Here is a 62,710-nt window from a genome sequence, read left to right as displayed (position 1 = left end):
CCAGACGCCAGGAAGCGAGTCTTTTCGATGGGCGAGGAGGTGAGTCAATGCCAATCTACGTGTTTTGCCCAGCTCAAAAACTCATTTCGCATTGTCAAGATGGGCAGTCGAGGTGACCTCAACTCTGCAAACGAGTTATTCAAGCTCGATTCAGCGACTCCACCATCCACCACCTCACCTTTCCCATCGGCCCTTTTCCTCCAAACCGAGTCGACCTGCACCCCCCTGCGTTAGCGTTCGACGCCAATAGGTTGGAAAAGACAAGACAGCCGAATCTCAAGCCGCTCCAAGTCCCATTCGAAACATCCACACCCATCTCGCCGAACTTTGTTTCGAAATCGAGCAGCCGATGTTCCAGCGTCTACATCGCCTTCAAGCCCGCTGGAGAATGGGTTTCTTGTGTCGGTGTCGGACAACAGGCGAGTAATTCGCAACTGATTGAAGCGCTACTAAAGAACTTGCTCAGTGTAGAGTCGAGCGATACCTTCCACAAGCTCGCATTTTGGCGGCAACAAAAACACATTCAAGTCCTTTCAGAAGACAAGCTTCTGCCGCTCAAACGTCCCTGAAATCACATGGTCCATCTCCGTTGTTTCGTCCCACGTACAACAAACCCGCTTTTCCATGTCAAATCCGCTATCCATCTATTGCTCGACGTCCTAGGGAGGACTGGCAGTGTTCAATTGCCATTCAGTGATTTGTTGCAGAAGAGCCACAATCTCGATTCCTCCCCGCTCCGCCATTCTCTGTTTCGCGCTACTTCGATGGTCGCTTGTTCTCGCCCCGGTGACCTGGGCCGAACATCTCCCTCGCGGTTTCCGTGGCCTGTTAGGCTTCCAATCTCAAAGCCTCGAATGGCGTTCGCTTATTACTCGTCAAATCTAAACGAGTAATATTCCCAAATCGAATGGCTTGCCCAGTCTTGTATTCCCTCACCGACTCCAATCTTATCTCATCCCACTGTTGTCGCGCCATCTCGGAGACAGTCCGTAATCCTCCGCCCGACAACTACTACGCGTGTCGGCCTCATTCCCTCCCACTCTTATCCGTCTTTCGCCAACAGTGATTTCACTGTCCATCCTACTCCTGCCAAAGGCGTCGTGGTCGAATCACGAACAGCGGACATGGCTCGGTTTACTCGTTGTGAGACTGACAACGAGATGGGAGCTGGTTAGACTTTGGCCGACCGCGAAGGACGACAGACGGCAGTGGTGTTGCTGGCTCTCGTAGATGGCTTTGCGCCCTATTCGACTCTTTCGAGTCTGTCGAATCAATGTCTTCATTGGTGGTGGCTGTGCTATACGAAAGACAAAAAAAAGTGAAATTTCGGTTTCTTTGGACCACCCATTAGGCACTTTATCTTCTACATACTTAATCCCTCCGCTATTCATTCCCCTTATTGCTCCCGATTGAAAAAGTACTTACAGCGCAGCCCATTTCTGAGTGGAGCTGCGAGCGGGTGCCGACCTCCTTCCTCTTCTTCCCTCATTCATCGTCCGCCGTTGACCCGCGACTCGGACGATGACGCCACTTGCCATGTCAGTGACTCTAGAAAGCCTTCCCTTGGAAGTACTATATTGCATATTGAGTGCTCTGAGGCGACTGATTTTTTGGAAGACTTCAGCCAGGCTCCCTCTCTCTACATAAAGGGTTTGAGGTTGTGCAAGGGTGTCGCCCTTCGTATCACTCTCGTCGGCTGCGGTGAGGTAAGCAGACTGCGGTCCCATGAGTCGACCACTGTGGTCGGCCCGAAACCCGGATATTTCGTGGACCAATACCCCTCAAACTTGTATGTCATCGTTTGCAGCGTCGAAATTTGCGTGAAAAGACGATAGGCGGCGTGCGCGGGCGGGCCGGGATACTCGGACATGCTCTCCATCACAATGCAGATATTGAGGTGGGCGAGGCAGCGAAGCTGCTTGAACCAGTTGAGTATGCGGTTGTTGTCCTACACGAAGCAGTTAGCAGACTGTAGAGCAGAATCGACAAGAGTCAGTGCTTGCCCCAGGGAAGTCCACGAGATAGAGTCGTAAATCGTAGCTCGGCTGATCAATCACTTCCAAAGAACGCAGATTTGGCGCTCGCTCTAGGATTGACTGAAGCACAGTGGGTCCAAAATGGTCGGCTGTTCTGGCACGAGAAATGCACAGAGTAGTGAGGTCGCAGGACCTTGGTAGACATTGAAAGATGGCATAAGCTTCCTCATTTGACAAAGTGTAGTCGCCAAGGGGCCCCATACGCCAATTGGGCCCGGTATTGACATGCGGGTGAGGCCTGTGAGGCCCTTCGTGCAAGTTATGCAGCGCTCGAAGCCCAAACGTAGTAAGATTGGGTGGCAGTTGGCGGAACACTTCATCTTCAGGATCAAGATTTGAGAATGAGAGGGATTCTAGTTTCGGAAGGCACGAAAAGATGTCGTGACTAGCGCCTAGATCCAGGCGAAACGGGGGCAGGCGATGGTGAGGGAGGTCAGCAGTGTAATGTAGGTTTAGCTCGACTACGCGTCGCATGTTGCTAATTAGTCGCGCGAGCGGAATAGAAGGAAATGGCGGATGGTCGGCAATGGTGAAGTGCTTGAGGCACATCCATCGAATGTCACCGAATTGCGGGACAAGAAGGTCGCCTGAGATGGAAAGGCTTATGAGCTTGTGTGAGAGAGAGCCCAGAAAGGCTAGAAGATTGCGAGTTTCTTCTTGTTTGTCAATGTCTGGCCGACGTGTAATCCGCAACGGTCCTCCCACGCAAAGAACAAGACTTGATAGGGAGTTGAATGGGAGATTCGCCGGTATTGGACTATCGAGTCGAAGATAGTGCAGTTCAAGATGGTGGAGGGAGTCGAGGGCAGCGACTCTTTCAAGGAATGCACAGGAAAGCGCGGCATTGAAGATGACCACCAGTTGGGTAAGAGAGGGCATCTGAGGTAACGCAGCCTCTAACTCGGAAGCGCACAACAGTGGTACTTCTAAGGGGATAATGCTAACTGGCCCGTAGAAATGGTCCCATAAGGAGACTTTCCTGTTGATGTATCACTGTCATGGACAGACAGAGAGTCGCAAAGACTCACATGAAGTACGGCCAAAGTGTCCTGGGCCACACACCGGTCCCATTCTTCAGCAGGTTGGACACATCGGAAAAGAGCCATCGGAGAGTTTTGGCACGCAGTGTTTTCGACGTGCTGGACAAGGATATTCCACTAGCCCGTGAATAATCGATTGTATTGGACCGAAGGTAATCAAGAATGCAACAAAGCAACTCAGTTGCGAGAAGCTCAATCGCTGACATGGATGTGGGTCAGAAGTAACGCCGTGACCGTGACACTTCTGCTTTACTCATTCCAGCTCTCATTCCATCCCAATTTCATGCTGGAACCACCGCAAATGCCTCCTACCAAGCGTCTTCCGGCGCGAAATTGTAGCATGCGATGACTTGGTCAGACTTGGTTTCGGCTTTGACCACGCTTCAGCGACGACTGATATTACTCCTCAGATAAAAGCACACTGACCAGCGGCAAGCGCCCCGCCGTGTGGCCAGCGGACCATAGTCTTATCTACGACACAAGCTTCTCCGCTGCACGAGCTGATAGCCGCGCTTTACACCTCCAGCTCCAGCACAAGCTATACCGACTCCAACGAGGACTGAAGTTTTCTGAGACCGGAGACAGGTCTGCGGCTGTCGTGGCCATCTCTCCAGACCACATCACACTCAAACGACGGAGAACATGCTTCTCTAATGGGCAAGGAGGTGAGTCGATGTCAACTAGCGTAGTTTCTACTCGAGGACTGATTCCGAATTGGCAAGATGGGCAGTCCAGTCATTCCTGTGCCGGCTGGTCCACAGGAGCTCAGGCCGTCGCCTTTTACACCATATCCGACATGATATCGAGCTGGCTCCAATTGCGCGACCGTCTTGTTCCCCAAAAGTACCTTGACATGACTCCTAATTCGGGTTCTCCCAAACTACGACGACATCACCCTCTGCGTTTAGCATTCAATGCGCATGAGCTGCAAGAGACGAGAAAATCGAATCTCAAGTCGCTCTCATCCAAAACGGTGGCGGGAGAGCCGGTCAACCAATGCCAATTGTCGCCAAACTTCGTCTCGGAATCGAGGAGCGGACATTCAAGCGTCTACATCGCGTTCTAACATGCGAGAGAAAATGGTATCCTATGTTAGACAGCAGGCGAGTAAACACCGCAACGAGTCGAAAAGCTGCTGAAGGACTTACTTAGTGTGGAGTCGTGCCTGCGTGTCACAAGTTATTAGGATTTTAGACGACACTCAAATCCTCAAACCACTAGTTTCCCTCCCTCAACAAGCCTCTTCAGGAAGTCGACATATATTGCGCGTTTCGGTTTCGTGCCGTCACAGCCAATCCACTGCCACATATCGAGAACCATCCATCCATCTTTTGCGCAACATCGTAGTGATTGGTGCGAATTAGCACGTCGGGGCAGAACAACCAAAATGTCGATTCCTTGGCCCTACTACGTTTCTCGTTCTCTCCTCCCTCGCATCACAAAAAAACGGCGCTACTCCCATAGTAGCTTAGTTTCGCGTCGGTCGAGAACACGGCATGGAGTACTTTACAAGTCCTCTACAACAACTTTATCCCGCGCTATTCCAGCACCGACACAAAACGGCTTCATTGTTCCGAGGATGTGGCTGTGCACCTCGAAAATCACGAAATTTTCGTTTCTCGATGCTGTGTTTTCGTTGGTCCTCTGAAACGTCTCATCTGGAGTACAGTCTACGTCTCCTTCACCGCGAGCGCCAGTCGATTTTATCCTGGCTCTGTCTAGTGGAAGCCGAGGCCGATAACTCGTTTCTTCGTCGAAGGCGGGACGGAATGAGTCGTTCTCTGTCTGGGTCGAGCATATGGCCCCTGCATCTTCTTTTGCTTTATCCTCGGAATCAAAAGTACATCGTGCACTACCTCAACACGGACGCGCGGGTTGTTTATCTACCATTCAACTCAAGTTGTGGCTGTGCACATGCTGAAATCAGAGAGACTGTATTTCTCGACGCTGTGTGGGGGCAGGTCCTTTGAAACGCGCTACGACACAACCAAACCAACGAATCGTCCATCATAGCCTCTCGATTCTACTGCAGCTCCGTTTGAGTGGGAGTCGACGGTCACGGTCCTTTTACTCCAATGTAACTCCATCGCAAAATCAATCGTTTTCCGTGGAGTTGAAGCTGAATCGCCATACGAATCTCATTCCGCTACACCAACACCAATGCCAGCGCACTGCTTGGTAGTCGTTTATGGAGCTGGTTCCTCTGTTGCAGAGGTGTGGGCGAAATTCGACCAAAAGATTTTATCACATTCTCCCCGCCAAATCTGTTATTCCTTGTCGTCGTGTCTGCGTTGGTGTTCTGGAAACTCAAATGGTTTCCATTCGACCACTTATCTGCTACAAGCACCACTTGATTTGGACGCATTTTTGGTTTCCAGACAATCGAGTCGCGGAGACCAGGCAGAATCGTACCCAGGCTATGTAAAATTGTCGTTGCAACGCATGATGACGTGATTCCATAGCATTCCAATACTGAACCACTCGTCCTCTGTGCGCAGATGGCTTGGTTGGTCGCCATTGAGTTGAATTAGGAATAAGTAATAAGTAGTACATGTCAAGCAGCTATAAGGACGACAGTAGCGCCTTAACCTCGTTGTTGAAGAGGTATTTGACACCGCCCCGACGCCACGCTGCACGTTGGAATGCCTCGATGAGGCGTGTGTTGCCCGGTTGGTCGTCGAGCAGCTGGAATACCTTTTCCACTTGGTCCCATGTGCTAGCGGTGGCCGGAATTTCGGCATAGTCGCTCAATACGCCTGCGAGCTCCTGGTCTTGGAGGATGTCAGTTATGTTTCTCGTCAAGGCAGAGAGAATACGAGAGCGTGTGGTCGTGGATACAAATGTTGCGGGGAACCAGTCGAGGTTGATGGCTTCCGGCAGCGCCCAAGGACTAGGAGCACCTACTGCAAGAGCCCGTGACGTGTTCTGCAAAGCAAGTCTGTACTGCACTTTGTTTGCCATCTCGTCATTGAAGAGCGACGTAACTCCATTTCCGCCGAACTTCCATATGGCGCTCTGAAAGCACTCTATGAGATCGGTCTCGCTTGAGTGGTCGTCGAGAAAGGCGAAAAGTATTTCGACCTTTTTCTCTGCCTGGTGGGCAGCGCGAATCTCTGCGTGGAGAGTAGGATGGTTCTCCAATGGTCTCGCCAGCTCCGGGTCTCGGAGGATATCGATAACTCGTTTTGTGACGGCGAGACGGACATCGGAAGGTGTGGCCGTGGGCAGGAAAGTCGCGGTGAACCATTCTGCACTGGTGGCGCTTGATACATCCGCAGACAACGACAGAGAGCTTTCCGATTCGGTGTGTTGTAGTCTGGTGGCCATTTCCTTCGTAAAGAAGGCCTGGACGCCCCCGTGCTTCCAGGCCATCTGGCGGAACGCGTCAAGAAGTTCAGTGTCCCAGACTTGCTGCTCATCAAAATAGGTGAACAAGGTGTGGACCTGCCGCAGTCCGGCGCCAGGACCACCAACCCGAAGCTTCTGCTGGAGTTGGGGTCTGTCAACGAAGAAACCTGCAAGAGCGCCGATGATTATTTTGATGCTGTGGACGAACGCCAGCTGGATGGAAGAGCGTGGATGGTCGCGAGAGAATGTCTCTGAGAACCACTTTTCAGGCTCGCTTGTGTCCAACTTGAAGATCGGTTGGACTGAGGACTCGGAACTTGAAGGGGAAGACACGCGACTCGGAGGCGCTTGTCGGATGGGAGACGCTGATGGTTCGGGGGAGTGTACAGTCACGGCCTTCTTGCGACCAAATGAAAAGGGAGGGAGTCGACTCGCAGGAACTTGAAGCTTTTTCCTGATTGAGCCTTGGTTTGTTTTGGTAGCTGAAGGCGGAGTCGAAGGGGGTTCCAGATTAATATCCCGTGGTTGGGGTGCTTGGCTGGTCGGCAAAGCGAGTGGCTCTGTGTTCGAAGCGTTACTAGTACTGGTATTGTCGTCAGGTCTGATAGACGGGTCTAGTGAGCATTGCTGATAACTCGACTATTCATGACACTAACATAGAAATTAAAGTGCTGAATGCTTGAACGCGATATGAGGTGGAAAACCATTGCATGAACGCGTCACTAGTCGCCAAGGAGTGTGCATTGGGTAGCATTGCCTCAGCCTTCGGACTACACCGTGATGAGCAGCCGAAAGTAAAGCGATCAGAGAAACTCACTATCTGAGCAGCGAGACCACGTCGAGTGTGCCCGAATACCACCCGCAGTCATTGGTTTCCTGAGAGGATTGAACGCCACGGCGAGCGATAAGGGCGTGTATACCCCGCAGGAAAGCGGTGCAGAGAATATTGAGCCCGTCAAAGTCCGCCAGCCATACGTCGGCGGGTACCGCTCCCAAGTCTGTTTGCTGGATATCGACATCCCGAAGCCGTTGGATGATACCATTGTTGACCTTTCGCAGAACAGTGTCAAAGAGCCGTCCAGATTGGCGCCAAAACGATGGTAGCTCGAGTACTCCTCCCAGGTAGCGAACACAGACACAGGCCAGCACAGCCGACGAGGAGTGGACCGTGCTGGTATGGGCGGAGGGGAGAGAGGTAAGCTCTTCCAGGGCTAAGAGCAAGAATTCGACGACCGTCCATCCACTGTAGCTGCTCCCGCTGTCTGGAACGACACTAGCTTTCGGGTCTTCCGCGTGTTTCGCCTCTACAAACACCGCCATAGTACTGTCAAGAAGGCAAGCAGCCGCCAGGTTGACGAAAAAGTCGAGCTGCTTCTTGTCCCTTTCGTTAGTGCAGCGATGGTCTTCTGGCTTCCAAACAGCGCAGAGAGCATCGAGAGTGACAGGTCGGAGGATATGCGCCGGGGTATTCTCGAGAAAGACATGTCGCAAGCCTGGGTAGCGGGTGGTACAGTCGACAATACCATCGAGAGCATTCATCTGCGTTTCGACAGACTCCGTTCTGGGGCACAGTGAGAACGAGCATTCACAAGAAGAAATGAGACCACACGCACGGAGAAGTGTACCCGAACAATTTTGTGCAGTTTTCTCTGAGTATGCTAACACTACCCTTGTTAGGCTGACGGACTCTCTGTTCCTTTTCCTGCGGACCTCCATGCTCGAAATATGAATGGATTCGTTGAGTGGCAGCAAGCGGTCCGAGCCCCGCGCGATGTGCCACCTTGTTGGCCGTGGTTTCCGCCACGGAGCCGGCCCAGTTGTAGAACTGGTTGATCGTTCTGCCGGGAAAGAGATAGCTTGGACGAGGAGTGGGGCTTTCAACGACGACAACTGCCTTCTGGTTTGGACGGAGGATAAGCACAGTGCTTGTGGCGCTCATAATCGGAGAGAAGAAGCAAGAAGCTGGCGCTACAGTAGCCGCTCGATAGGTACAGCATCGTGTGATTCCGTCGGGGCCATCCTAAAAAGGCAGGAGTTGGATTTCCCTTTGCGCCATGTATAGGGCAGGACAGTATAAGATTTCCTCAGGCTTATCGCATATCCAGAAAGAAATTGAGACTGGTTCTTGGTTTGGATTGGTGGTGAGGAGTATCAAGAGTAACGCCGTGACACTCGTTTTCCTTTCCTTCCCATCCCAATTCCCTCCTGGACTCACCGCGAATGCCTCCCGCCAAGCCTCAGCCACCGCGAAATCCTCACAGACCATGTATTGGTCAGGCCTGTTTTCCTGCAAGCTTCGACAGGAACTCATATATTGCTCGTCAGATTGGGATTGACTAGCAGCAAACGCGTCATCGTTTGGTCAACGGACAAGAGTCCCATCTACGCCCTGACTTTCCCTTCCGCTACAGCTGCAAGCCCCGTCTCAGGCCTTGCCTGCAGCTCCAGGACCTATAACAACCGCGACAAACCTTCCCAGGAACGAAGCAAGTCCGTCGTGGACAACCTCTCCGCGCATTTGTATCGACTTTCAAACAACCAGAGGAGAAGCAGGTTCGATGGGCAATAAGGTGCGTCAATGCCAATTTGCACGATTTCTACTCGAAGGCTGATTTCCAAACGTCTGTCTAGACTACCAGTCGAGTCGTTCCTGTGCCAGCTAGTGAACTGCACAAGAGCCTTCGCCTTCTACATCGGAGTCGACCGACGGACGCGTTGGTTTCAATTCAATAGTGGCTACCTCCGAAATCCCACCTTTTCTGCCGTGGCCATACACCCCCTTGCGTTTCGCATTCGACGCCAATAGGCTGGAAAAGCCGGATATCAGGCCGCTCTTATCCAAAACGGTGGCAGAGCGGGTCAACCAACCGGGGCCGAACTTGGACTCGCCATTGAGGAGCGGGTACTCAAGGGTCGATATCGCAAAACGCTGGAGAATGGTGGCTTGGGATGGACAACAGGTGAGAAAACACCCCCGCTGATCGAAAGGCTGCTGAATGACTTATTCAGAGCTACATACTTTCGACAAGCCGGCATTTTGGATTTCCTCCCAAACGACTACTTTCGCCGCTCAACGAACCTCTTCAGAAAAACGCCACATAGTCGACATCTGTCGCGACGTTTTCGGTTTCGCGCCGTACACAACACAGCCGCTTCTCCATGTCGAAATCTACCATCCATCTTTTGCGTCGTATCATATGGACTTGGAGCGTTCAATTGCGAGCCGTGCTGGTGCAGAAAAGCCGAAATCTCGCTACGTTTCTCGTCATCCTCCTTTGCACATCCAAAATCGCACCCCTTCGATCGGGGCGTGGTTTCGCCGCAGTTTCTTGCGCTGAGTCCCACGACTCTGGATGTCTCGCGACTCTCGACTGGCATTTACGGCTTTTGGTCATCGCTGCCGAATTGCTTCTTCACGAATCGAGCAACTTGCCCGGCTTTGCGTTTTCGGTGCCCAGGAGTCAGGACCATCCCCCCGTTGCGGGCCCTGTCGAAGACGGGCTATAATCTCCACCCGACAACGACACGTGTTTGTCCCATTCGTATCCGTCCGTTGCCGACAGCGAAACTGCTGGCCAACCTGCTTCGCCTGTCGCCTGCTGCAGTAGGCGTCGTCGTCATAACCATGAACCGCGGACATGGCTCGGTTTACTCGTTGTGAGACTGAACGAGATGGGCACTGGTTATGCTTCAGCCACCCGCAAAGGACGACAGACAACAATACCTTTGCTGGCTTTCGCAGATGGCCCGTTAACGACGCTTGAGTGCACACAACAAGCCGGAACAACGCACGTTTATACTCTCTACTCCCCATGCCAATGGCGACCATCCTCCCCCCGTATATATCAATCTCCTCACGGCTTTACTCCTACTGTAGTAGCCTTGCGCCTGGTTCTATCGACTGTTTCGAGTCTATCGGTAGCAGTGGCTGTGCCATACGAAAAAAAGCGGTTTCTTTGGACCACCCTTTAGTCACTTTATCCTCTACATACATAATCCCTCCGCTACCCCGATTGTCATTCAAGTCGCGCCAATTCTGATTGCGGCTTACAGAGCAGCCCATTTCTGAGTGGAGCTGCGAGCACGTGCCAACCTCCTTCCTCTTCTTCCCTCATTGATCTTCAATTCTGACCTCGACCTGCGACGATAACGCCACTTGCGATGCCAGTAACTCTGGAAAGCCTTCCCTTGGAAGTACTACACTGCATACTGAGTGCCCTGAGAGCGCAGTCCAAGCAAGCGACTGATTTTTTGGAAGACTTCAGCCAGGCATGCGCTATCCCTCTCTCCACGGTCTCGCGAGCACTGAGAGCCTCTGTGCTACCGTGGATGTTTGCCTCCACGTACAACTGTGCAGCGAAACAATCGTCAAGCCTTCCGCCACGCGTTCTGTGGCCGTTCTTCAAGTAAGTCCACTGTTTAGCCGTGTGGGCGGTGGTCTGAGCCCTGCAGGACTATACACATTCGGGACTTCTCCGTGGCTCGCAGAGAACATATCTCAGTCTCAAACACACTGTTCGTGGGGCTTCGTGAAATGACGAGTTTGACGACAATCGCAATACGACTACATTCTGCTGTGCCGGACCTTTTGTTTGCTGCGTTGGAGCATCTTCCGCTCCTGTCCTCCCTTGAAATCCACCAAATCAGACTGGATGGGGTCGTGAAGACACGGCCGCTCTTCCTAGAGGCCTTGACCCTCTCGATCGCTGGGTTTTTTGGCGTCTCGCGGCCCGAAGATGTGGATTACAAACGTGAATCACAGAATATCATGAGTCTCTTGCGAGCTGTCGCTCCCAGCCTACGGTTTCTTAGCCTGTCTGGGGACATTCTCCCTGCAGATTTCACGGAAATTGATTGGCCACGACTCATTTCCTGCACAATGACGGAGCACCCGCCCAACACATACATCCCGTTATCGAGGCTCGTTGGACAGATGCCGTCCCTCGACAAGCTCCAGCTTCTTTATACGCCGAACCGCGCCACGAAACGACTGCCTCCATTTGATCTCGTCAGACCGGGCGAAGACTGCAGCTGCCTCGCGCAGCTCTCCTCCTTGTCGGTGTCCAATATCCACATCGAAGACGCCGTCTTCCACAGCCTGCCCGGACGCCTCCAAGAGCTGCATCTTCTCGCGGTGTGGGACGTCCGCGAGGAAGGCACACATTTTTTCGTAGCAGACATAGACCACTCCAGTCTCGGCGGGATGGGGGAGTACCGCGTGTCCTATGAGCCATGGGTGCTGTTGCTCGCTCAATGTTCGTTCCTCAATCTCACCACTATGTCCATGACGATTGGACCCCCGTCACCCGCACCTCTGCTTATTCAGACGATCGCCTCTGCCGCCCCCAACCTCCGCGCGGTATACGAGACCAGCGACGCCGAGCAGCGAATCACCGTCGATCTGGTAAATGTGAGCTCTCCCAATTCACTCATACAGTAAGTAACCCACTCACTCGAATTTCAGACACACATCTTCCCTGCCCTGCGTCAGCTCCAGCAGCTGGCGCGTTTCTGCATCTTCATCGACTACCTGGTGATCGAGCTTAACCCGGGGGCCCCCGGCCACTCGGCCTACCGCCTGTTCGCGGAGGTCCCGGCGCTGCAGACGGTGGTGTACAAATTTGCGGGCTATCTCTCGCCGCCACAGTCCGTGTTGACCTATGTGTGGGGTAGGGAAATGCTCGCCAGGCCACCCCCTCCGCGGATCGTGCCCAGACGCCCGTCCTTCTCTGAGCCGCGTAAACGGCCCGTGAACGTTCATCGACAGTAAATGACGTGAAAGGATTGGGCGCCACCCGGAAAAGTACTTATTTGAAAAGGCGGTTTCTGGCATCGATGATAGGCACAAGTTACTAGTACAGTTTAGTTGCTCCTCCCAACGGCGGCCAGGTGGCACCACATTTTCCCCTCCAACAGCAAAAGAGAATCACACTGTCATATTAGAAGTCTAGGACATCCCGATATAAGTGCCCACAGCCAAATGTATGATCGTGTGTCCTCGTAAACGCGGCCAACGTAAGTATGTATGGAGAGCGGAGAAAGTGGAATGTGATCGTGTGGTGGGCGCGGTAGTGGAGGACCGTGACGTTAACGTATCCAACGAGTAAAAGTGTGTTTATTGCCGTGGATGTTCACAAATTGACAATAGGGGTGGGAAGCACTGAAGCAGGAAGAATGCGCTCGGCTTGGATGGGGGCGGCTATCGACATCGAGTCAGCGAAAGCACCAGGGATGATGAGAACAGACACACTGGGACCCAAAAGCAACGAGCAAGGTCTCGACAACCGTCAGTCCACCAGCATGGCCTTGACATTTCCTGCCCGATTCACTCCCACAAGACATGCGCGCTGCCGACGAGACCCGCGCTTGGGAAACCCACGAGAGAGTCGACTTCGTGTCGGTTTCATGACCATGGCGGCGCAGCGGCGAGGCGGGGTCCTAGCCTCCTAGGCCATCCATACTGTGTGCGTGGGCTGTCGTTGACTCGTTGAGAGTGGGGCTATCCACAGTTTGAGTACGACGCACAGGAAGACATGACGAGTTGTTCTCTTGACGCGGGCTGACCAAACGCACACTCTGCAAATAAAACCGTCGTCGTTGCGAGAAACGACCGGCTTCAGTTTCATCCCGACTTGCTGCCACAACAAGACTATGGAGCGATAGTGGGGGGAGGAGAGTTTGTGAGTGCCGAGATGCTGCAGCAAGCGCGCATGTCCAAGGTTAAGCTTGCGCTCAGCCGAGTCGATGTGACCGTGACGTTAGTGACCATGACGTTAGTCATCCCGCCTCCCTCAACTTGAACGTCTATGGCACAGCCCAAGCTCGACGGGTTCTGGCTGAAGATCCTGTACGCACACTCCAATATGACTACCGTCGCCGAAGAGGTGCGTCGTGGCTTATTCGACGGGTCCAAGCTTGATTGAGCCTGGAGATAAAATACGCTCGGCTTCGTGTTGCGGCGAACTATGGACTGGCGCCGCTCGAGGAACAGTCTGACTCTGAGTCCCTCGTGGCGGACTCGGACTCGGCGGATGCTCGTGAGTCGGCCGCTGTGACCAACAGTGTTTCCAGTCCAAGGCTCCGAGCAACGACAGACGCTCTCGGCTCATCTAGTTTGGAATTGCCAGTGGATGAAAGAATTCTGCCAGAGCCTCAATATCGCCGTCCGCCATATACTTTCCAATTGAACCCCATGGGTATCGGGCACCGGACAGGGCTCGGCGACGATATTGGTCGGTCCTTCGAGCACCTGGAAGCGTCCGCATACCTGTCACTGATCACCCCACCGGGCAGCGGCCAGTCCTTCCGCGGTCATGGTGCGATCAGGCACATTAGCTTTCAATGTCGGATACTCATCCTCTCTCCGCAGACATTCGGCCGCGAGGACGGTATCTCACCCGAGCAAAGACTGCGTTTCTTGGTTGACCTGGGTGCGTGTGATCTTCCTTCCAACGAACGCGCACCCACCTGAACTTTGTCAATTCCAGGATCTAATGCCTTGTAAGCTGGCTTGCCGCGACATGTCCACACTGCTTATCGGACACCAGCTGGGCCGCATCGGCCGAAATTACGGGCAGTGACGATCAGTATTTACCATTTCGGGGCCGCTTCGGCGCGTTTCACGACCTCTGGGGCTACAGAAACCCGAGGAACAGAGAGACTGTGATTTCGACCATGACTGACGAATTCTGCAGTGGATGTGCCGATGGCAAAGAAGGTCAAGCGGGTGAGTGCGACCTGCCCGCAGCCATGCAGCTCACAACTTGAACACACAACTCTCAGTTTACCGTCTCCACAGGGACCGCATCTACTTCAAACACGCGGATGATTGGTCGAAAGCGGAGACACTTCCGGTTGTTTTCGGCGTCGCGCACGACGTCAGCGAAGGCCGTTTGCAGACGATTCCTGCGGACGGTATCCTGCCGTTAGGCCGTCGGTGAGTCGACTGCATAGTCTGCTGCCTCAGAGGAGGAGATAACTGGGCGGGCAGCATGAGCTTTGACCCGAATGAAGGATATGCAAGTGAATCACGCTCACCGATCTTCCGCGGCTCAACCAATTGTGCAGTCATTCCTCGGCCAGATTGCCCCACACTTGGTCAGTGCAATCAGACACGAGTGGTTGTTGTTCATCGATGATTCGATTAATCCGCCATAGGAACATCCCGAGTTAACCATGTATTTTACGAAGACTGGTAACCCAACAGGGTACGTCGTCAAAGCGACGCCGGCGGCTGCCGACATTGACATCACCAGCGCGATTCTGCTTGGCAAATGCACAAAAGTAGCTCACGAGAAGGCGGGGCTCTTCGGACCATGGCACGACGACATTCCCCTCATCGGCGACCTCCACTGGGCGCTCGAAGCCAACCTCAAGAAGGTGGACGATGAAGTGCACCAGACAAATACGCGTCTTGCTCAGAATGGCATAGTTTTCGACTCTGGTACGTCCCAGCGGCATTCAATTAATACACTCTTGACGTTGCTCCGAGATTCCACGTTCACGTTTCTCGAAGACCTGCTTTTCCACAAGATATATAAGGAGCACCGGCTCGAATACGACCCCGCCGTGGAGGCGTGGACCATCAGCGCAGACACAATTTCCGGCGTTCCACTGCCGTCGGTCGAGATACAGCTGGGGCCCGCGACCCAGGGGGACTCGCGGTATTTCCCATTTCCGGTCTTGTACCTCCGGCCAGCGGGGGCGGCAGCGCCCCCTGCCGGCCCGGGCCGCGTCGTATGCGCCATCCAGCCCCTCTCACAGCTGTCCACAGACGAGGGTGCACCCGAGGTCCTCGGCATCGTACGCATGTTTCTATTTTATGTAATGACGAGTGCCATGTTGATCGATCGACAGACCGCGCTGACGCATCTTGCGGTCAAGTTGCGGTTCCCGGATGTTGCCGACCGGCGGTGCGATCGGCTGGCGTGGCGCACGAAGCCAGCCGACTGTGGGGCACTGGCACCTAGAGGAGCCTGGGAGTAGATAGTGTGTGTGTGCTTCTGCTAGTGCTCGTAACATGTACTCGGGCTATCAAATTAGGACAAAGATGAAAGCTGCAAGGAAGGCGAGTAACCGACAAGAACAAAAGGCACACGCTAGCAACGCAGGCATACTGGTAGAATAGTACATAGTAGTTATAAGAAGAATAGCCCCGGAAAGTCAAGAGGCTTGCGGCAAATTATCAAACGGCGCGCGCCACCACTTATAGGGACACTGGCAGCCCACAATGTCGTTGCATCACCAAAAGGACCCGCGGTTAATGAGCCCAACAGGCATTGATGGCAGAGAACACACAGCGTGTGTGTCGTGGAAGGTTGCCCATGACTGTAACTGTTTCCAGTCGGACGAGAAAATTGCACAGCCACTGCTGCATGAAGACGAGTAGGAAATGCCATCCCAGTCGAGTCTTTAGGATTGCGCGCAGCGGGCGGAAGCAGCCCTTTGAATCCGTGAACTGGAAGGGTGATAGCGCCGGGCCAGCATAAGATACTGGGGCAAAACCAGGCTGCGAAGGGGAGAATGACGCCGAACGACATAGACGGGGCGGGAAAGAATCGAGGGTGTTGTGCAGCGGGCTGCTGACCCGCAATCGAGCACTGCCAGTCCATAGGATATCGGATGGATGGATGGATGGATGGTGGGATTCGATATGGAGGAGAAGCGGGTTGGTTGCGAGGCCGGGAGATATGTCGACGATAGTCCATATGCATCGTTTAGGCTTGTTGAGTGGGGAAAAGTGGTCGTTCGGGAGGGCTGGGTGTGGTTTGCCTTCGTCCAAAATGCGAGCGCGTGGTAGCGGTGGGCATAGCCCTGAATAATAAGCCCGTTAGCAGCTTTTCGACGAGCTAAGATGGTACGCGCCCGTCGTCCGGTATAAGACACCATTCTCCAGCGAATTTGAAGGCGATGTAGACGAGTATGGGCTCCTCAGCCTCGGCCGTATAGGTATTGCCCGCCTCGCAAACGCTGGCGGGAGATTCGGTTGTGAGGGCGTGATTGCGCGTCTTGCCATTGGCATCGAATGTCGGACACAGGCAGCGCGCCCGCGTCGACGGGAGAAGGGGACATGAGGGTAGGCTTTTGGGGCCGGACGGCCGCCGAGTTGAGGCCGGCTCGCTATGCACGGCGTGGCGAGTCCAATACGATGATGCGTGAGGGTAGACTGCCCGTCTTGCGAATTCGGAATCAGGCCTCGGCCAGAAGCTTAAGCTACACACGTTGACTCACCTCGGCGTCCATCCCATTCCCCGCGGCCGTCGTCGGAATGTAGTCTGGTCTGGCGAGGCCGCCACGACGGACCGTGCTCCGCTCGTGGAAAGAGGTGTCTTCCCGCTATAGCAGCGGGGAAACGTGTGTCGTGGATGGGCCTATGCGGAGGCTCCGGTGGCCACACGCTGACGCGCTTGTTGGTCTATGGTGGCGGGCGGCATCCGAGTGCGCAGCGGGTGCGGGAGATAGAATTTGGATGCCATGGGGTGAGGAAGCAAAAGTAGTGTCACGGCGTTACTTTTAGTGATCTCCAGGACTTGGACCAACGACGAAGTACTGGCAAGAAGAATCCCTGCGGTCGGGGGCAACTACAAACCCTTTCTCGCCAGGATTCAAGTCGCACTGTCGGTCGCTATAACTGCGGGGAATTCGACCCCCCTTCGACAACGCCGATCCGAATGATTCGCAGGACCGCGACAGGTTCAGCGCGTACTACGCGGAAGAGGAGCATGGTTGTGTGTCTCTCTCCCTTGTTTCGCCTCCCCGAGACTGACCCGCTCTCTCCAGGGAAATTGTATGCGGATTCCTTCCGTTCACGCATCATAAGTGGGTCCCGGGACGACGCTGCGCTGGCGGAAGCAGATGGGCACCTGTACATCCCGCCCGAACTCGGGGTTGCAGATCATCTTTCTGGGAGCAGTTTGGAGCAGGAGCCGTTTGATGGCGTCGTCGGTCTCGGTCGGATCCGGAAGTAGGTCGTTCGCTCTGAACCGGCTTTGCTTATGATCATGCGATAGAATGGTGCATGGCGCAGCGGAGGGCGGGGCAGCCTGATGCACTCTTCGAATCCCAACAGCCGACGAAAAGCGGCAGGGCGTCCTGGTGCAGATGTGCGCTCGATTGGTGTGCTGCCACGGCGCATCGGGAAGGGGCTGCGACTAAGCCTTTGCAGCGCGTGCCGCAGATGACATTGTGTCTCACCCCCCAGGGCGAGTCCGCCTGCTGCGTCTGCCTCGTCTGATTTTTTCATCAGAGACCTCGTATTTGGCGAATTCCCGAATGTTTCTGGCTCCGAGTCCGACGTCTCCTTCGGGGCGTTCAGCGGTCCAGTCAAACCGGTCGGCAACGACATGTGGCAAATCACCTCTCGCTTCTGGCTCGTGGACGGAGCGAAGTTGTCCACCACCGGCGAATCTGATGGGACAGCAATAATCGACCCAGGAACGCTGCGTCCTTCTCAGAGCATACCTAACGGGCACTAACAATGGAAAATCTAGGGACGGAGTTTACTTACGTCAACGACCACATCGCGGCTGCGATCCACAAACTCATTCCGGGCCCGGTGGTCTACGACGAGGCGTCCGGGATGCGCCTGATCCCAGAGCGGCCCCGAGATGCGCCAGAAATGACCTGGCCGACCGTGCTCTTCGACATGGGCGGCACCATGACAACCTTCCAGTTCACCCGTTTCCGCGTCCCCCCGCACAGCCTACGGTGCAGGGTATGACATCTGCGGCATCCAGTCAAAGGACCTGCTCAGGCGGGGCGGCAAGGCTCTGAACGCAGTGATCGCCCAAGAGGCCTCTTTGGCTGGCAGCGGGAACCCAGGGGCCTTGGAAGGGCCAGAGGCCTCTTTCTAGGAGGCCCTTGGGGGCCCTTTTGATCGCGATCATCAATTTGATCGTGATCATCAATTTTTTACTTCTCTACATAATCATTGTCATCCAAAAGGGTACAAAGCGCCATCATCGGGGATTGCATCAGCTTTGGCATCAGCCAGATCGTTTTGGTGCTGTACCTCCGCCTGCTCATCAATCTCATCTTGCTGTATGGGATCAACACGTTGACGTGATACAGATTATACTGACTGATGCGATCATGATCCAATCACAAGGGCCTTGCAAGGCCCTTGAGTCTGGCAGCTCGGAGCCCAAGGGCCCTGGCCAAGGGCCCCAGAGGCCTCTGCCATCAAAGGGCCTTGGCACCTTGGGCAATCACTGTCTGAACGACCCGCCGAATTACTTTGGACGTGCAAGTGCCCGTTTCCGTTTGGGCAGCCGGACAGCGAGCTGACTGCGGCTTCTGTACTACAGACATGTACGGGATGCAGCCCGCCCTGCGCTTCCCGCCGGAGGGCCACGAGCTTGTCTGGCGCTCAAAGCCGCAGGACTTTCGACCGGAGCCCATGCGACTGCATTAAACAAACAGCAGAGTGCTCTGTACTCCAAGTCTTCTGTGAACTAGTACTAGACAAGCCGGGGAGTGGCTTTGAATGTTACTAAGTAAGCTTGTTACAAGGCCCGCAAATCAAGTTACTACTAGTATCTCGACAGAATATGATTACATGATCAACTGTCCCGGCCGGATAACCCTGGCCGGCCGAGGCAGCGCGAGCAAGCTGCGGTCCCACGCGTCAACGACCGGCCTGCCCAGCCCGTACGGATGCCGCGTGTTCCAGTACCCCTCAAACCGATACGTCACCGTCCGCAGCGTCGGGACATGCTCGAAGAGGCAATACGCGGCGTAGACCGGCGGGCCGGGGTAGAACTCCATCGCCTCCATCACGATGCAGATCCTGAGGTGGGCGAGGCGGCGCAGCTGCCGGAACCAGTCAAAGAGCAGCTCGGAGTACTACACACACAGAGTCAGTCAATGTTCCATCATATATAATCACGCACTCCCGAAAAGTCTATGAGATTGAACTGTTCATACTCCGGTCGATGCACCAGCTCCAAAGAAACCAGATTCGGCGCCCGTTCAAGTATCGACTCGAGAACGGGTGGCCCGAAGCAGCGGCCGGGTATATGCAGTGCACCGGCAATCGACAGCGTGGTGAGGCTGCCAAAGGGCGGCAAGGCCTGAAGGACGGCGTGTGCGTGCTTGGTCGACAGCGGGTAATCGCCAAGCGGCCCGAGGTACCATTGCGGACGGGCACTTCGGTATGGTCCTGCGGGCACATCATGCAGCGCTTGAAGCTTGAGCGCCGTCAGATTGGGCGGGAGTTGGCGGAACACTGCATCTTCGTGGTCGAGATTCGAGAATGAGCAGGATTCCAGCTCCGGAAGGCAAGAAAAGACGTCCGAGTCGGCGCCGACGTCCAGGCGGAACGGCGGCAAACGGTGGTGGGGGACATCGGCCGTGTAATGCAGTTGCAGCTCAACTACCCGCCGCATGTTGCCAATCAGGCGAGTAAGCGGGATGGAGGGAAGCGGAGGGTGGTCGGTGATCGTGAAGTGTTTGAGGCATTTCCACCGGATGTCGCCGAATTGCGAGACGAGAAGGTCGCCTGATATTTCGAGTCTGATGAGCTTTGTCGAGAGGGAGCCCAGAAAGGCCATAAGGTTGCGTGTTTCTTCCGTTCTGTTGATGTCCAGCTGGCGACGAGTCCGCAGTGGTCCGCTTATGCGAAGAACCAAGCTCGTTAGGGAGCGGAATGAGAGACTGGCGGGTATTGGGCCATCGAGCCGGATGTAATGGAGTTCGAGATGGACGAGGGAATCGAGGGCGGCGATTCTTTCGAGGAATGAGTAGGAAAGCGTGGTACGGAAGTATACCACAAGTTGGGAAAGTGAGGGCATTTGGGATAAGGAGGCTTGCGAAGCGGACGAAGGTAGTATCTCCAGAGAGGCAGCCCTGTGCAACGCGTCGAGATGGTCCCACAAGGAGACTTTTCTGTCAACATATCATTGTTAGGCATGGGCGGAGTGAAAGAGAACGCACCGAAAATGAGGCCAAAGTGATTCGGGCCACATACTTGTTCCTTTTCTCCCCAAGTTCGAAACATCCCAGAAGGTCCATCGGACGGTCTTCGCGCGCAGCGTTTTCGACGTGCTTGACAAGGATAACGCGCAGGTTCGCGACCGCTGTGATGCAGCGAAGAGGTGGTCGAGGATGCGAGAAATCAGCTCAGTGGCGAGTAGCTCTATAGCCGACATGGGTGATGGTGCAGAACAAGCAGGTCAAAAAACGCGTAATGTCACGGCACACTGCCACTGTCATGGTCACGGAAAGATAGGATAAATAACCATCTAGATTCGTCAAACCCTCTCTGTATACAGGTCGGCCTTGACCCCCATTGAACTCCCAACGCCGCCCATCACATTCCTCTAATAACCAGGTAATTACACTCCTGTTCGTCCGAAAACATCTCGATGAAGTAACCGTCTGATCGCTCTGTCCAACCAGCTTTGGGTCTACGGAGAACGTGGACAGCGCAAGGTTGCTTGACTTGCGCCATGAGAGCTCAGGTAACGACAAATCCAATGTTGGTAGATAGTCCTCGCACAAATCAATGGCTGTGTAGTCAACAAAATCGATACTGACTAAACGAAAGCAGCGGCAGCAGCTGTCGACGCCCGAACTTGATTCCGAGTGGAGAGCCAACGCAACATTGAAAGCGACCATTGTTAGCTCACGCATGCGCGCTGGGCAATGGCGCTTCGGCTCTCGGACTTGTAATATGGATCAGCCACTTTTTTGTTGTTATAGGTAAGACAAACCACATACTATCGAACAAGCAGAGCAAGCTAGAGCACATCTCCAAACAACTCTTGATCTCCAATAGCACTATGGATGTTGGAGCGCGGAACAAATCCATGGGTCCCAGATGGTCTCCGGTATGGCCCGCAACAGTCGGTAATGAAGGAGCGATGCAAGACTGCACAAGCCATTCGATTTGCGAAGAAGAATTGGCGCAGTCGTTTTGGATTTGATGAAGGATGAAAGCCATTCGAGGCTTCGATAGTCCTGGGTAACAAAATGCAAGGCCGGGCAAGTCATTCGATTCGTGAAGGAGCATCCGTGCAATTCCCCAGGATTTGACAACAAAGACGACCAAAAGCCGTAAATGCCATTCGCGGTCGCGAGATACTATGCATGCAGCCATCGAGAGTGGTGGGACTCAGCGCAAGAAACTGCGGCGAAACCACGCCCCGATCAAAAGGGTGCGATTTTGGATGTGCAAAGGAGGATGAGGAGAAATGTAGGGAGAAGGGATGGAGATTTCGGGTTTTCTGCACCAGCATGGCTCGTAATTGAACGCTCCAAGTCCATATGATACGACGCATTGGCAAAAGACGGGTGGTGGTTTTCGACATGGAGAAGCGCCTGTGTTGTGTACAGCGCAGAACCGAAAACGTCGCGACAGATGTCGACTATGTGGCGTTTTTCTGAAGAGGTTCATTGAGCGGCGAAAGTAGTCGTTTGGGAGGAAATCCAAAATGCCAGCTTGTCGAAAGTATGTAGCTCTGAATAACTTATTCAGCAGCCTTTCGATCAGCGGGGGTATTTTCTCACCTGTTGTCCATCCCAAGCCACCATTCTTGGGCCAGCGTTTTGGAATGCGATATCGACCCTTGAGTACCGCTCCTCAATAGCGAGTCTAAGTTCGGCCTCGATTGGTTGACCCGCTCTACCACCGTTTTGGATAAGAGCGGCCTGATATCCGGCTTTTCCAGCCTATTGGCGTCGAATGCGAAACACAAGGGGGTGCATGGCCACGGCATTGGGAAGAAAACGAAGCAGGAAAAGGTGGGATTTCGGAGGTAGCCACTATTGAATTAAACCAACGCGTCCGTCGCTCGACTCCAATGTAGAAGGCGAAGGCTCTTGTGCGGTTCACCAGCTGGCACAGGAACGACTCGACTGGTAGTCTAGACAGACGTTTGGAAATCAGCCCTCGAGTAATTGTGCAAATTGGCATTGACGCACCTCATTGCCCATCGAACCCGCTTCTCCTCTGGTCGTTTGAAAGTCGATACAGATGTGCGGAGAGGTTGTCCACGACGATCTTGCCTCGTTCCCGGGGAAAGTTTGTCGCAGTTGCTATGCGTCCTGTAGCTGCAGGCAAGGCCTGAGACGCGACTTTCAGTTGTAGCGGAGGGGAAACTGGTGGCGTAGATGGGACTATTGTCCGTTGACCACACGCGTTTGCTGCTGGTCAATCCTACTCTGACGGGCAATATACGAGTTCCTGTCGAAGCTTGCGGGAAGACAGGCCTGACCAATGCATGGTATGTGAGGATTTCGCGCGGCCTGGGGCTTGGTGGGAGGCATTCACCGTGGGTCCAGGATGGAATTGGGAAGGAAAGGAGAGGAAAGAAAAACGAGTGTCACGCTGTTACTCCTGACTCGGATACTCCTGACCACCAAACCAAGAACCAATCTCAATTTCTGATCTGCGATGAGCAACTCTTATACTGTCCTGCCATAAATTACACGGCGCAAAGGAAATCTAACTCCTGCCTTCAGGACGGCCCCGACGGAATCACACGATGCTGTACCTATCGAGCGGCTCCTGTAGGGCCAGCTTCTTGCTTCTTCTCTCCGATAATGAGCGCCACAAGCACAGCGCTTATCCTCCGTCCAAACCAGAACGCAGTCGTCGTCGTCGAACGCCCCACTCCTCGTCCAAGCTACCTCTTTCCCAGCAGAACGATCAACCAGTTCTACAACTGGGCCGGCTCCGTTGCGGAAACCACAGCCAACAAGGGGGCACATCGCGCGGGGCTCGGACCGCTTGCTGCCAGTCGACGGATCCATTCGTACTTCGAGCATGGAGGTCCGCAGGAAAAGGCACGGAGAGTCCGTCAGCCAAACAAGGGTAGTGTTAGCATGCTCGGAGAAAACTGCACAAAATTGTTCGGGTACACTTTTCCGTGCGTGTGGTCTCATTTCTTCTTGTGAATACTCGTTCTCACCGTGCCCCAGAACGGCGTCTGTCGAAACGCAAATCAATGCTCTCGATGGCATTGTCGACTGTACCACCCGCTACCCAGGCTTGCGACATGTCTTTCTCGAGAATGCCCCAGCGCATATCCTCCGACCTGTCACTCTCGATGCTCTCTGCGCTCTTTGGAGACCATCGCTGCACTAACCAAAGGGACAAGAAGCAGCTCGACTTTTTCGTCAACCTGGCGGCTGCTTCCCTTCTTGACAGCACTATGGCGGTGTTTGTAGAGGCGAATCACGCAGAAGACCTGAAAGCTCGTGGGGCTCCAGACAGCGGGAGCAGTCACGTTGGATGGACGGTCGCCGAATTCTTGCTCTTGGCCCTGGAAGAGCTTACCTCTCTCCCCTCCGCCCACACCAGCACGGCCCACTCCTCGTCGGCCGTATCGGCCTGCGTCTGTGTTCGCTATCTGGGGGGAGTACTCGAGCTACCGTCGTTTTGGCTCCAATCCGGAGCGCTCTTTGACACTGTTCTGCGAAAGGTCAACAGCGGTATCATCCAACGGCTGCGGGATGTCGATATCCAGCAGACAGACTTGGGAGCGGGACCCGCCGACGCATTGCTGGCCGACTGTGAAGGGCTCGATATTCTCTGCACCGCTTTCCTGCTGGGTATACAGGCTCTTATCGTTCGCCACGGCCGGGGCCCGGGGCTTCAATCGTCTCTTCAAATGAATGACGGCGGATGGTATTCGGGCACACTCGACGTGGTCTCGCTGCTCAGATAGTGAGTTTCTTGGAACGCTTGACTTTCGGCTGCTCATCACGGTGTAGTCCGAAGGCTGAGGCAATGCTGCCCAATGCCCACTCCTGGGCGACTAGTGACGCGTTCATGCGATGGTTTTCCACCGCATATCGAGTTCAGGCGTTCAGCACCATGGTTCAAGTTCCTATGTTAGTGTCATGAACAGGTCGAGTTATCAGCAATGCTCACTATCTATCAGACCGGACGACAATACCAGCAATACCAGTACTAGGAGCATTACCAACCCAGAGCCACTCGCTTCGCCGACTGGTCAAGCACCCCAACCATGGGGTGTTAATCTGGAATCCCCTTCGACTCCGCCCTGGGCTACCAAAACAACCCAAGGCTCAATAAGGAAAGCGCTGCAAGTTCCTGCGAGCCACCTCCCTCCCTTTTCATTTGGCATTTGGTCGCAAGACGACTGTGCACTCCCCCGAGCCCCCAGTCTCTCTCGTCCGACAGGCACCGCGTAGTCGCGTGCCTTCCCCTCCAAGTTCCCATGTCCACCCGACCTTCCCAGACAACTTGAAAAGCGCGCCCGAAACGTCACGGTGGTTTGCAGAGACGTTCTCTCGCGAGCATCCGCGCTCCTCCGTCCAGCTGGCGTGCGTCCACAGCATCAGAACAATCATCGGCGCTCTTGCGGGTTTACTCGTCGCCCGGCCCCAGCTCCAGCCGAAGCTCCGGGCGGCGGGTCGGCGGCCCCGGCGCCGGACTGCGGCAGGTCCGCGCCTTGTTCGGCTAGCGCTATCTTGACCAGACGGTCGGATGCCGAACTGCGTGGCGCTAACCCTAACCCTAACCCTAGCCTGGGCGCACGCGGGCGCCCTCTTTGCGGAGGACATGGCCACCAGACGCAGGCTGCAACGCGCGCAACCGGATGACGCGGTCCGGAGTTCTCCAGCGGTGTCTGCGGACACCAGCCCTGTGCCCCCGCTACCACTGGCAAGCGCAGAATGGTTCCTGCGTGACAGGTTCCACTTGCTCATTCCTGAATCAACTTGATGGCGACCAACCAAGCCGTCTGCACACAAACGACATACGACGAGCGTTTTAGTATTGGAATGCCATGCAATGAAGCCATTATGCGTTGCAACGACGATTTTACACCTGGGTACCATTCTGCCTGGTCTCGGATCTCCGAGTACACGACTCGATCGTCTTGACACCGAAAACGCGGCCAAATCAGGTGGCGCTTGTAGCCGAGGAGTGGTCAGATATAAACGACGCGAGCTATTCAGAATACCAACGCAAACACGACGACGAGGAATAACTTGGTCGAATTCAGAGCGACATTGAGCGACTGGTGCGTTGAGGCTGGCGCAGCGGACGCCGCGATGAGATGGGTATGACGACGCAGTTGGTGGTCTGGCTCCAACTCCGCAGAGAACGATTGACTCTGCGAAGGAGCAAAAGCACTTTAACCGTCCACCCAAACGAAGGTGCAGTGAAATCGAGAGGCTATGATAGACGATTGGTTGGTTTGGTTGTGTCGTGACGCGTTTCAAAGGGCCCACCGCCACACAGCATCGAGAAATGCAGTCTCTCTCTGATTTCCCTGCGTGCACAGCCACAACTTGTGTCGAATGGTAGATGAACAACGAGCGCGTCCGTGTTGAGGTAGTGCACGATGTATCTTTGATTCCGAGGATCAAGCAAACGAAGACGCAGGGGCCATGCGCTTGGCCCAGACAGAGAACGAATCAGTCCGCCCCAAGAAACGACCGCGACCGTCGTGTTCCTTCCACCCAAACGGAGCTGCAGTAAAATCCAGAGTCGATGATGGACGATTGGTTGGTTTGGTTATGTCGTAACGCGTTTCAAAGCGCCAGCGCCCGCGTAGCCTCAGGAAATGAGAAAGTCTCGGTTTTCGGCGCGTGCACAGCCAATGTCAGCCATACGTGAGTCGAATGGGGGAGACCGGGGGCGCGTGGGTGTTGAGGCGGTGCGGAATAGATCGTGGATGGCGCGCGTGAATCAAAAGGAGAGGTAGGGGTTATGCGCTTGTCCCAGACAGAGAATGAATGATGCCGCCGCTGCCTTCGACGAGGAAACGGGTTATCCGCTCGACGGAGCCGGAGGAAAATCGAGTGGCGCTCGCGGCTCGCGGGGGAGGAGAGGTAGAATGTGCACCATGAGACGTTGCGGAGCAGCAACGATAACACAGCGTCGACAAGTGGAAAGTCTGGGATGTCGCAGGTGCACAGCCACAGCTTCGAAAATGTAGTCGGCTTATATGAGTGCTCGAATAGCGTTGGGTGAAGTTGCTGTACAGGACTTGTAAAGGAGCCCAGGCCATGTTTTCGACCCAATGGGAGACAAGGCTTCTCGAAGCGACAGCGTCTCGTCACTCTCGTGTGCGGAAAGTTGGGCTGGTCGCGAACGGCAGAGTATCGAGTTCCCTCGTCGTTGGCAGAAGGGACGGAAGGGAAGGAGCAAGTCGAAGGAACGTTATTGGGCGATATATTGGTCAGTGCAAGACCGAATGGCGGTGTTATTCGAGGAAGAGCTGATGAGGTTACGAAGAACGAGTGGAGGAGAATGTCGATAGTGGCTACAACCGCTGGCGGGGGAAACGTAAAGGGGAGCGCTGCGAGAGTATAGGCCCGCTGCGGCGGACAAGTGATAGCGGCGTTTGTAGTAGAGGCAACGGGAGAGAAACTCGTTGTCGGCTTGCGTTTGGGATCGCATACCGGAACGATCTGACGCGAGATACAAAATCAGTCCTGGAGTGAAAGCTGAATGGGGGGGGGCGTTTGCGCACCTCGTTTCCCGGTCCAAGGTCGTCTTTCCCGTCGAGAATGCCGCCATCTGCGTGCCAAACTTCCCTATCCAACCCAACACCGTCTCCCCGCTCGGCGAACGATAGCCTTGGAATTCCGCCGGGAGCTCAATTCTGAATCAACCGGGTCCTGCGAGGAGAATGTCGGATGGTAAGGAATGAAGCGACGATGGGGGGACGCGGTATGGGTGCTGGACAGCCAGAGTTACTAGTCTCGAACCAGGGCCAAGTAGAAGACACACCGTATCGGGCCGTTGTTCAAAAGCGTGTTGTCGCTCGCTCGCGGCACCATCGTTGACCCCTCCTTCATATCTTCTTCAGGTCTTCTTCCCTCTCGGATGACGACGAGTCGGAATGAGAGCTGGACCTGCGAAAGTCGTTATAAACCATCCGCACAGCGGCCCAGAGCAAGCCCTACCACTCATGTGCTCCCCCCTGCGCGCGAGTCCCGCTCCCACGACGACGGCGCCATCCGCTGCTGGTGGTGGTCGGTGAAAACGCGAGCCTGATGTGATGGTACGTGATGTGATCGGCCTCTCGGCAGCAGTTGGCCGCGGGGTTAATCGGACGTCGAGGCTTTTGGCCGTAAACTTGCCGTAAACAGTCTTCTGGTAGCTTATGCGGTGAGCTGGAGCGAGAGGCACATTCACATTCATGCCAAGAGGTGTCAGATTCGTGAGATCCACCCACCCGCAATCAAACGTAAACCACCCCCCCCAAATGCGGAAATCCCGTGACTTCATCACACTGTCGTGACTTGAGGCTAAGGTTGGAGCCTTGGAGGTTGGGCCAAGGTGGCGAGCCCATCAGCTTGACAGCAGCTTTTAGAGCTGTTGGAAGCTTAGTGCTTGACATAGCTAGATGTGTGTTTATCTTGTGCTTAGGACCTGCTAGCGCAATTTTTCAGAGGCTTGTCACATTGTCACTGCCTAGAGATTGCACTACAAAGTGGCCTATATACATATTGTTCTTGCATGATCGCTAGTTTTTCTGCGGATTCTACCTTGATTTGGAGAAGGCAGTGCGTGATTCAATCAAAATGCCGTTTGATTGCGGGTGGGCAAATCGGCCAAATCTGACACCCCTTGATTCATGCCGCACTCATCGCACAATCCGCCCCCCCCTGCAGGCCTAAACACTTATCTGACTCTGAGGACGTGCGAGCGCTGATGTCAGCGCTTACTTCATCCTCGGCCCTTGCTTCCGACGCCCATCTTTGTATTTTCTGTGGTCGCAACTAATGGCTATATTTCGACTCAGTGGGTCCCCCATCCAAGGGTCCACTCCCCGTGCTAACCGCTGCTCCTATCCAGGCCCAAATCTACGCGTCGTATGTGTTCTGTAACTGTGGCGGGGGCGGGGGCGGGGGCGGGGCCCGGCTTTGTCGGGCCTGGGCCACGGAATTCCCAGGCCCGAGCCCGGGGCCCTTGACAGGCCCGGCCCGAGCCCTCGGGCTTTAAGCCCGGGCCCGGCATGGTTACATCAGAAGCCCAAGGTCGGGCCTTGGGATTTCCCAGGCCCGAGCCTCAGGCCCGACTAAGCCCGGCCCGGATCAGGGCTCGGGCTCGGGCTGCCCGACGCGGGCTGGGCCGGGCTTCGGGCTCAAAGCCCGGCCCGGCAGACCACTATTGACGACATGATGGGAAACGAGAAAGCCTGACTCGGAGTGCCGTGGATGCTGGAGCGAGCGAGCGAGGAGGCAGGTTTCACGCGGGAGGCGGGTTGTGGCGGAAGTGAGATGGATGTGAAACATCCAGTTACAGGCTCGAACGTCAAAGCTGATGCCTAGGAATGGGTTTCACGCCAGAAATCATAGTAAAATCCACACAAGCGCAATTAGTGTCACTTGTGGCACACTTTGGTGCAGAATTCGACTCCATGCGCCAGCCAGCAAGCGAAGAAGGCGGCATCAAACGGTACATCTTGCAGTGCAGCGGTCTCCGCCGCTGGCGGCGTTGTGTCCACTGTCTAGATCAAGGTCTTAGGTCAGGTATCTAACGAATTGAGGGCAAATTACATAGCGGAGCTCATGGATAAGAGTGGATAAGTGCGCAATGAATGAGGGTAATCACCATTTTTCGACAGTCAATTAGGTGTGAACTGGTTAAGTCACAATGATTGTCTATAGACTGTTGCACTTTGGGTTCTTTTCCTTGCATATTTTGCCCCTCCAGTCAACAGCGCTCACAACATCGTTATGTTCCATTCAAAAATCCACCATTTCCGAGATCCACCCCTCCCTATCCCTCTCCACAACCTCCAAACCCAGCGGCACGCTCAGCGGATGCGCCGCCCTCATCGCGCGCGCAAACGCGTCCCATGTGCAGTCCCGCCCGTGCCTTTGCCTCGTCCGGGAAGAAGCGCAGCCGCGGGACATAGCACGCCCGAGTCCGCTCTGCATTGCCAGTGCCCGCGAGGAAGGCGGATATTAGCGAGTCAAAGACAGCAAAGGCAGCAGACGGCTCGCATTTCATCGTTGAGGCTCTTACGCGGACGTCGACGGGCAGGACAAGGGTGGCCAGCCCGGGCACGCTCGGGAGCGAGTTGGCGAGGAATACTGGGACGAGACCTGCATTGTGAGGAGATAGAGCGGGGGCGACAGCTGGGCGCCGGGCAGCGTAGTCGATGAAGTGGAAGCTGAGCTGGAGGTAGCGCAGCTTTGGAAGGGGCGGGAGCGCGATAGCGGGGGAGTAAGAGACAGTGTCGCTCTGCGCCATGCCTGTAATCCAAGCACATTAGGGGTACTAACAAGAAAAGAAATGGGCACACGCACAGGGAAATTCGATCGCGAGGTATTCCAGGCTCTCGGAGACCGCCGCGCAGAGCGGGGGGATCGCGAATAGCTCATGCATTTCGTTGCCACGGGAGTTGTAGAGCACAACATCAGTAAAAGTGCACAAAAGTCTTTCAGGTCTTTCTGGTCTTTGGGCAAGACCAAAAAGATCTGAAAGACCTGAAAGACTCAAAAGACACTGGGTCTTATTTAAGCAGCGTCCCGGTCTTGGAAAAGACCTTGGGTCTTTCCCAAAGATCATGAAAGACCACAATAAAGACCTGATTTAAGACCCCCTAAGACTCTTAAAGATGCAATGTGAACAGTCAATAAAAGCAGTAAATTAGATATAGCTAATACAACTTGCTTATTTGTAGCTACGCTCATACTACAGCCCCTCCTGTAGGAGACCAGGGCTGGGAATTGTTGACGGAAACGCCAGCGACGGGTGTTGTGCCGAACACAAGTGGCGATGAAGAGGCGGGCAGGTCGGCGGGAGACAACGGCTGGCCCGTTCGGGCTAAAACGTTCAAGGATTGCAGGAGCAACCCATCCGCACTAAATCCTGCGTTTTGGCGTGAAGCGGCCCAAGATTGGCGGCGGGGTAAGGTGGGAAAGGCGGGGATGGGAAGTCGCGGCGAGTGGGAACGCGTTGGCGGTTGGCCGTCGTTCTCACCTCGTTAGGAGCGGATGGGAAGACAGGGAGGTGCGCAGACTTCGGCGGGATTCGGCCCAGAAATGAGCGCAGAGTGGGCGGGACAAGTTTCGGCCCACTCTGGCTTGCATCGGCTGACGAGCGGGAACGGCGGGAGCGACAAGCTCAGTCTTCGGTCTTCGGGAAGCGAAGGGGCGTCGCAGACGCTCCTCCGAAGATGGGGTGAAACGGGCGAGAATTGGCTGCGGGAGGTGGGGGACAAGTTTTGAGCAATGATGAAGATATCGTTAGGCAAAGAAGGGCTGGGAGGCAGTCAGAGGATGACGTAGGAGTACACCGACGACGTACAGAGCTGCCAAATGCTCGACCTTACAACACTTAGGTTTGTTTCACCCCACGACGGCCATTCGGACTTGAATGAAGAGCTTGAGGGTGCATTTGCAGCTTTGTTTGCTCTGTCGGGCTTGAAAAACTTGCCGTTGAGGGGGAAAAGTCTTGTGCATTGATGGAATTGAGTCGGTTGAGCCTTGAGGAGGCGGAATTGAGGCTATGGGAGGGTGTGCAGGGGGCGGGGGATGAGGGGAAAAGGAAGGAAGAAAAACGGCGATGAGTCGCCGATAGCAATCAGCCATCTGTCATTCACATGGCAACATGATGGAACATTAGGGCCGTATTTTGATGGATGACTTGAGCACTTTAAAAACAGTCTGCAGCTCAGCTCAATAGGCTTTTCAATTCTGTCTAAAACTGCAGACATTTATAATCAATTGACTGGTGATGTACTTCCTTGTTCTCACATTTATACAAAGAATTTTGTATTTGTTGACTACAAAGATCATCGCAAAATAAGACCAAAGATTGCTTGGCAAGACCAAAGACTGCTGACCAAAGACCAAAGATCCAAAAGATCTGATCCCCAAGACCAAAGACCCTCTGTAAAGACTAAAGATCTGAAAGACTTTTTGACACTTTTACTGATGAAGCGCGCGGAGGGACTTTGTGTAGGGCAGAAGTGCGACCGAGAGAAACGGACGACACAGCTGGTAGATGCTCGTCTTCAGGCGCTCAATTGATGACCTCTGCCATGTCCCTGGGACAGCAGTGTGTGTGCCGAAGTCGTCCGCGCTCACCCTGAAGAGCGTAACGGTAGGGCAGGCCATGAGCGCACTGTGCATCACCCCCCGTGGGATATGGAGGAAGTCAGACATCCTGAGCTTCCGGAGAGAGGCGGGCGGGCGCGCTAAGAGCCCCGCAACGGCCGTTGTGAACCCCGCGGGAAGATTGGGCCAGACGGTGTCCATCGATATCTGAGTGTAGTACAGCCGAATATCGATAGCCACAAGCTTCGAAAGGCTTGATAGAGCGGAAGGCAGGGCGTGAAACACCGGCTCGGCAGTGTCCATGTCGTTCCCAACACAAAGCCACAGCTCCAGCTCAGCAACATACGACGCGAGGTGTGGATACGCCGCTAACCGCGTGGCCGCCTGCAAGTAAGAGTACGAGTAGCTGTCGTCATGAGGGCCGTTGGTGAGTTGAAGCTCCCGCCACAGCCGCCGCTGGCAAGTGGCACGAAAGACTACCGCTGAAACGGCGCAAGCTTTGAGTGTAGCCTTGTCAGAGGCGCTGACGTGGCCGATAATGACATCAATGAGCTCGGGAGGGAGACGCGGGACCATGGTCACAGCTTGTTTGCTTGTTGCGGGCGCCGACTATGCTGGTTTCGAGCTTGAGACCCAGAGAAGAATGCGGGAAAGAGCAAGCCGCCCGAGACGTGACATACGCCGATCAATCACCACGTGTGCGTGACGCTTACGTGGCATCTTCTCTTCCGTCTTCCAGCTTCCGGTCAACGCACGCTGGCGTGCCGGACCCCGGTTCATTCTTCTTTGCCTTTCAGCACTCCAGCTCATCCGTAAGCTTGTCGTCTTCCCCAATGCGCTTGTCTACGCGCTGATGTTTCTCAATTCCTTAGACATCCGAACAGGAGTCACAGGACGAAGACTGCTGTACTCTTTGACGCCGCCTTAAGCTTCTTGCGTGTTGGTTAGGGTTAATTCCTGTGTTCCCTCGCTACCAGTGCTGTTCCCAAGATTCCTCTTCGCGTGCGTGGCCCCCTTCATCTGATCATGACACGGCCCCACTGATGCATCCCGCGCAGACATTTCCTCGCCGCTCGTACTGTTTGCAGAGCGTTTTCTACGGCCAGTTAATTCCAAGTTGTTGCACAGTTTTTACCCCGGTTTACCTTTCTCTGAAATAAATACTCTAGAGCTTTCTACTCCTTGTCACGGTCCTCCATCAACGCCCTCTGCTCGCGCCCCAGCCAATCTGTGTGGTCTTTGAACACATTCCCCCACTCGTCCTGCTCTTCCCTCTTTCGGCGGACGTTTGCGCGCCGGCGCCGGAGCAGCCACACGAGCACAGCGATAAGCGCCAACGCGCCGAGGACCACACCAACGATTGAGGTGGCCGGGTCCTTATACACAGCCGCGCTGGTAGGACGGGTCACGACAAGCTCGGCTGAAGGGGGGGTACAGTGTCTACTTACCTCGCGATGCCCGTCGTTTCGGAGCCATCTGCGGTTATCGTCGTCGTGAATACGTGGGTTATCTGCCCGTTGGTCGCGCCTCCTGCACCGGCAGCAGGGTTTGTCTGTTGATCACCTCCCTGGCGCGGGCCGGTAGTACCGGACAACGGTGTTTGCGTGGCTGGCGCGGATGACCCGGTGGGTGTTGAAATGATCTGCAGCGAGGTGCGGACTGACGCGGAGTCCACAGGTGTTGAAGACGCAGTAGATCTATTGCCATGAATATGAACTACAACTGATCCTGGTGACACAACTCACGCAATCGAGCTGCTGCCAGCGTCAACGGTGTCCGAAAGACGACGAATACACGACGGTGGGAGCGGGGAAGATACGAGTTTGCCGTGAGCCTAGGACCGGGGCAAGGTCAGTACCCATGAAACTGCTATCTCCCTCGCCGCTCACGTCATATAAACAGGTTGTTTCCGGTAGGAGGAGGCTGCCGTAGCTACACACAAGCAGCCCCGGGCCCGCGGCCACAGGCAAGCCTAGGTCAGGCAGCAGCGCGTTGCCATCCAGGTCTTCTGGAGGGCAGGTCAGCTTGCCTGGTGCACCGCCAGTTGGGCGGCCAGGAAGAGACGAGTCAGCGGTAAGGGCGGCCATGGGTGGGGGGAGAGGGAAGAGACGCTTAGATATCCCTCGTCAGTGCTATGCGCGGGCAAGACATGGGATGGGAACCTGCATCGAAGATAGATGTGATGCTTGGCCGATTTTGATCAGGAAGAAATGATGCATTGATCAGATATTAAAAGCTCATTCCCGCGTCATACCAGCAACGACCATCTGCCTCTCCTGGCGTATCCGCTGCATCTTCACAGCCATTCTCACACACAGACAGTCTATTGGTGGGAACCTCTATCACGGTCAATCCCTATCTATAATCCATGGCAGGCATTGCCGCATTAGATACAGTTCCAAATATCTACTGAAAAAGAATGGGAAGCCCCAGAAGTACTGTACCATTAGTGCCTTTACAGCACTAGTATTCTGCAATTCAACTTGAAATTAGTGCTGGAATAGTTGATGTTTTGAGATAACAAAAACCCGGGCCATGGGGAGGTACTGTAGTGGTGTATTAAGAAACAAGTCTGATTACCCAAATCAAAAGAGCAAGAAGATTAACATGTATGTAGGTAGGTATCATCGTCAATGGTAAGATATATCCGTTAAAGGTAGAGGATATAACGTAGCAAAAGGAGGAGCCGACACGCAGCCTGGCACACACACTGGCCAAAACGAGACCGCCACATTTCATGCAAACAAGGCCCAAGAAAGATGTGCGGTTGTCCAGAATAGCGACGCGTTACGCCACGGCGTTCGAAAGAGACCACGAACAGCAACAGTCAGGTTTATCTGCTAGCGCGTTCCGCTCTGAATCCGAAGCCCGCCTGGATCAGCCGGCTACCGGCACCGGGAACGGGGATGCACGCAATCGGCAATTCGAAGGCGACGAACCAAGCGGTCTGCGCACAGACGACGAGTGTTTTGGTATTGGAATGATATGGGAGGAAGTCATTGTGCGCCGGAACAACGCCTAGGACATTGATTCTGCCCGGCATCGACGACTCGATGTCCTTGACATGCAACCAAGAACACCGCAAAATCGGGTGGCCCTAGTCGTAAAGGAGTGGTCGAAGATGAAGCATATGAAGTTTCAGAGCCCCAGCATGAAGACAAGGATAAGGAGTAACGAATTTGTCGGCGAGCAGCTGCACAGCCACATGCCGCCAAAAAATCGTCATCGCACTCATATCTGGCCAAAAGCGCCTCGTAAATTGGCACTGGCGACGCGAAATGCAATGAGAATGACAGAGCATTTGGTGCTTGGGCTTGACTCCACAGAAAACGATTGATTTTTCGCCTGTGAAAGGCCCGCGACCGTCGACTTCCACCCAAATGGCGCTGCAGTAAAATCGAGAGACGATCATGAAGCATTCGTTGGTTTACTTGTGTCCGTAGCAAGTTTCAAAGGACCAGCCCCCACACAGTGTCGAGAAATGTCGAGTCTCTGATTTTGGCGCGTGCACAGCCACAGCTTGAGTCCAAGGGTAGATAAACCACCAACGCGTTGGTGTTGAGGTAGCGCGCGAGATGGACGTTGTGAGGCCGCGGTTATAGCGAAAGAAGATGCTGGGCCATATGCTCGACCCAGACAGAGAATGACTCATTCCGCCCCGCCTTCGACGACGACAACGAGTTATCCGAGGCCTCGGCGTCCACTGGACAGTGGACAGGAGCCGGGGCAGAATACAGTGGCGCTCGCGGTGGGGGAGCCGTAGACTATACCACACAAAACGTTCCAGAGGGCCAACGAAAACACCGCATCGAGAAACGGAAAATTTCGTGATTTCGAGGGCACAGCCACAGCTTCGGAAGAGCGAAGCCGTTTTGTGTCGGTGCTGGAAGAGCGTTGGAGGACTTCTAGCGTATTGCAGGCTATGTTCTTGACCTAATGGGCGACAACGCTGCGAGTTCAGGGAGCCAAATCCTCTCATGTGCGTAAAGAGGCTGGTCGCGGAAGGCAGCGAGGGTATCGAATTGCCTCATCGTCGGCAGAAGAGAGGGAATGCTGAGGGAAGTTGTTGGACGATATCTGGGCAATGCAAGACCGAATAGCGGTGTTGTTTGAGGAAGAGTCGATGAGTGTGGATAGTGGTTACAGCCGCTGGCGGGGGAGAGCTGCGCAAGGATAGGCCGGCGGCGGACGAGTAGTAGCGGCGTTTGTAGAGGTAACAGGAGAGAAATGGGTTGTCGGCCGTCGTTTGGGATTGAATACTGGAACGATCTGACGCCGGCCTATATCTACGAGATCAGTCCTGCAGTAAAAGCTGAAGAATGGGGCGTTTGCACACCTCGTTTCCCCGTCCAAGGTCACTCTCTCCGCCAAGAATGCCGTGCCGCCAGCTTGCTCATGCCAACCCGGCACTAGCCGTGGTATTCCGCCTCGAGGGTAGAACCCACTCGACTGCGTCTTGCGAGAAGAATGTCGTGGCGCAGAGATGGAAAAGGACTGAGAGCGAGGATGAGGGGAGGGGGTATGGGTCCTGGCCAGTTAGCGTTAGCTCGAAAACAGTAAAAGTAAAGGACATACCGTTGGATCCAGCCGCTTTCGAATGGACGGCGCGTGGTCGCTCGCCAGCCTCCTCCCTCTCCACATACAGCCCCGCTTTGCCCGCCACTCTCCTCAGTTCGTCGTGGTCGTCGGGCTTTGTGTAGCAGTGGAGATTCGAGTGCCCGCAGCGACGAGGCTTGTCGCGGGTCCGGTGTGGAAAAGGAGGGAAGTCTGGCTGCTCGTGCTGGTCTAAGCTGCTGAGGCCGCATTCTTATCCAACCCAATAACGTCTCCCAGCTCAGCAAAAGATAGCCTCGGTACTCCGCATTGAGGTGGATTCTGACTCGACCGGGTCTTGCGAGAAGAATGTCGTGGAGGAGTGGGATGAGAGCAAGGATGAGGGGACGAGGTATGGGTCCTGCACAGTTGGACTTAGCTGGAAAAAGGAACAAGTAGAAGACACACCGCCATATCCAGCCGTTTTTCAAATGAAAGCCGCGTTGTCGCCCGCTCGCGGCATAATCATGCACAATGACTCCCCCGACACACTACCCACTGGCTCCCTCCCTCTCCACACACAGTCCCGCTCTGCCCGCCACTCTCTTGAGTTCGAATTCGTCGTCGGGCCTGGTGTATCGTCTGGGTGGGGGGAGATTGGAGAGCCTGTTGCAACGACGCTAGTCGCGGGTTTGGTGTAGCCAACGAAGGAAGTCTTGCTGCTCGCTCCCGTCCAAGCCGCTGAGGCCGCATTTCCGAATCTGAGTAGCGAGGCGTTGCAGGTTCGCCAGCACATCTAGTAGTTTTCGAGTGAGCGCCCGGACGAAGGTGGCGAGGAACACTCACACAGCATCTCTTTACCCAGTAATGGCGCCAATATCTCTGCGGCGTCCAGTTCGGTGGCAGCCCCGGTGGCGAGTTTGTGGGCGGCAAGCGGGATGCCTCGCAACCAGCGCGAAAAGATTTCGCGTGCCCAGTCCAATCCTTCTTCTTCTTCCCCTCCAATCTTTGCAGACCCGCCATGAGCTTCGCTAGACCGGGCGGAGCGGCGGCGAACGGGAACGGGTGTCATGAGGGTGAAGATAGAGTTGGGGGTAGCTCATCATGGGAGGCGAGAAAGAACTTGAAGAAAAGTCTGTGACCACTGACCACCGACCGTGTTGCTCGTGCCCTCCACATCTCTGGGCCTCAGATAATCGAGCCCCCTCTTGCCGCCTTTTGCTCTGGACAGAACAAAAACATCCCGTGCTACTCGTTTTCTGCGGGGTACTAGTAACGACCTCCTGGCTCTCCGACCTTACGAAACGAACTTGGACTTTTTTCGCGAATACACGTCTCTACTGCCAGTGCCACCGTCCACCATCTACACCCGGTGTGTGCGCTGGCAAACGAAGAGTGGGCTCGCGCTTACTTCCCGGCCAGACCTTCCGAACGTTGCATGTGGTTTACCACCAGCGCTTCCAGCAACAACACCCTATTTCGCCGAGCGACGGAAGACGACTCCACCTCTGTCTCGGCGCGCATCCGCCCAACTCCACTCGCAGTCGGCCGACGTGTGCCGACCTGGCATCGGACCCAATCGCGCGTCTGCCGCCATCCACTGGCAGCCTGCCCACTCGGAAACTTTGCGGAAACTTACAGCTTTTTTGCAGCGCTGCCATCAGCTCCTACTCGTGGGGATTCCCCACGACTGCTCAGCCGCGGCTGCAAAATTCAATGCGGAGCGGCGCGCGGCCCGTGGGCTTGCTGTGACGGGGCGCTTACCAAAGCGGGTCCCGGCACACGGGAGACCGAGGGCGGAAGGCCGGCGAGGTCAGGGACGTGATAGAACTGGCGTAAGCTGTAGATTTGACCTCGGAAAAGACTAACTAATACAGAAAACAGCTCCACCTATATAAGTATTTACAAGACTGATGTCATAGTGGAGAGTATGATGAAAGAATGAGTTCACTGTGGAGTGATGGCGCGCCCAAGCGCAACTCCAGCGGCATGAGCAATCATATCTTATCTCGGATCGCGCGCACGCGATCCGGGGCCTTACATACGCCCTCCATATCTTTGCTTGAAAAGATATCCAAGTTGTACATTTCAGTATCAGCCAGCATTGAGTATTTGCCAGACGATGCGTTGACGATCGTTGACTCATACCACGTGATGAGATCAAACGCGTCATCGCGTAATCGCTTCTTGTCCAGAACCACCACGACGTCCGCAACGGAGTCTACTACGGTGAGTGAGTTCACGCCCGGATGGACCGCGAATCGACTCAGGACAGGTTCGCCCTCCGAATGGAGTCCAAAATGGTCTTCTAGGACTGTCTGCACCGTCCGAGCAAGCGCGTCGTCGAGCGACTCGAAGAAACGCGTACGACGGCGCAAGTTCTTTGTGCCAAAACCCAACGAAGCGGCTCTGTGGCGAGCGTACCACGCGGCGATGCGGAAGCGAGAGTCGGCCAGCTGCCGGGACTCAAGCAACACCTCCACGCCATGCATCTCATCGCGCACGACAAGCTGCAACTCCGAGAGCCGAGCAATCGCAAATCGGCTCGTCTTCTGGACTTCTCCTTCATCTCCCGGGTAAGGCTGGGCATTTTGCAACGACAGCCCCGCGTTGAGGAGGAAGAGATCGCCAATGTGCTGCTCAGAAGCAGCATTACGAGGTGCGTTGTTCAAAAGCTCCGAGGATCCGGCTGAAAATTCTTCGCCAGAACTCTCAGTGGACTCCCCCTCGCCCTCCTGGACAACGACACCGTCGCTAAACAGTTCGGATTCGACTTCGTCAGCCCACGACAACCCAACGGCGCCAACCGGGAGTGTTTCGAGCACCTCTGTGCTATCATACAGCGCAGACTGGCGCTCCGAGAAGTCCACACCGTGAGCGCCAAAGCCTGGCGGCTTGCCTTTAACGGTGGACTTCATGGTGGACGTTGTGGGGCAGTCTCGGGCCAGATGCCCGATTTCTCCACAGGTAAAGCAAGCTCCCGTCGCGAGGAGCTCGTTCCGACGTTTGGCAGACATACGGCGCTCCTTCAGCGCATCTGGCTTGGTCGGCAGCTCGACAGACGCGGCGCGAAGCTGCTCGTTCCGCGAGTCAGCCTGCGGCTTGTCGGACTCGACCCGCCCTCCGTGGCCTCGCCTACGGTTGCGGTGAGCGTTCTCACCGTCCCTCTGGGTGGCGTCTGACGATTTCTCGTCAGGCTTCGCCTTGTCGTTGCCCAGGGCATCAGACGCGGGCGATTCTGGCTCAATATTGAGCAGAATTTCGGCGTCTTCAGCCGCTTGGACAACGTCGTCCCAGGAGGCGGTCTCGGGGTCGAGCTTCTGGCGGTACATCTCACGCTGGATGTCCGCGTTCAAGGTGCGCCAATATTTGACCACTTTTTCTTGATCGTCCGCTAACCCGATGATATTCCAGGTTGTTTCGAATTCAGCAGTGTATTCGACAACAGGTGCGTCCTTCTGGACCATTCTATTCAACTTGTCGCGCATTTGGATGCGGAAGTTCATAGGAAAACAAAACTCGAACATTCCCCAGAAGAAATCACGAAGTGAGTAATTTTCCTCATGCAAAACGACCTTCTGATCGTAGAATTTCGCAGCTTTGCCCTCAAGAAAGTGGGACAAGTAGAATATCTGCTGCTCTGCGGGCACACGACCCGTATTGACATACGCCGTGCCCTCGCGAACAAACTTCTTGTACTTCGCGGGGTCGGGCGAACCGTCGTAGGGTGTCGGTTTCACTGGCTTCAGCAGCATGGGCAGTGCGACGTCACGTCGGCGTGAGCCTAGACGCGAAGATTCGGCGCGGCCCGGAGCGACGGCAGGCAGGCGCCGTCCTGGCCTTGGGACTCCATCAGCATCCGGTGTGTTGGGCTCCCGCTCAGAGCCGGAACTCGAAGGATCGTCAGATGGGTCTGGCGAGGACGGGTTCCCAGGCGCCGCTGTCGCGGCGTTAATAGCGCGCTCGATAGTGCTCCCAGCTGCGAATCGAGGGCCACGGGATGGTCTTGCTGGCACCGTTGTGCGCAAGCAAGAGCCCCATCACGCGTGGTTCGGCGGGTACGTCCCGCAAAATGCGCTCGCGCGCATTGCGTTCCGCACGACTAGCGGGTGGCTTCACTGCTGGTACATGTTCCTCGTTCGCAAGCCTCAACTCACTGATCTGGCGCTCCAGATCAGCGATCCTTGCCTCAGCGCTCAAACGAGAGCCTTCGACAACGGAACCCATCCGCGACGGGTGTTCGGAGACAGGCAACGTCTCATCCGGGGCTCTAATACCCGGAGAGGATGGCCTCGACGGCGAGAATTTCGCGAAAAAACTCGGCGGCGTCGTTCGACGTTCGATCTTCACGCGCGGCTCACGGTGATGCAACTCTGCAAAGTTTTCGAATGCATCACGCTGCGCGGCTAATTCGTTTTCAGAAAACTCTTCCGAAAACTCTACTGCTCCCCAATTCCTAGGGTCGGGGCCCTTCCCCTTGTTGCGGGAAGGTCCAGCCGAAGGTGGGTGAACAGGCCTTGGGCTGATATGGCCAAGGTGCGTCGATGACCGGAGACTCTGATGTTCGGATGGGGACACATACCCATCATCAAAAGATTGGCGAGACCGCTCGTCAAACTCAATCAATGGCGACGGCGACCTTGAAAATCGCGGGGCGGCACTCACAGACTTGCGACTCGCAGCAAAGCGAGCCTCATCAGCCAGCAGCTGGTGTCGGCGCGCCAACAGGCTGAGCTCCTCAACACTCATGCCATCCATGGCAAGGTGAGTTGTTGACTCAGATTCAAACTGATGTATTGACGAATGTGCTACACTTGTAGGATGAATGACTGGGCTTCGACGCGCGCTCGACAAGCGCGTTGTCATACCAGCACTATCATCGTCAACCGGATCAAGATCCGCGACTGGCGTCCGGCGACCCCAATCGACATCGCCCGAAAGCGCAGGGAACTCAGCAAGCTGAGACTCGGCAAGCCGAGGACTGGCAAAGCCAGGAACACGCCCGGAGGCGGCACGCCGTGAGGCGGGGCGAGAATTCGGCATTGCCGGGACACCGCGACCCATATCACTCACCAAGTGATGGTCGGCTCCACTTGTGGAGCGGGATGACGACAGGCGTGACGTCAAACGAGCAGGGGGCGTCGGGGCAGGAGCGCGACCGGTAGCCACAGCAAGACGGGTTCGATGGGTAGCCATGAGACGTCGGAGGTTGGTCAGGGCAACAGCAAGACGACAGGAAGGGTTGATCAGACCCTCGGAGTCAGTACAGACTGTAAACCAGTAGCGAGCAGTTCAAAATATGTGACGGGGCGCTTACCAAAGCGGGTCCCGGCACACGGGAGACCGAGGGCGGAAGGCCGGCGAGGTCAGGGACGTGATAGAACTGGCGTAAGCTGTAGATTTGACCTCGGAAAAGACTAACTAATACAGAAAACAGCTCCACCTATATAAGTATTTACAAGACTGATGTCATAGTGGAGAGTATGATGAAAAGAATGAGTTCACTGTGGAGTGATGGCGCGCCCCAAGCGCAACTCCAGCGGCATGAGCAATCATATCTTATCTCGGATCGCGCGCACGCGATCCGGGGCCTTACACTTGCGAAGCGCACCTTCTATCCAAAAATGCTCAACGTATTACTCATCGCCTTCCTGCTTGGCAGGCGTAAAGTCGCCTGCTGACATGTCTACCAGCTGACGTGCGTGTGGGCACCAGAAAGCTCAATGGCCTCGAGCTGTGTTGCTAATCTTGTTGGTAAAGCTTCGAATGAGCCCTTCCGTCTGATAACTCACAGCCTGCCAGTGTCCGTTCTGCACTCAACGTCAACAACTCCCCGTACATTTTAACGCTGTGATACTTTGCTCATCGCTCAATGTTTTGTCAGTGGCGTCGAGCTTATTGTGGATGTCGGCGTCAAGGACACGACGACGTGCAAGCCGCTGCAGAATGTTAGCTGTTGTTCACTTGGATACCTTCTTCGCTGACTTGTAACTGCAGGCTATGGTCAAACTTTCAACTTTGGGGTCGTAAGTAGCGTGTTAACTATGAACTTTGGTCTCGTAACTTGTGCGACTGTAGCGAACGCGGTCGGGCAATACAGCAGCACCTCTCTTCGTGGCGCAACCAGGCACCGGCATTTTGACAGTTGCTGATCATCTGCACTTCATCATTCACGACCTTACACTGATGTCACCACGAGCCTCCATGTACTGCTTCAACTTTGACCAGAGCTCCGAGCTCGGACTCACGATGAGCCTGGTTGGAGCACGTCCCCCGGGCCGGATCCATGGTGGCTACCGTGACGGGCCCAGAGTACTGCAGCCAACCAATTGGATGAGTGCTTCATTTGAATTGTCTGTTTCCCTCCCGGTCATCTCACGCATGTCAGAGTCCGCATAGATTCAGCTTAAAAGGCTGTTCGCGACACCCTCTGGCAGATTATCGTCTTACGATTCCCTCAGGATGACAACGACTCGACCCGGGCCCGGGCCCGTTATAACCATTTTCGGAGCCACGGGGGCTGCAAGGTTCGGTCTTTCTCCGATCGGGACGCCGCAAGGCTAACGCACTTGTCACAGGCTCGTCGGTGATCAAAGCAGTAGTGGAGGACGGGACCTTTGCCCCACGGGCAGTAACGCGTAACGTTGACTCAGATGCCGCCAAGAAGCTTGTGGCAGCGGGCGTGCAGGTCGTTCGGGGCGATCTCTTCGATGTCGCGTCGATTAGGGCGGCGGTCAAGGGCAGCGATGTGGTCTTTGGGGCGAGTCCGAGTCAACTTACGCTTGGATGGTGCGTTGCTGAATGGCTTGTCGTTCGTAGGTTACGAACTTCTGGGATCCATCCGTCTTCCCGGGCACGCCGAATGGCATCGGAGAGCTGGAACAAGGCAGGAATTTGGTCGACGCCGCCAGGGCGGAGGGAGTGAAGCTGTTTATATGGAGGTCAGCCGACGCCCGCTGTGTGGACCAAGTACGCGCTGATGTCCCACTAGCGGCTTGCCGAGCTCCAAGAAGCTCTCCAGTGGCAAGTACCCCAACATTTATCATATCGATCGTGCGTCCATCTCTTTGGCGGAGCTCGTCCTGACGGGGGAGCAGACAAAGCGGCCGTTTGGGAGTATCTGAAGGCGTCTGACGTGCCGCATGTTGCTGTCGATACAGCCTATTTTGCGGACAATCTCTGGAAGTCAGTCACTGGCAATTTCGCACACAGCTTGAAGCTTACCGGGCTAAACGACATGCATTCTAGCTTCGCCCTCCAGAAAACGGACGACCCCAACGAACTCATGCTCCCGGTTCCGAAATACCCAGCATCTGCAACGCAGAGCTTCACGTGGGCCAAGCACGACATCGGCCCTGCCGTCGCCGCCATCTTGCGCAACTTCGCAAGCGAGAGGAAGGGCGCCGATATACTTGGGAAGGCGTTTCCCGTCGTCACATTTGTTGAGACGTACCCTGAGGTTGCGCGGAGGATTGGCGAAGGTGCGGAGCTCGTCGGCGTTGGCAGGGAATCTTCATAACCGTATCCCTCTAGTTCTGGGCAAAAAGGTCATTTTTACAACGGTCGACACGTCTGGCCTGGCTGAGCTCGACGAGATGGTATGGCGCGCTTAAGAGCTTGTTGTATACCGACTGATTTGCCTGCTAGTATACATATCAGGCAGATTTGGGCATGTACACAGACACGCCTGTGCCGAATCCAGAGCTCGTCAAGCTTGGTGCGAGGTTTGGGACGTTGGACGAGATGATTCGGGCGGAGATACTGCCGCGGTACAAGTAGCTTGGTTGGATAGCAGCCACAAACAAGTGGTTTCAGTCGCACAGTGGAATGCAAGTCGACGTCGAGGTAGGCTGGCGGCACGTGGACCGTGGTGACGGAATCACACCTCTTCTCCTCCCTCATCGTCCCCCCGGTTGAAGATGCGCGTCTATGCGCGCCCATCCTCCTTCGGCCTGGGCCGTGAGCAGAGGGCGGTGGCGGAGGACCGTGAGAAGGAGTGGAAAGCTCTAGAGAGTATTTATTTCAGAAAAAAACACAGTAGTCTCCGAGGTGACCTGTAAAACACTCAAACTTACGGGGTACCCGGCGCGTTGTGTGGCTTTGGATAGTTGGTTGGCCCCGTGCGGTGCCAGTGAGGCGTGAGCGCCCCGCCCTGTTCAAATCATTCAGTTTTTGGATCGATGGGCGGAAGTAAAGTGAATGATCGACAAAAGCTGCTGAGACAGATTGAAGCGAAACACCACTCGTTAGTAGATGCTCAAAAGACGTTGTATGACAGGACGCACCGCTGCCGCTAGCGGGATCCTGGACCTTCCCGCTCACGATGGTCATTCGGTTCTAACAGCATCCGCGACGCGCGTTATTGTTAGCCCGGGCCAGAAGCTGCGAGTCACGGTCGCCGCTCTGGTCAACAGCGTCCAGGACACATTCAAGACCACAGAGGAGCGCGGTCATAAGAGAGCCGGGCCCCCTCGGAGAAGGTACCGAGCTGGGTTGAGGAATTGAGGAACATTCAAGTTAGCGCTCGCCGCCGCTTAGACGAGTGCATTTGGAGAGACGACCAGCGTACGCGTATTACAGACGAGCTTTATAGTGCTGACAGGCGAAGAAGAGAGCCTGAGCATGGACCAGCACGCAAGAGCGCTTCAGGCTTGCGTTGACCGGAGCCCGGTCCCTGAATGACGGAAGACGGAAGAAAAAAAGCCACGTAAGCGTCACGCGCACGTGGTGATTGATCGGCACGTGTACATGTCACGTCTCGGGCGGCTTGCTCTTTCCCGCATTCTTCTCTGGATCCAAAGCTCGGAACCAGCACAGTCGGCGCCCGCAACAAGCAAGCAAGCCCTGGCCATGGTCCCGCGTCTCCCTCCCGAGCTTATAGACGCGATTGTCGGCCACGTCAGCACCTCTGACAAGGATACACTCAAGGCTTGCGCCGTTACGGGGTCGGTCTTTCGTGCGACTTGCCAGCGGCGGCTGTGGCGCGAATTAGAGCTCACCAACAACCCGCATAATGACGGCTACTCGTACTCTTACTTGCAGGCGGCTACGCGGTTTGCTGCGTATCCACACCTCGCGTCGTATGTTGCTGAGCTGGAGCTGTGGCTTTGTGTTGGGGACGACATGGACACCGCCGAGTCGGTGTTTCACGCACTGCCCTCTGTTCTATCGATCCTTTCGAAGCTTGCGGCTATCGACATTCGGCTGTACTACACTCAGATGGACACCGTCTGGCCCAATCTTCCCGCGGGGTTCACAACGGCCGTTGCGGAGCTCTTAGCGCGCCCTCCCGCCTCTCTCCGGAAGCTCAGGATGTCCGACTTCCTCGTAATCCCACGGGAGGTGATGCACAGTGCGCTCATGGCCTGCCCCACTGTCACGCTCTTCAGGGTGAGCGCAGACGACTTCAGCACACGCACTTCTGTCCCCGAGTCTTGGCACAAGTCACCAATCGAGCGCCTGAAGACGAGCATCTACCAGCTGTGCCGTCCGTTTCTCTCCCTCACGGTCCTGCCCTACACAAAGTCCCTCCGCGCACTCGTGCTCTGCAACTCCGGTGGAAACGTAATGTATGAGCTGTTCACGATCCCCGCGCTCTGCGCCTCGCTCGCCGAGAGCCTGGAATACCTCGCGATCGAGTTTCCCTGTGCGTGTGTCAGTTGTTTTTCTCGGTAGTACCACTCACGCACTTGGATTACAGGCATGGCACACAGCGACAATGTCTCTTACTCCCCCGTTATCGTGCTCCCGCCCCTCCCGAAGCTGCGCTACCTCCAGCTTAGCTTCCACTACATCGACTACACCGCCCAGGGCCCAGCTGTCAGTGTCGCCCCCGCGCTGTCTCCTCACAACGCAGGGCTCGTCCCACTATTCCTTGCAAACTCACTCCCGAGCGTGCCCGCGCTGGCCACCCTTGTCCTGCCCGTCGACGTCCGCGTGAGAGGGTTGAGGATGAAATACGAGCCGCCTGCTGCATTTGCTGTCTTTGACTCGCTCATCTCCGCCTTCCTCGCCCGTGAGGCAACGCGGAATCGGGCGTGCTACATCCCAAAGTTACGCTTCTTCCCCCCGCTGCAGGACGAGGCAAAGGCGCGCGCGGGACTGCACATGGACGCGTTTGCGCGGGCGATGAGGGAGGCGCATCCGCTGAGTGTGCCGCTGGGCTTGGCGGTTGTGGAGAGGGATAGGGAGGGGTGGATCTCCGAGATGGTGGATTTTTGAATGGACCATAACGGGAGGGGCAAAATATGCAAGGAGAAGAACGCAAAGTGCAGTCTATAGACAGTCATTGTGAATTGTGACTTGACCAATTATCTGCCATCGAAAAATGGTGATTACCCTCATTCATTGCGCACTTATCCATGAGCTCGGAGCTCCACTATGTAATTTGCCCTCAATTCGTCAGATACCCGACCTAAGACCTTGATATAGACAGTGGACACAACGCCGCCAGCGGCGAAGACCGCTTGGGTGCCGCAAGTGACACCAATTGCGCTTGTGTGGATTTTACCACATTCCTAAGCATCAGCTTTGAGGTTCGAGCCTGTAACTGGATGTTTCACATCGATCTCACTTCCGCCACAAACCGCCTCCCGCGTGAAACCTGCCTCCTAGCTCGCTCCACAACTTCCTGTACTCAGGCTTTCTTGACCCCCATCATGTCGTCAACCGCCATCCTCCTCCCCTCGCTCTCGCTCTGGGCCCGGTCCCTCGTCACCGCACTCATCGCCCACTCCCTCAGCAAGAACGAGACGCTCTTTGGCACCGCCTTTGCCGCCCTGTTCGCCCCCGCGTCGGCCCCCCGCGAGCTTCACTCTCAACGGCGTGAATGTCGGCGAGGAGTGGTACCGCGCGTGGCTCTACGAGGCTGGTGCCGGCGGTGCATCGTGTGTGGCGCGGCCGACGGTCCAGTTTGAGCGCGTGTTCGAGGCAACGGTGTACGATCCGGCGTTCAAGAAGGTGTGTCTTGACTCATTATGTGTCGGCTGTGTTGGAATGGCTAACGACATGTCGGTTATAGGCCGGCGCCGTCAGCCTGATCTACGCTGCCCCCTGCGCGGGCGGGAACGCGTCGATGCATCTCAGTGTTGCGCGGTTCCCGGAGCTCTGCCCCCACACGCAATTTCGCGGGTACTGCGGTATGTTCCGTCGTCCTTTTGCGTGTGCAGGGGGTGCTGAGTAGCCGTAGACCCGCGCCGCGTCGTTGAGCTGAGCCATATCGTGCCGGAGGGACTGTTCAACGCGACACAAGTTGATTGATTGGGATAGATTACTAGGTACCGTCTTTTCCATTGCCCTTCTACTTCAAATCTAGTTAGTGCGAAATGGAAAAAGCATCGAAGACAACGCACAAGCGCGCATTTGCTCCGTCATTAAACCATATAATAGTCATACCAGTTCCGTCACAGGTTTCCGATCGAAATGCCGGTCGCCGGCCCAAGCGACGCGTTATAACTTGGGCGAACTCAACGGCAAAGCGTTTGTTGGCTGGGAGTACTAGTATGGTGCCGGGGAGGAGCATGAAGGGTGGAAGTGAATCGTCTTGCTGTGCTTTCTTCATAAGCGTCGGCTGCGGCTTCATACTCGCACCACGGCCGTCTGACTCGGGGGTGTCTAAAGTGTTTCCGCCCCGTTGTCCGTACGCGTGTCGACAAGTTGTGCATTCGAAATAAGTGGCTTTGGCCGCGCGGCCTTCGCTTCTTTCGTCCAGGCTGGGAAGGGTACTCCGCGCAGAACCGGCTCCTCAGGCCGCTTGAAGTGCTCTGTCAGTCGTCGCGGCGAGATCAGGCGGCAGATAAGCGAATTCGAAGGATATGGAGGAGTAACGATGGCAGGTCTGAGTCTGTTGGAATGCGGCGAGGTGGAGGAGATATCTGTATGGGAGGCGTAAGTTCGGCTGTGCGAGGGAACGAAAGACCACGCACGCAAAAGCCTGAGGTAGACCGCCTATACCGTCCAACGCGTCGGATCTTGGGGACAAGGCTCGCGGGGATGGCGTTGTTACGAGTCCAGCGGAAGAACGGGAGTCGGGAGGGCCAGCCTGACTCCCTGAGTAGGACGAGTTGGAAGCACAGCCGTCGGCTCTGTTTCAAGAACGCGCCGCTGCAGGGCCTGAACGGGAGCAGCGGTCAGCACTGAGAGCGAACTCTGGATGGCAGAGTCACTGACTCGGGACATAGCCGTTAGTCGCGCCCACAGAAAGACAAGATGGGCGTCGGAAGCAAGGGCCGAGGATGATGTAAGCGCTGACATGAGCATTCGCACGCCGTCGGAATCAAATAGTTGTTTCGGCCGCAGAAGGTGCAATCACAACATTACTATGAGTGCAGTATGAATACAAATGTAGCTATAACTACAGTAAAGCTCACCACATAACCTACCAGAAGCCCAAGAACCTCGACGTCCGATTAACCCCGACGGCTGCCGACGGGCCGATCAAATCACGTACCGTCACATATCATCACATCACGGGCTCGCGTTTTTTCTCTTCACTCCACCACCACCACCAACGAATGGCGCCGTCGTCTTGGAGCGGGACTCGCGCGGTGGGGAAGGACACGAGCGCGGTAGGGGTTGCTCTCAGGCGATGAAGAGGGGATATAACGGTTTTGCAGGTGTCTGACTCTGAATCTTCGAGCTCTGATTCTGACTCCGAGTCGTCGTCATCCCGGGAGGAGAACCCGAAGAAAGGTGTGGGGGATATGAATGAGGGGAGGGTAACGGTGAGTCTCCGAGTCTACCGCTTCCATTACTGGTCTGTTGATGTTGTTCTCGGGGGCAAAGTCCGTCACGGTAGCTGCTGCTACTCCAACGCTCGCGGAAGCAAAGGGCATGGAGGATGCCACGGTGGGAGTCCTTTGCTATATGCAATGACGTTGCTGATTTGGCCTGCAGGAATCAAGCTCGGACTCAGATCGGACACTGCCAGATACGCACTTGGTATATATGTCTCTCTCACATTCTCACGCAAGAGCGACGGCTAATACTCCTTGTTCAGGACGCCCAGACACTCGCTGAACGAGCCACCAGCGCGCACAGCGAGGCCATGAAGGCTATGAACAATGTTTTCGCGATTAACCGACAACTGCGCGCGGACAACAAGGAGATGAGGGATGAGATTCGCGAGGTAAGCATGCGAGCCCGAGCTCTGGCAGACGCGGAAAACGGAATCCACTTCAGCTCACGGACGATTGGGAAGCCATTGAGCTGGAGCGAATCCGGTTCAGAGATTTGCTTGACGATATGGAGGCCAAGTATCAAGACGCGAAGCTGGTGAGTAGTGATATCTGAGTTATCGTGCACCTTCCTCAGTTCGCGTAACCACTTCCACACAGCAACTCTCCTCATTGAGAGGCAAAGATCCCGAGGTGCGCTGTAAATCAAGTTCCAGACTTGCTGAATGAGTCGCTGCAGGTTATGACTTACGAAATGTCGGCGCTACCTGCGTCAGTTCAAGGGCCCGGAGCAGGCGCTCATCCCTCCGCTTTCTGACCTACCTACTATCTGTCTCATGACAGAGGATCCGTGGAAGTCCCTGGCCTCGGTATGTAGTCCACTTGTTTTGCAAGTCTAGTATTGCCAGTTGACGGTCATCTATGTAGGATGCCACAACTGCGCGGTAAGTCATGCCCCCAATCATATCATCTGCTATCATTGAAAAGGCTATTCTAGATGGCTGAACCATATCCTTTATCTCCCGGAACGGATGATGTCTGCAACTCTACGACTCAAACGAAAGACAACGACGGAAGTCAGCTACCTCGCGTTCGCATTGGCGGGGGAGGTACGATCGCAGCGCTGGCGAATGGCGCCAGGAATCAGAGCTCAAATCGCTGGTCGGCTGCGAGAAAGAGGTGATCACCACGCGTTTGCGGCACGGCGGGTCGCTCGTTTACGTGGGCACCTTCCGCGTCCATGACCTCTCCGCTGTCTACCCCACGGCCGCTCCAGTGCCATCCCTCATTGTCAGTTAGTCCTTTTCGCGCGCTTGATCTAGGTTCACTATTTACCAGTCTCGAGACGCACTGATCGACGCGGCGTTTGGCGTTCCGCGACCCGGCTGTGTCGACGATGTCCTGCGACGGCGAGTTTGGCTCGCCCGAGCATCTTCTGGTGCACACCATTGGCCTCAGCGCCGTCGGGTTCAATCGGGACTTGCACGAGGCGCTTTGTGCTAGGGCTGGGGAGGAGCGGGCTGCGCGGAAGCGCAAGGCGGAGGGCCCGGGGGAAGCAGAAGACGTGGCGGGGAAGAAAGCGAGGCGTGCATAAGGGAGTCCAGATTGTTGTTTAGCAGCGTTTGAGTTTACATTAGAAAGGAGAAGAATAATCAGCAATCGAACTTGAAAGATGGATGTTTGGGGGGGTTTTGGATTACTCTGGATGCAATGTCGGACTCGGAACTTGAGGTTTCTTGTGCTTAAGTGTTAGGGAAGCTGCTACTAGCCTGCTAGTACAGAAACTCGTTGAAATAACTTGCCAACGTGAGGTGATGAAAACCAGTTCCAGGAAGAGAGAGTGTGTGTGAGGATACTAGGCATACTATTGATAGGTAAGTACTGCTACGCGGCCTACGCCCTGCTATGGTGGTTAGGAGGGAAGCTGTCGAGAAATTTAAAGCATGAAGACGCACCTAAGACCCTTCCAGCGCTAGTGATTCGTTCAGGCCCCTCAGCTTCATGCCCACCATCATCTCTGATCTCGCATGTCGACTCTTGCTCGCGCAACTATCGCGTCGTCTGAGGCGGGGAAGTGGGAGAAGGAAAAGAAGGCGGAGGCGGTGCATCGGATCACAGCGGGTCGGTGACATCAATCATGCTGACGTGGCGCCTCTTTCCTCTTCCCACTTCGTCCCTGTCAACAAACGCGCACGCTGCAGTATGGGGAGGTCCGCCTAAGCATCGGGTCGAGAGGATCGGGCGGAAGAGCGAGGCGAGGGAGCAGAGTGATGGGAAAGCATTGGTGGGACGGCACGAGTGCGTATGCATAATCTACAGCAGAACTGACATTCGCTGACCTCAAAGCAGGGCTCATCTTGTTACGAGTAGCAGCGGTACAGATGGTATATGGTCCTTATCCATTGGGCTATGGGGAGAGGCAGTCTTGTGGGATGCTTGGCCCGTCTGCTTTGCTTCTATTCCGGCTGCATATTGACAACTTTTTGCAGTTACTGTACTTTATAACTGAATTTATGTTGTCAGAGTCCGAGTCGAAATATACCTTGTTTACTCTGTCGACTTTCTGCTTCGCTTGGACTTGAAGACTGTCACCAGACCGTGACTCCACCTCCACCTCCCCTTTCCATAGACCACGACAACCTGTTACCTTTCGCGACTGCAATGCAGGTGGCACCACATCTCCCTGATGAAATCGTTTCGCAAATCCTCTCCCCCGCCTTATGCGTCTCTGACGACGCGTTTGCCAACCCATCCACCACAGCCTTTGCTCGTTTTGACGAGTCGACATCTGCTTACCTTGTCGTCTGCAAATCTTGGCTCCGCGTGGGCACTCCCCTTCTCTACCGCATCGTCATCCTCCGCTCCAAAGCTCAGGCAAAGGCCTTGTCGATCGTGCTGAGCAAGAACAGCATTTTTGGCCGCTTCATCAAGAAATTGCGTGTCGAGGGCGGATATGGGCCTGCCATGTACACCGTTCTTAAGCTCTCGCCCAACGTTACCGACCTCTTTCTCTCCCTCGATATCGCCTCGCCAGACACGACAGATGGACTTTGCAAGGGCCTTCGGCTCATTAGCCCGTCTCGCCTCATTGTCCGGCCAAACAAGGCTCGCCGCTCGAACAAGGCGTGTTTTCAGCTTGTTGATACCCTCGAAGCTATAGTCCACGACGCCTGGGACCATTTGGTGGGTGGCAACGCCTATATCGATGACGTTGGCTGACTTTCGCTAGACAAAGCTGGATTACCTCTTTCCGCCGTCCCAAACGGATATCTTCGGCGACCCCCTTCTCACAGCGCTTGGTCATGCCGCCCGACTGGAAGTGATTCGTGTGCCCAATCTGCAGAGTGCATTGTGGGCCTACTCACTGCTCGCCGACTGTCCAATTCGCTTGATTGAGGTGGCACAGTCCCACACGGAAGTGGCAAATCGTTTATCGCACCTTTCCGAGCCCTTTGTTGCTCTTCTCCAATTTATGGAGGAGGAAGAAACGGCACCACTGTAAGTCTTTTCTTAGCTTGGTGTCTGTATTATTGCAACTGACCTCCGGGTTCAGCGAACCCCAGGCTCTCGTCCCGCCGTCACCAATAAATCCATCCTTTATTCCTATGGACACGGAATCTATGGAGGTCAAAGAAGCAATCTGGTCGCGCATCCTCTACTTCACGATGCACTGTCCTGAGCGTGAAGCTCGAGCTCGGGCACTCGACATTCGGTTTGAGACCAAGACACGACTTTCCCCGCGGATTCCCCTCCTTCAAGTGTCCAAGATGTTTCTTGTGGGTGTTTTTCCTGTCCATGCTGCGAACGACTGATTTTTCGGGTAGAAACTGTCGCTTCCGCACTTTTACGCCCACCTTGTGGTAAATTCGGTCAACAAGATGAATTTTCGGTATGCGTTGAAGGCGTCCGATGCAAAGCGCGACGCCAACTCTGATCGTTTTCGTGGGTTGAAATCACTCATGACGGAATCGTACACACCAACTCAAGACGAGCTTCCTCTGGCTACACTTGCGGAGCGTGTCGGAGCCTCGCTTGCGGTTTTTAGCATTTCAAGCGTACTACACCATCGTGGACCCGGACATGTTTTCTTATTTCGGTTCTCTGACCCACCTTCGCTGGCACAGTACCTGTGTATTCAATCTCGACCAGTCTGCCCAAGCGCGCAAGGCACTGCCCATGCTGCAGCACTTGGTCCTTGACGGATTTCATCCAAGCTTGCTCTCTGTGCTCGCCGCATTCGAGTGCGTAATTTTTCTGCTTCGTAACTCGGATGAGCGACTGATCCAAGTTTTCGGCAGCTTGCCTTCGCTCCGGGTGTTTAAAGCATTCAACGTCGACCAGCTTTACGACGCGTGGCGGCCGTTCTTTGGCGTTCATGGCCCGAAGATCAGCACGCTGGTGGTACCAACGACCGTCGTCGCGAAGTCGCTGGATGGGCGGCTGCTTGAGCTGCTGCCAAATCTCGTCAATCTGACGCTGGCATACGAGAGCGGAGTGTGTTCTATTTTCTTTCTTGACTCCAGGCTGATGTTTCCAGACGGGTGGACCGCCGCCTGCAACGGCTTTCCAAGGCCGACAGTGCCCCACGCTTACAAACATCACGTTCAATATCCGAAGCTGGCCCCAGTCACGGTGAGCGAGTTGGTGCAATTTGAACAAGTGATTGACATATTCTTACGCAGAAAGCCGCACAATACTAGTATTGCCGCCACGTTCGTTGCTCTATGGGACGCCTTCTTTGACGCTTTGGCGCCGCGCCGATGGATGCCGAATCTAAAGCAGGTCACAATTCCGTGCTGCCAATGGCCAATGAATGAGTGCGTGCACTCGTGTATAACTCCTTCAACAACGACTGACGGACGTGGTAGACGCGATATCGCGAAGAGCTGCTGGCCACGTTGGGCAGAGCAGCTTGCCGACAGCGAGGTGGAGCTTCTGGACAAGGAGGGCAGGAAGTGGCGGCCGCGGTTGAAGTATTCGGGGGCCCGTCGTCGATGAGGCTGCTCAAATGGAAATTCATTGGAAACTGGGAGTAGATGGAATACAGGGGGTAGAACACGAAAAAAAATTGCATGTAAGCAAATAAAAGGCTACGGATTTCCCCCACCCAACCAAGCCTGGTTGAGATATATACCCTGCAAGATTCGAACGACGCGACAGTTGTCGGGCTGTTCAAATCGGATCCTAGTACATCCAACAGATGAACTGTGACCGGCGTGCTGCACTCCAAGGCGTGGTGAAACGGTGAATGGTGAAATGGGCTGAGAAGCGCCGATGGAGGAGCACGCAGGAGGCCAGAGCAATGTACTTCTGTACAAGTTCAGGCGTGTCTCTAGAGTACAACTAGAAGTTGTACGGCAAAGACTTCAGGGTATTGAGGTCGATCCAAAAAAATGACAGTAACTTGGAGGCACTGTAGGGTGCTGTGAGTAATTCCCCAGGAATTACTCACAGCTGTTTCGAAACCGGTTTCGAAACAGGGGTGTTTCGAAACTGTTTCGAAACCGGCCGGCTACCGGACCCGGACCGCTCCGTCAGCAGCCGGCCGAGGTGCCAACCAAGATCCCATGTCAAACATTGGCATGCCGGTCCACGCCAAGGGGTGGCGCCACAGCCGAGCCATTCCCAAGCCATTCCCGTAGGGGAGCTGCCAGTCTGGTGATGGTTGGCCACCCGGGCAATCGCCAATAGCCGAGGTCGGGCATGCCGGGCAAGCACGTGCCGGTTTCGAAACCGGGGCAACCCCCGGCACATTTCAAAACTAACGGGTGTTTCGAAACCGTTTCGAAACGGGTTTCGAAACACTTCCAGCTCACAGCACCCTAAGGCACTGCACCTGCGCGCGGAGGTGCGCCTTTTCGGTCTGTGCTCGACTCAGTCAATTGGTCAGGGTACAAAGAGAGGGACGGACAGCGCACTGGCAGTTGTCCGCGGCGGCACGGGGGAGCGACAGCTCGCGATGGTCGGTATGTGTCGCAACAGCTGCAGAGGTCTGGCTAACGATAACGATTTGCGCCATTTGCAGCCCGACCTAGAGCAGCATAAATAGGAGCTCGGAAGGGCGGCAGATGGTGTACCATGAAGGCACGCTCCTCGGCGTTCAGCTCATGCTCGTGCTGCTTCAGGAGCGCAGTATTTTTGCGGAGGTGTGTTATGCGCTTGAGCGAGTGTTGGGCCGCGATCGACTCGAGTGACGCTTGAATACGGGACAGAGTTCTGTGGATATATCAGTGCTTACCGCCAGCGGAGAGCAAAATCAATCGATGGTGACTCACTCCTCAAAACCAACGAGTTGCACAAGAACTGACTCTGGAAGTGGCGGTGGATCGGGGCCAATCGACTTGTACATCACGTTGACGATTTGGGCTGCCTGGCGAGCTAGCATCACGGCGCGCTTTGGCACATCTCCGGCGCGCTGATGAATGAGTGAGTCACGCAATAGTCACCGACAGTATATTTAACAATAATTACCTCAAACACGTCCCCGATCGCGAGGACCAGCCCGACAGACGACTTGAGCGGCGGACACACGTCTGCCGCGTCCTTCACGACTTCGAGCAAGGTGCGGAGGCCATCGACGGTGAGGGATAGGCGACGCGGATTGGAGGGCGGGCCGTCCAGAGAGCGGGCCGAAGAGCCGGCAGGCAGGCCTCGTTGCCTGCGCATGCCAACCTTGGGGAGTATCACCAGGGGAGGCTGACCGTCTTCTTATACCTGGTGCCCTGTGGCAGAAGGCGGTGCGTCGTGTTCTATCAGAAGGGTGTCAGTGAGAGCTGTAACGCCGTCTAGCGCGCTAATCAAATTAAGCTGTGAGTGGTTGGACCTTGAGGGAGAGCTCGCCTCCGGAACACAGCTGTGAAAGAGAGAGGTCTCCGCTTGTCGGACAGCCCGATATTCCCCGCTCTCCACCAACACGCACTTGAAGCGGCATCCAGAAGTCTGCCAACAAGCGCCCACGCTGTAGTCGCTCGGTTGCTTATCTCTGAGTAGCATCACGGATAATCGCCGAGCAGCGACGGACAGCGTCGTTCAGCGTGGTGTCGAGGTTCCGAAACCACTCCATTAGAGCGAGAGCGAGAGAAATGCAAGAGGTTCAAGTTATATTTGTCGCGTGTGGATATGAAGGGGTAGACTAGACGGAGGGGTGGTCGCGCTGAAGGTAGATGTGCCCAGTTGGAGTGTGCGCTTGGTAATCGACTTCGGAGAGGGAGAGCGTGAGAATGAAACAGCCGCCGGCCCTCATTTGAGTGGCCATGGAGCGCTAGCTGTGTTAAAGGAGCGTGAGTAAGGAGCCAAGCGGAGCTTCAGGTTCACATACCTGCCCAACATGAACCCGAGCCTACTAAGTATCCATTCTCTGCCTCTCTCTACGGGATGCCGGACAGCGCAAATGCCGCCGCCTGGATCCCGCGCGTGTTGTCGCGCTTGAGGCGCGTTGCTGCCGGACGCGACTTGCTTGTCTGGCATCCAGTCAGCGCAAGCGGAGGACAGACACACTGTAAAGCTCACCGTTTCAAATCCGATTCGCGCCTCGAGCATTCGGAAATCACAATGCGTCGCTGGCGCCGGGTTCCTCTCGCCAGAGTACCGTTACGACAGCGCGCAGGTACCGTCCTCCGAGTCCATGGACGGACTACTGCTGGGCAACCCGCTGGCGGGGGCTGGACGCAAAGCCGACATGGAGGGAGGAGGCAAGCCGCGGATGCGGTAAGCGGGATGACGCGAGCGCCACGTGTCGCCGCGCCAAGCCAAACTCTCTTCTCTTCTTTCGCTCACCGGGCCTCACCCAGTAGTCGCTGGCGCTGGCTCCCGTCCACCGCTACCTCCCGCCCGGTGAGAGGGCTTATTTGCGCGTGCGTCACACCTGTTGAAGATATCATGGCGGCGAACACGAGTCATCGCCGAGAGGATGATGTCAGCGCCGGCCCATGCTCCGGCGCCATCACCGACGTCGGGCACTTTCTCCAAGTTTCCATTGACTCATTTTTGTAGAATCTACTAGAACACTTAGAATAGTATAAATACTTGGATGTTTCTCAGTAATAGACATTGAATTTGTTTCTATTCTTTCAACAGGTTATGGGCCCCGCTAGCCATAACTAAAAGACAACGACATCGACATTCTACTTGCTGCACCTCCCACATTCCCACTTGACACATCATGTCAGACTCTACGACTTCGACTTCTCGCAACGTCATCAAGGCCCTTGAAGGCCAGGCTGGCTACGCGACTTGGCGCGTGAAGATCCTCGACTTGGCGAATGAGCACGACCTGGATGAGTACCTCATCGGCGACGAGATGGAGCCGCCGAAGGTAGTTAAGGCAGGGGAGCCGACGGAGGCGGAACAGAAGGCAACAGCAGTATGGACGAAGAAGCAACGGAAGGTTTTGTCCCTCCTCCGGCAGCGCGTCAGCGATGGCCCCATGGCCTACATTAACACCATGACCCTCGGCATTGCGGCCTGGAGGAAATTGGAGTCTATTTATCAACCTAAAGGCGCCATCAGTATCATTCGGCTTCGACGCGTGCTCTACCACACATCGTGCGCCGAGGGGGGAGGATGTGGAAGAGCATATCAGACGGCTCTCGACCTACCGGACACAACTCGCGGCATTCGGCAGCTCTATCGACGAGGCCGAGTTTGCTATCATTGTGTTGACATCGCTACCGACTTCGTGGGACCACTGGGTGAATGGGATTGACTTGACGAAGATTGATGATTCAGAAGATGTGATTGGAAGGATCTTACAGCAGGCCGGACGACCCCACGCCAAGCCGGACGCCGACACGGACATGACCACCGGCGATGCCAGCGCGACGCGGAGAGGGGCAGGGCAACAGGAACGGACATGGGAATGGAAATGGGTCGGGCACTGGGAATGGGAACGGGAGCCGAGGCAACCAGAGTTGCTGGAATTGCGGGCGGCCCGGACACCGGAAGCAGTGGTGCGGAGGAGGAGGAGCGAGGCGGGGCGGCGAAGCCGCCCGCCGAGCGACGACGACGAGACCGGAGGGGCTGGTACTGGGAGAGGCGAGAAGACGGGTGGGACCCACGACGCTTGGGCGTTTCGTCTAAAAGACTCATCAGGTGGTGACGTTCCCTTATATATGTGTGACGACTACTGATCTGATCAATTATCAAGCCATAGCTGCTGACATTTGGGGAATGGAATCCTGCCCCAGGGCTAGGACTCAACATATCCAGCAATCACTATACCCTCCCATTACTCTGGCACTAACATCAGACCAGTACATCTGTGTCATTATGCAGTGAGTCAATGGGATGCATAAATAGTAATAACTTCCCCTATACTGGATTTCAAACCATGGCAACCAGGTCAGTGGAGCAGAAAAAATTCATGGTGAACTCAACAGAATAGGTGCATATGAATTGCACCACATAACGGATCTTAAACCATTGCAACCGGGTCAACAGACCAGGAACATATAGCAAAATCAACGTGTATATGTGCAAAATGCAGGAAAAATTCCATTTATACTGAGATAGTAGAAGGAACAGAATAAATTGTTGATTTTTTCGAAATCCGAATGCCTGTGCCGCCGCCCGTAGGGACCCGCAGGGTCCCGGCGGCACAGGCTGAGGATTGAGAAAAAACAATATTAAACGTTCGATGATATAGTCTGTCACGACTAACCTGCCAATCACACCCGTTCTCACGGGTGGTCACTGGTCAAAGGCGAGTATGGGGAAGAAGCCAGAGCTATGGTGGATTTGCCAATCCTTTATAGCCCTCTAGCCTATTCTACTGTAACTTAGTCCATTTGTGGTGGGAGCCGTTCCCAAACTTTTCAGTTCCACATTTGGCAGTCCAGTGCACTCTAAGGGTTCACAGACAACAGAGTTTCCTCACTGAGGAAACAGACCAGCTTACGTAAGCATAGTGGCCATGTTGACTAATCCACCTTGAAGATCAGCAGGGTGCTATCACATATGGTGAGCATCCATTGCAACTGTTACCATTCTGTGAGCATCAGGGCTACTGGCCACAGAATGAGTTGGCTTGGGTGTTCTCTGGCATGGTTAAGTTTGACCACCCATGCAGAGGTGGATGCAGTGGAGCAGAGCTCAACAGCTAGCATCATGACATATGGATATGAATGTTATTGGGTGGACCAGCTTGCATGTGCTCTCATGAAGTAGACACTTTCCCCATCTGAGGTAGCACTGGGTAGCATGAGATAGCCAGACTTAAAATGACCGCAGAGCCTAACACTGTGGCGGTGAACAGGTTGTGGGTCAGTTTATATGTGGTGGGGGAATGCAATCAAGTTTCACTCCAAAAATGTATTCACTGTACTCATAATGATTGAATACATATGTGAAGATACGGGAGTTACAACAAGCGTCTGCATGGCTACTCACTCGCCGCGGCGCGTCTACGGGTATTAACACGCCGGGGGAAATATATTGAGTTTTCGCCCAGAGACGGGTCCATCGTATCGAGTTGGCTTGGGGCGGAACCCGAGGCGTTTCGTTACGAGGGTATGACCAACAGCCAGCTCCCGCCGGTTTGTCGAGCAGATCAAGCCTCAGGCGAGGTTGGTGCTCATAATGACAATGGGGGGAGGACGCCGTCAGCCAGGCACGCAGAGTGCGACTGGTTGAGTGGGCGCAACTGGCCACAGCTGGCACAACTATCCCCTCGGCGCCTGATGATTCAAGCGCGAAGGTGGCGGTGATAGTTGTTGACCGGGTGGGGTCAAGCACGGCGGCGAGGCAGGGCGGCGCGGGCGGAGACCCAGCGCGAAGCCAGTGCAGGTCGTTAGACCCGTTGACGAGCGCCCGGCTTACGCGTGCAGCCGGTAAGTGAGCGTGGCTGTGCGGCCGGCGACAAACGAGCGGTTAACGCCAGTAGGTCATCCCGGCCGCGCCAGAGGCTGGCACTCGCCCGATGGCTACCGGGCCACCCATAACTAAGGCCCCGGCTAGCTCGCGGCTCGGGGCGGACGGGTGGTGGATTGCCATGCGGGCGCCCGGCGAAGGTGAGCGGGGTCGGGGCATGCGGACAGGCGGGTAGCGGTGCCCGGAGGTCGCAGTGGCAGCACGACAGGCTACACCGGCCCTAGGGGCGGTCGACGCTCCCGCTACCGCGGCCCATCGGCCGGGTATACGACGAGAAGTCGCGCGGGAGGCGGGCCGCCCGTTCGAGCGTCGACAGGCGGGCGGGGCGCGGTCGTAGTGACCGCGGGGGTCGCCGGCCTTCGTTGTGTCGACAGGCGAACGCGCGTGTGCGCGCTCGGGACCACGAGAAGCTTGTAACAGCGAGTTACAAGCGGAAAAAGTGGTTAGTGGCGGTCAGGAGGCTGGCGCAAGCGCACGCACCAGTGTCCCGGCTCCTAGTCTCAATCCAGCGACCCCTTGTGCGACGGTAGACCTTCCCGGTCTTGGCGCTGGCAAATGGCGGGGGACCGGGGGTCGTTGACGTGGCGGGGCAGGTGGAGGAACGGCTGACGGGGCGCCACGTAGTCGATGACGTGTTATCGATGGCAGATCGATGGCGGGCGATTTGACGCGGGGGGCGAGTTGCTGGAGTCGAGTCGAGGGCGGAAGCAGCGAGGTGCTTGGCGGGAGTCGAGGGCGAACTTGCAGAGGGGTGTCGTACTCTTGGGTTGTAAACAGAGGAAGCACGGAGGAGGGGCTGGTACTGGGAGAGGCGAGAAGACGGGTGGGACCCACGACGCTTGGGCGTTTCGTCTAAAAGACTCATCAGGTGGTGACGTTCCCTTATATATGTGTGACGACTACTGATCTGATCAATTATCAAGCCATAGCTGCTGACATTTGGGGAATGGAATCCTGCCCCAGGGCTAGGACTCAACATATCCAGCAATCACTATACCCTCCCATTACTCTGGCACTAACATCAGACCAGTACATCTGTGTCATTATGCAGTGAGTCAATGGGATGCATAAATAGTAATAACTTCCCCTATACTGGATTTCAAACCATGGCAAACCAGGTCAGTGGAGCAGAAAAATTCATGGTGAACTCAACAGAATAGGTGCATATGAATTGCACCACATAACGGATCTTAAACCATTGCAACCGGGTCAACAGACCAGGAACATATAGCAAAATCAACGTGTATATGTGCAAAATGCAGGAAAAATTCCATTTATACTGAGATAGTAGAAGGAACAGAATAAATTGTTGATTTTTTCGAAATCCGAATGCCTGTGCCGCCGCCCGTAGGGACCCGCAGGGTCCCGGCGGCACAGGCTGAGGATTGAGAAAAACAATATTAAACGTTCGATGATATAGTCTGTCACGACTAACCTGCCAATCACACCCGTTCTCACAGGGTGGTCACTGGTCAAAGGCGAGTATGGGGAAGAAGCCAGAGCTATGGTGGATTTGCCAATCCTTTATAGCCCTCTAGCCTATTCTACTGTAACTTAGTCCATTTGTGGTGGGAGCCGTTCCCAAACTTTTCAGTTCCACATTTGGCAGTCCAGTGCACTCTAAGGGTTCACAGACAACAGAGTTTCCTCACTGAGGAAACAGACCAGCTTACGTAAGCATAGTGGCCATGTTGACTAATCCACCTTGAAGATCAGCAGGGTGCGTCTATCACATATGGTGAGCATCCATTGCAACTGTTACCATTCTGTGAGCATCAGGGCTACTGGCCACAGAATGAGTTGGCTTGGGTGTTCTCTGGCATGGTTAAGTTTGACCACCCATGCAGAGGTGGATGCAGTGGAGCAGAGCTCAACAGCTAGCATCATGACATATGGATATGAATGTTATTGGGTGGACCAGCTTGCATGTGCTCTCTATGAAGTAGACACTTTCCCCATCTGAGGTAGCACTGGGTAGCATGAGATAGCCAGACTTAAAATGACCGCAGAGCCTAACACTGTGGCGGTGAACAGGTTGTGGGTCAGTTTATATGTGGTGGGGGAATGCAATCAAGTTTCACTCCAAAAATGTATTCACTGTACTCATAATGATTGAATACATATGTGAAGATACGGGAGTTACAACAAGCGTCTGCATGGCTACTCACTCGCCGCCGGCGCGTCTACGGGTATTAACACGCCGGGGAAATATATTGAGTTTTCGCCCAGAGACGGGTCCATCGTATCGAGTTGGCCTGGGGCGGAACCCGAGGCGTTTCGTTACGAGTATGACCAACAGCCAGCTCCCCCCTGGTTTGTCGAGCAGATCAAGCCTCAGGCGAGGTTGGTGCTCATAATGACAATGGGGAGGACGCCGTCAGCCAGGCACGCAGAGTGCGACTGGTTGAGTGGGCGCAACTGGCCAAGCGCTGGCACAACTATCCCCTCGGCGCCTGATGATTCAAGCGCGAAGGTGGCGGTGATAGTTGTTGACCGGGTGGGGTCAAGCACGGCGGCGAGGCAGGGCGGCGCGGGCGGAGACCCAGCGCGAAGCCAGTGCAGGTCGTTAGACCGTTGCACGAGCGCCTCGGCTTACGCGTGCAGCCGGTAAGTGAGCGTGGCTGTGCGGCCGGCGACAAACGAGCGGTTAACGCTCGTAGGTCATCCCGGCCGCGCCAGAGGCTGGCACTCGCCCGATGGCTACCGGGCCACCCATAACTAAGGCCCCCGGGGGCTAGCTCGCGGCTCGGGGCCGGACGGGTGGTGGATTGCCATGCGGGCGCCGGCGAAGGTGAGCGCGGGGTCGGGGCATGCGGACAGGCGGGTAGCGGTGCCCGGAGGTCGCAGTGGCAGCACGACAGGCTACACCGGCCCTAGGGCGGTCGACGCTCCCGCTACCGCGGCCCATCGGCCGGGTATACGACGAGAAGTCGCGCGGGAGGCGGGCCGCCGTTCGAGCGTCGACAGGCGGGCGGGGCGCGGTCGTAGTGACCGCGGGGGTCGCCGGCCTTCGTTGTGTCGACAGGCGAACGCGCGTGTGCGCGCTCGGGACCACGAGAAGCTTGTAACAGCGAGTTACAAGCGGAAAAAGTGGTTAGTGGCGGTCAGGAGGCTGGCGCAAGCGCACGCACCAGTGTCCCGGCTCCTAGTCTCAATCCAGCGACCCCTTGTGCGACGGTAGACCTTCCCGGTCTTGGCGCTGGCAAACGGCGGGGGA

The 62,710-nt window shown here is 55.4% G+C and overlaps 8 protein-coding genes across 8 annotated transcripts; 3 read left to right on the top strand and 5 right to left on the bottom strand.

Moving 5' to 3' along the window:
• Window positions 1-5,638: 5,638 nt before the first annotated feature.
• MIND_00656100 (uncharacterized protein) lies at window positions 5,639-8,363 on the bottom strand (the record flags this gene model as incomplete). The annotated part of the gene is made up of 4 exons (XM_037363288.1): window positions 5,639-7,025; window positions 7,081-7,194; window positions 7,242-7,985; window positions 8,038-8,363. 4 exons carry the CDS (start codon window positions 8,361-8,363, stop codon window positions 5,639-5,641), a joined length of 2,571 nt encoding a protein of 856 aa, XP_037218932.1.
• A 4,867-nt stretch (window positions 8,364-13,230) lies between these two features.
• Window positions 13,231-15,409, top strand: MIND_00656000 (uncharacterized protein; the record flags this gene model as incomplete). The annotated part of the gene is made up of 14 exons (XM_037363287.1): window positions 13,231-13,308; window positions 13,356-13,461; window positions 13,519-13,656; window positions 13,718-13,740; window positions 13,794-13,854; window positions 13,912-13,924; window positions 13,972-14,150; window positions 14,207-14,360; window positions 14,415-14,442; window positions 14,492-14,521; window positions 14,582-14,631; window positions 14,680-14,867; window positions 14,916-15,226; window positions 15,281-15,409. 14 exons carry the CDS (start codon window positions 13,231-13,233, stop codon window positions 15,407-15,409), a joined length of 1,488 nt encoding a protein of 495 aa, XP_037218931.1.
• Window positions 15,410-18,976: 3,567 nt separating this feature from the next.
• On the bottom strand, window positions 18,977-20,571 carry MIND_00655900 (uncharacterized protein; the record flags this gene model as incomplete). The annotated part of the gene is made up of 3 exons (XM_037363286.1): window positions 18,977-19,267; window positions 19,315-20,308; window positions 20,357-20,571. 3 exons carry the CDS (start codon window positions 20,569-20,571, stop codon window positions 18,977-18,979), a joined length of 1,500 nt encoding a protein of 499 aa, XP_037218930.1.
• A 102-nt stretch (window positions 20,572-20,673) lies between these two features.
• MIND_00655800 (uncharacterized protein) lies at window positions 20,674-21,521 on the bottom strand (the record flags this gene model as incomplete). Its single annotated transcript, XM_037363285.1, has 4 exons — window positions 20,674-20,742; window positions 20,798-20,914; window positions 20,960-21,087; window positions 21,143-21,521. The coding sequence occupies 4 exons, from the start codon at window positions 21,519-21,521 to the stop codon at window positions 20,674-20,676; spliced, it is 693 nt and encodes a 230-aa protein (XP_037218929.1).
• Window positions 21,522-40,589: 19,068 nt separating this feature from the next.
• Window positions 40,590-40,975, top strand: MIND_00655700 (uncharacterized protein; the record flags this gene model as incomplete). The annotated part of the gene is made up of 2 exons (XM_037363284.1): window positions 40,590-40,717; window positions 40,774-40,975. The coding sequence occupies exons 1-2, from the start codon at window positions 40,701-40,703 to the stop codon at window positions 40,973-40,975; spliced, it is 219 nt and encodes a 72-aa protein (XP_037218928.1). The 5' UTR covers window positions 40,590-40,700.
• A 2,697-nt stretch (window positions 40,976-43,672) lies between these two features.
• On the bottom strand, window positions 43,673-44,284 carry MIND_00655600 (uncharacterized protein; the record flags this gene model as incomplete). Its single annotated transcript, XM_037363283.1, has 4 exons — window positions 43,673-43,959; window positions 44,029-44,105; window positions 44,162-44,169; window positions 44,239-44,284. The coding sequence occupies 4 exons, from the start codon at window positions 44,282-44,284 to the stop codon at window positions 43,881-43,883; spliced, it is 210 nt and encodes a 69-aa protein (XP_037218927.1). The 3' UTR covers window positions 43,673-43,880.
• Window positions 44,285-44,719: 435 nt separating this feature from the next.
• On the top strand, window positions 44,720-46,174 carry MIND_00655500 (ULP-PROTEASE domain-containing protein; the record flags this gene model as incomplete). Its single annotated transcript, XM_037363282.1, has 2 exons — window positions 44,720-45,599; window positions 45,654-46,174. Exons 1-2 carry the CDS (start codon window positions 44,804-44,806, stop codon window positions 46,172-46,174), a joined length of 1,317 nt encoding a protein of 438 aa, XP_037218926.1. The 5' UTR covers window positions 44,720-44,803.
• Window positions 46,175-46,993: 819 nt separating this feature from the next.
• Window positions 46,994-47,534, bottom strand: MIND_00655400 (uncharacterized protein; the record flags this gene model as incomplete). Its single annotated transcript, XM_037363281.1, has 2 exons — window positions 46,994-47,255; window positions 47,305-47,534. 2 exons carry the CDS (start codon window positions 47,532-47,534, stop codon window positions 46,994-46,996), a joined length of 492 nt encoding a protein of 163 aa, XP_037218925.1.
• Window positions 47,535-62,710: the final 15,176 nt, after the last annotated feature.

The sequence above is a fragment of the Mycena indigotica genome, assembly GCF_014461135.1.
Source record: "Mycena indigotica strain 171206Taipei chromosome Unknown Mind.scaff0006, whole genome shotgun sequence".
Lineage (NCBI taxonomy): Eukaryota > Fungi > Basidiomycota > Agaricomycetes > Agaricales > Mycenaceae > Mycena > Mycena indigotica.
Note: the sequence above shows the minus strand (reverse complement) of the source record. Positions and strands in the feature narration are given on the sequence as shown.